This window comes from Protobothrops mucrosquamatus, unplaced genomic scaffold, assembly GCF_001527695.2.
Source record: "Protobothrops mucrosquamatus isolate PMUCROS unplaced genomic scaffold, P.Mucros_1.0 scaffold631, whole genome shotgun sequence".
In the NCBI taxonomy this organism is placed as follows: Eukaryota; Metazoa; Chordata; class Lepidosauria; order Squamata; family Viperidae; genus Protobothrops; species Protobothrops mucrosquamatus.
This window is the reverse complement of record NW_015386923.1, coordinates 65,693-137,781: the sequence shown is the minus strand read 5'-3', so window position 1 is coordinate 137,781 and position 72,089 is coordinate 65,693. Positions and strand designations below refer to the sequence as shown.

The window sequence follows — 72,089 nt, the reverse complement described above, 5'->3', positions numbered from 1 at the left end:
GAAAGAATGGTGAATGAAAAAAGCTCTGATGGCCAAGCCAAAGTAAGTAAGACTGGAATGGTTTTACAATTGCTACCTTATTTTCAAGAGGGGATTCCCAGTTTTTAGTGCTAGGTATTGATCAGGCCCCAAATGGCTTAGCTTTGGCTTTAGAACTGTATGTACTGCCCTCACAGTATTTTCCAAAACACGTTCCTTCAATTCGGTATCTTGCAGATGGGCTGACTGGGCATGCTGAGAGTTGTAATCCAAGACGTATAGAGAATACCAGGTTGGAAGAGACTGTCTTGGAGCATGCTATTCAATTGGAATCTCTGTTACTTTATTGTAACATGATGTGGGGCTTGAAACAAATATCTAATATTCTAAATGAAAAAAGTATGAAGGATCTTTTTCTCTTCAGCTGGTGTTATTGATTACAGTTCACTCTGCTGCATATGGTTGGATTGGTATCACGATCCTTCTTTCCAAGTTAACTCCATTTTCCTAAGACAGGGGTAGGCAACCCCGGCTCTTTTATGACTCATGGACTTCAACTCCCAGAATTCCCGAGTCAGCATAGCTGACTCGGGAATTCTGGGAGTTGAAGTCCAAGAGTCATAAAAGAGCCGAGGTTGCCTACCCCTGCCCTAAGAGGACTAATCCATCTTGAGGAATGAATGTGTGTGTGTATTTCTGTTGTTTGGTTGTAACTACTCTTGTTCCTTTGCAGCTTTCTGTGGTGGCAAAGAGGAGCAGCATCCAAGCAGTGTGCTTCAAAGGCAGTGGTGACAGCGACGAAGGTGGCAAATGAGTGCTGGGTTTATCTTGTCGTTCTCCTCCCTTTGCATTATTGCCCTTCCATAGGTTCTATTTTTTTCTCTCACCTCCTTGTTTTTATTTTATATTCAAATGTCTTTCAGAATTCCACCCATCCATTTTTTTCTACCTTTTTTTCTCTGCCTTTCATTTCGCTTCTTCCAATTCTGTTTTCGTTTTTATATATCTATTTAATTTATGATCCTAATTTTCCAGGAATGACTAGTTTACTTCCTTTTTTTTCCCCAGTTCCAACTTTTCCCAACTCCAAAAGATTAGCATGTTCTCCATTTGTAAGTTCACCAGGAACTTTCTTCAAGTGTGCTGCTCTAGAATTATGAGTGCTGCAGGTTGACCGTATATTGAAATTTCTATTGAAATAAGCAAACCCCATAGGCATGTTCTCAGACTGTGTAGAATGGCTATTTAGTCTAGAAAAAAGGATCCAGATTAATGTCCTATCTCAGGGGTAGTCAACCTTGGCTCTTTTATGACTCGTGGACTTCAACTCCCAGAATTCCTGAGCCAGCACAGCCAAGGTTGACTACCCCTGTCCTATCTGAATGATTTCTATTGTAGTCTGTGTAAAAAGAAATGCCCAGGAACTGTTAAAACAAATTGTTTTATCAGGAGTGTAACTTACATTTCAAGGGCTTTTGAATAGTCTGCAGTTACTGGCCTGCCATATCTTTGCAATAAATTTCTAGCCAAAATAATCTAAATGGATGACTTTGTTTTTTTAAAAAAAATCTGGTCCTAATTTACGCTGTTTCCACTTTATTTGTTAAACTTTTTTTAAAATCTAGAATCAGATTCCTCTGAAGACGAATTGAACACTTCTCAGGTGGAGGTTTCTGTGCTTCAGAGGCTGGGCCTGCATAGGTAAGAGCCATCCACATGTCTGACAGGACTCTTTCATAGGCCCTCTTCTTGTCTGTTTTTTGTGAGTGGGAAGGGCTCCTTAAAATAAGGCATCTGTTCCTGGACTTTGGCTTTAAAATAGCCTTAGAATTCAAACGAACACAATTGAACTCCTATAACTGCTTGTACCAACCTTAGCAACAGGATTTCTGAAATCATTATCAATTATAATAAAGAAACTTTCCATATCATTTACAAGACATTTCCCCGTGTAAATCTGAGTTACATATTGCACTTACATCGCTCTGTACTATACCAATCTGAATATATTTGCTTACAGGTTCTGTAAATCGGAGATCAAGGTTGCAATAGTGGGGGATATTTTTGCATTCTCTCCAGCTTCATGGGTGAAGTTATTCAGCTACAGAACCTCTCCTCTGCTAAATTGTTTGAGCTTTGCCAGATCACTAATATCTACTCTATGATTTTGTATTTTCCTTGCAGGGCATCTTTGACAGAGCAAGATGTGGAGGTAAGTGCTGTTGTCCACGTGGCTGAATTCTTTCTAATTCAAGCATTTTAGATTTTTCAGAAAATATTCTGAGGCTTATGGAGATAGATGTTCTAAAATAATTGGATTCTTGGTTAGCTTGGAGACCTCTTTTTCTGACCTATAGAATAGTATTTGTTCTGAGGCCCAACTATATCTATGTATTACAATATTGTCCTTAGCGAAGAACATCTCCCTTCATCAAAGATGTTTGTATAATTTTAGCATTAACTTTGGCTGGGTTGGCAAATTGTCTACATACCTGAAGGATGCAAATGATTTAAATTCCTTTTTCACCGCATTACAGTGTCACTAGAAAGCATACAATAGATAAATGCATGTTATTTGTTTTGACACCAGACATTTTTCAGCAGGGAAACAAAACATTTGTATTTCAATTTCCCAACAACGATACTATAATATGGTATTGCTTGGGATGCACCACTATTTTCTTAGTTAAAGTGTATGAGTCCTGGGAAATTGTCTGAAACAATTAGTAATTTAAGATGATGAGGTCATCTTGAAAAGTGACATTTCATATCAGTGTCTTTTGGTGAGTCATAGTTCCTGGCAAACTGCTCAGACAGGTCCATGCAGTTTTCTGGGCAACATTTTTTTTGGGGGGGGGGAAACATCTTTGGGTTTTCTGGCAACATTTTTAGAAGTGACTTGCCCATTGCCTTCTTCCTAAAATTGAAAAAGAATGACTGGCCCACAACTGGATTTTGTGCCCAAGAAAGAACTGTACCTCACAGTCTCCCATTTTGAAGCTGAGAGCCTTTAACCATTATAGCAACTGATTTTCTGTCTTTTTGTTACACATGGATGAATTTCATGCTAGTTTAGCACAGAAATACAAATGCATAGATACATATGCACAACATCTTGACTTTTCCTTGAAACTTGATTGCAGATAAGAAATTGATAAGGATCCAAAAATCTTATACCATCTTTTCTGTTTCCTAGAGCAAATTAGAACATTTGACTTAGGGTCAAATGTTTTGATTTTGATTGCGTTCTCTCAGTAGTACAATTTGGATGATCTTCCTTTTTTGGCAGGCAGCTTTTGCACACTTAGCTTTGGCTTTACGCTGCGATATGTTTACCCTGAAACAGCGAGTACAGATAGAAGAACGAGCACGGAACACAGCAGAAGAGAATATTCAGGAGGAGCTGGCAGAATGTCAGGCAGTATTGCAGGCAAGTGAAGTAATTTTCTTGAGTCTTCTGACCATTTCTTTTGCATTCCAAAGGATGGTAATCTACAGCCATCAATAGCATTGGGCTCCCAAAATCTCGAAAGGAAGAGGACCAGCAGAGAGGGATTGCATTTTTCCTATCATTTTCATTAAAAGCTAAACCATAATTAGATTGCCGCTTTGGTTTTATTGCGACCCATGTGCAGTTAAAATAGTTTAGCTAAACTATGAGTATAGTACCATTGAGAAGGTTGCACATAAAGATTTCTGAAGGGAATTGGGCCAATTTTTGTTGCCTTGCATTGATAATGAATTGATCCAATCCTGAGAATTGTCTTATTTGTGAAGTCTACTGAAGAAGTCCTAGTGGTCATTATTTCAGTTAATCTGAAATAGAATCTCTGTTTTATTCCTCCAGAAGTTGGATCAGGCCTGTTTGAACCCCAGGCATAAGGAACTGGTTGAACATTTACAGAATAGCCTAGCAATTCTGACAAGAACAATTGAAAGGGCAACGAGTGCAGCAGAGAAATTAGGAGCTGTCCATCAGGTGAGTTCTAGCTTTATTATTTCTGTCATTTAAACTCTGAATTATTGGAAAGGTGAGTAGATTGTTATTAATCTCAACAATTACCATCTTATGGGATCGTTGCAAGAACAGTTGCTAAACTTAGGCTAGTCTGACAGCTTAACAAATGGTCCTGAGCCTTTGTGTCTGACACCAGGTTAGGGATACTCATGACCACAATTTTCATTGCTAAACAAGGCAGTTATTAAATAAGTCATGCCCAGTTTTGACCTTTTTTGCCATGGTCTTAAGCAAATCACTAGTTTTATTGTTAAGTAAATTATGCGGTTGTTAAGTGACTCAAGCTCCCCCTTCCCCCCTCCCTTTATTTTGTTTGTTGGAAACTGGCTGAGAAAGCCACAGATGGCTCACACATGATCCTGGGACACAACAAACGTTGTAAATACATGCTGGTTGCCAAGTACCCGAATTTTGATCACATGACCAGGGGGATGCTGCGACGGTCGTATGTGCAAGGGCTGGTTGTAATTCACTTTTTCAGTGCCATTGTCACTTTGAATGGCCACTAAAAATGGCTGTAAGTCGAGGACTATCTGTAATTAACTATGGAGAAAATCTGTTTAGATGGTTATTAGGAGTTGTAAATATCCTGAGGACATATAATCAAATAAACAAAAAAAAAGGAAAGAAAAAGATCCCCTGATACAAAATTGGAACTATTAGGATGAGCTTGAGATAAAACAAGTAAGAAAATGGTGCTGGTTGGCAAACTCTACACATTTCAAGCTAGCACCAGGGTTTCCTGAGGGTAGTTTCCAAATGCTCTGATACTTTGTAAAAAATAAGATAAAGTCACGTACAAAATCCATTGGCGTTTACCTGCCAAAAGATAACTCAAGTGAAAACCTGCTTGCAAGCAGTGGTGGGATTCTCTGGGTGGATGCCACTTCTGGAAGTCCATTCTGGGCCCGGGCAACAAAAAAATTAGCTATTGGTCCTGCCGAAGTGGTGCGAACCGGTTGAATTCCACCACTGCTTGCAAGTTATATTGCTAGGGATTGCTTATAAACAATGCATGTTTTTCATGTTTTATCAGTACAAACCTTTTCTACTCCTGCCTCCCATTCTTCTCTGGTCTCCTGAAAATCACATTGAAACCAATGGCACAGTTTGTGGGCTTTTTTTGTGCCAGGGAAGAAAGAAACTGATTCATTGCTGACTCCATGGAATCCATGTTGCAAGCTTTTAAGATTATTTACCCCTATCTTCAAGTATCACAGGACAGAAAGATAACATTCCAGTTGCACGTTTGCAGTGCCATTATTGGTAGTATATTTCTGCTTCGGACATCACCACTAAGCTGCTTTGAAGAGCTGAGGAGACTGTAGCTCCTAGATAAGAGCTATGTGGCCCTGATATTAAATTCACTATTTTAATGTCCCACAATCTATTCAATTGTAGTTTTATTCCAGAGAAATACCTATTCATTCCTCCCTTTGTCAGAAACAGCATCACTGTATGGAAAAGGCCCAGTAGAAAATTTTTGTTAACAATCTGCAGTATCATGGAATCTGTTCTAGTATGTTGGTAATACAGAGAACAGTTCAGATTTTGAGAAAGGAAGTAAAATAGTTGGCTTTAATTGCATGTTTACACAGTTTTAATATATATGGTGATAAGGATCAACATTAGCAGAATGTTAGAATTTTAGAATCCTGCTAACATATTTTTTGTATAATGGAGTTACATTTAGGCAAATAATCACCCAACTTGCATATAATTTAGCCACTGGATAGTTTTATATGATTAGGTCACATTTGAAACTAAATTAGATGAAATAAAATTGAACAGAGAACCTAATCCTCTCGCAGGACTAGGAAGTCTCCAATTCAAAACTTGGTCCCTGTATTCATTCTCCTTAAGTGATTTTAGGCAAGTCGTTATCGCTCTGCTTCTTCTCCTGCAATATGGGCTAATATTTAGCAAAATGTAGCATCCTGAGCCTCTGGAAATACTATAGAAGGTAAAATATCCTTTGAGAAGCTTAATTGCTTCATTAATTGTGATTCATGTCATTTTCTTTATATGAATATAGAAATGCTTTGCTGTTGTCTTTTTCTTCTAACTAGGTCCGACCTCCCTTAAAGTCTAAAAATCAGCCATCCAGCAGGAGATGGAAATCTACCCCAATGCAAAATATTAGTCATAAGATTCATGAGCTCAATTAATCATTGACTATCTTATGGTGACGGTCATTACTCAATGCAGGATCTGCACAATTCAAAAAAATTAGGGCTGAAGCAGGTGAACCTGTTCACCGTTCTCCTTGAAGAAGGTTGGACGGGGTTGGTCATAGTTTCCTCTATTACTCCATTCCTTTGCTACATTAATACCTTCCTGTCCTTCCTGCAGGAGGCTCGGATGAGTCGAGCTGCAGAACTGATGGTGCAACATGTGGAAAACCTGAAACGGCATCACCTGAGGGAGCATGCAGAGTTGGAGGATATGAAGAGGCTGATCCAGCAGAATTCCCGAAACTGGCAGTTAACTGAAAATAAGGGTAAGATTGGCTCTCTGGGCAACCCAAGACTCCAGGCCTACATGAGGGCCCTCCAATCTTTTTCCGGTGGTCCTAGGGTTCCTCCTATTTTGAAGCATGAAATGGTTTAATACAAAGCCTACCATTTTTCATTATTAAGCATCCAGTGTGTCTATTCTCAGCCGCTGCAAAGTTGCCCATTTTGGGACTAGGAATTGTTCTTCTGGCTCCTTAGAAAAAAGCCTGGGATGGAAATAAAAGAAACTGAAGCAGCTGGTATCCATGGAAGAAGAAACTTTGGGTGTATGAATAGCACTTATTAACACTTGCCTGAGTTCCTAGGTGTAGTGTGGGAAGAATTTGTTTTTATCTGTTTAAGATTCATATCTTAAAAAAATATCAAAGGAGTTAGAAGGACACTTGTTTCTTGATCATATGTCAACAGTTACCACAACGGTGAAAAGCTTTCTACTGAATCAGCTGTATTCTAAATATGTGGGAGGTTTTTTTTTTAATATTCCAGCCCTTTTCTAGCTCTGGTCTCACAATTGAAAATCAGAGCTGTCAATGAGTGAAGTGTGTCCAATAGATCAAAACAGCATTGAAGACTGTGCAATACAAATCCTGCCTCTTTGTTAATTCATGGCTTCTTTGGTCATGGTTGCCATTTTGACTTTGTGGAAACACCACCACCCCCCTCTTCCCATCTCACATAGATCTCTGTAGAAATCTGTGCATTATCTGCAGGAATAAAGCTATTTCTTACCATAATTCCCTTGAAGCTCTCTTTAACATGATGGTCCATCTAATAGGGAAAATATTAAGAAGGTTTGTTTAGCTCTGACCTGTTTTCTCTCGGAAAGAAGCTTTCTTATCTCTTAAGGTTATGCAAGCTGATCAAAAGATTTTAAAACCAAGCCCTGACATATGCCCACAGTCACCTTGTAGAGGAAATTAGCCATATAGAAATTTAATAAATAAAAATAAATATGTTCCTTCCATCAATGAAAGATATCAAAACCTAAGCACCAAAAAACAGCTGTAGCAATTAAATCAGAGCAGCATGATGAGGGAGTTTTACTTTTTTATGTGCGCTAAGTGAATTTCTAGCTTCTTCTTAAAAATCTCCAGTGATGGAGTGCCCACGATCTCTGGAGGCAAGCTGTTCCACTAGTTAATTGTCCTCACTGTTAGGAAGTTTCTCCTTAATTCTAGGTTGCTTCTCTCTTTTGTTCAGTTTCCAACCATTGTTTCTTGTCCTGCCCTCTGGTGCTTTGGTGAATAATGTGACCCCCTCTTCTTTGTGGCAGCCCCTCAAGTACTGGAATGCTGTTATCATGTGTCCCCTATTTCTTCTTTTCTTTAAACTAGCCAGATCCAAGTCCTGCAGCAGTTCTTCGTATGTTTTAGTCTCTAGGCCTTTGATCATCTTAGTTGCTCTTCTCTGAATTTTTTCTAAACTCTCAACATCTTTTTTGAGATATGGTGACCAAAGTTGACTACATTATTCCAGGTGTGATCTTACTAGGGTTTTATAAAGCGGTAATAATACTTCGCGTAATCTTGATTCTATGCCTCTGTTTCTACAACCCAGGATTGTGTTAGCTTTTTTGGCTGCTGCTGCACACTGCTGGCTCATGGTCAAGTGATCGTCCACTAGGACTCCAAGGTCCCTCTTACAGTTACTGTTTTTAAGCCAGGTCTCGCCCAATCTGTACTTGTACCTTTGATTTTTCCTGCCTAAATGTAAAACTTTGCTTTTCTCCACACTGAAACTTATTTTGTTGGACAGCACCCATTGTTCAAGTTTGTCAAGATCTTTTTGGATCCTGAGATTGTCTTCTGGGGTGTTGGCTACTCCTGCCAGGTTTACTGGCAAGCTAGAGTGGCAAGCTACCCTAGGAGAGACTCCCAAACCAATCTTCTCAAGGTTCTTGTGTTGGGCCTGCCCCTTATTTTGGCTAATGAGGACTCTAGACACTGATATTCCTTCTATGTTTTCCACAAGATCCATTCTTGACATTACCAAATAACAGTCTGTTCAACATACAAAACCTCCCTTTGTCCCACACTATAAAATAAGCATTTTCTAATTATCCAGATTCAGTAATCATGATTATCCATTTCAGAAAAAGTCAGTTTTTAAAGTTGTAAGATACTAGCTTTCTGTGAGTCAATGGTGTGGCATATTATATGCTCCTTAATGACCCAACAGGAACATCATCTACTGAGGAAAATTGAATGTCAAATCATACTCAATCTACCTGATTTCCTAGGGTTTTATATACTGGACTTTCCCAACTCTTCCCAGAGGATACTACAGGTGGAATTCAGTACCTTTGAATTGAAAAACATGTACTTGAGCTCCTGAGTTATGGTCCTTCCCATAAAAAAATATTTTTGTCTCATAGATGACGGTGAACAGAGACTGAAATATCCTCTAGCACGATTTTTTCAGCAGGTAAGGAAGATTAGGATTGTGGGGAGTAGTTCTCAGCTGCTTCAATGGAGAATCATTGCTTTAGATGGTGGCAGGGTTACAGAATGCAGCTAGCCCAGTCATTGAGCTTCATTATCTCCAGAAAAGGAAAGCTGAAATTATTGTCTTATCCTGTAGTTGGGCAGGGCCAATCTTGTTGGTCTTTCAACTCTTGCTCATCTCAAAGATCTCATTTTCATTTCATCTCCACATTGATTGCTTAGTTTTGACTACAGGTATCGGGTGAAACCACGCACTGTGATTTGTAAACCAGAATTTAACATGATTCAGATACTTGCATGTTTGTACTAAACTGTGATTAAGCAGTACATAGATAGCATATGGGCCCTGGAAAATGGACTGTTGCAGATTGAAGAAAGGAGTCTGGAATATCTTTAAGGGAAACATGATTCCCCCATAGCACTCAGTCCCAAGATTTAGGCATGCTAATCAAACTTTTTTACACTCCAGGGCTCAGCTCGGCGTCGAGTCAGCATTGCAGTTTTACCCAGGCAACTAACGGTAAGGAATCCCTCTATTACTATGGACCTTTGCAAGAATATACTTGCTGACTTCACTATATTTCCATTACCATTTGACCACCATTCTCATTCTTTGTAGGCCAGTTCTGAATTCATTTACTACAGAATTTCATTTTAAGTCGTATTTTATTCTAATTCCATTTTAAATTGGATCTAATCAAATTTCATTTTAAATTGCTTTTATCAAATTTTAGTAATAATTTGTTGCTGGAACTTTGCACTTTGATATGGCCCAAGGACTAATCAATAAAGACTTCTAAAGACTTATATCTACTACAGTCTATCCCAAAGTTAGAAAACTTGCTAGTAACATAATCTCATTGTCTCTAGAATATTCGACTTCCCAGCTGAGAGTAATGTAAAACTAAGTAGGTCAGCTTTCTCCAATTTGGTGTCCCTTAACATTACGCATTTCAATTTTGAAAACTGTCATACCGGTGAAATGAAGTCCAGCACACATGGAGGCACCACGTTGGGAAACTTTGATAGTTGGTATTATCTGTTAACTGTATGCTTTCTTCAGGTATCATGCTTCCTACTGGATGCCCCCATCCCTAATCAAGAAGAGCTTGATTAAAGGTTCCCAAGTGGTCTTCTAGATGATAAGCATGCTCTTCAGTATTCCAAAGGATCAGTGATGCACGGTCCAAGAATGGTTTCCTGTACAGTATTGCAACTGCAGTTATCAAGTCTCTTCTCTCCCCAATCTTAAATTTCAATAGCATTAATCAGTGAAAAAAGAAACTACAAAAAGAAGCTCCTTTGCATTTCCTTTCAGTCTAGATGGTGGTTTTTTTCTACTCTCCATAGGATCTATATTTTTGTGATTAATTACTTTGATCTGTGCAACTTGTGGACTTCTGTTAAAGTTCATCATTATTGAAAAAAATATGTGCTGTACAAAGTTCCTATTTTTTCACCCGGCTACAAAGAATCACAATTGACATGCAACAGCTGCATGCACCTTTTGGCTTTATTCAGCACTCTGGGTATGGCAGGTTCATCCTTCTTCAGATCTCAGGCCCAGACATATTAAAATATCTATTAGCAACCAGAATTGCTTGAACATTGGGCAACTTGGATTGCCTGTGCAGCCATAACTGTCCTTATATACCCTTTTATAGGCCAGTGAATACCTACATGAAATTAGAATAATATGATGCTAAAAGCCTCAATTCCCTTTCTGTAGCCTTATCACTCTATTTCATCATTAATTTTGTCCCTGTCATGTCATGCTGGCCACATGGCTGTGGAATCATCTTCAGACATCACTGACTCAATGGCTTACAGAAACGGAGATGAACACGGCTACGACTAGCAGAATAAAACCCGCAGGGACACCTTTACCTTTTTTTGGTTTTGTCATCTCATTGACCATGGGAAGAAGTTTCCCCTCTGCAACAGAAGGATCATCAGCCAAGAATTATCCATGCTGTCACCCTTTTGAAGTAGACTAGGTCAGGAAATAAACTCCACAAGAACAACTGAAAGTCTACTTTATTATTACAGGGAATAATAAAGGAGTCTTGAAAGCCAGATGGAGATTCTTTCTTCCACCCCTTGAATCTTGACTTTCATTCTTACTTCTTCCTCCCCCTTTCAAGGCTAAGGTGATGTTTACATAACAGCTGTTGCATAGCTTCTTCAAGGCCACCTCCATACTCCTCTGCTTCACCTTGAGGATTTAGCAGGTTGTCTTGGGCAGTGGCTCTCAAAGTCTGGACTAGGGACGTCTGGGGGTCCCTGAGACCTTTTCAGGGGAGAGCAATATTCAGATTTTCTCAGTTTTAATTTCTAATACAGCAAATATCAACAGATATTTTCCACATAAACCAAAGCTCTTGGGGCTCTTCATCATTTTTAATAATGTAAAGGAGTCCCGAGACAAAAATATTTGAGGACCACTGGAATAGTGAATTGGGATGGCTTTTAGTGGCTCGTATTTTCCAGCTTGACTCCATGAGGACAAGAAACTTATATTAAAATGCTCGGTCTTGAAATTGCTTTAAATCATACAAGAGATGATACTATGATGGGAGTACTAAAGAATGGGAGCCAGTCACAGCTTCTTTGCCACACTTCTGCTTGTATTCACAAGCAATGGATGGAAATTAATCAAGGAGAGAAGCAACCTAGAACTAAGGAGAAATTTCCTAACAGTGAAAACAATTAATCAGTGAAATGACTTGCCTCCAGAAGTTGTGGATAACCCAACACTGGAGGATTTTAAGAAGAGATTGGGTAATCATTTGTCTGAAATGGTATAGGATTTTCCAGTGCTTTTTTTGTAAAAAAAAAAAATGGTGCCGGAATTCACACACATCAAATAACCCGCCTTGTCTACCCTACAAGGTTCCGTCCAAAAAAGGTGCCAGAACTCCGTTCTGGGCATTCTATGACAAAAAAAAGCCCTGGGATTTTCTTCATGAGCAGGGGGTTGGACTAGAAGACCTCCAAGGTCCCTTTTAACTCTGTTATTCTGTTATTCTGTTATCTAATTATCTCTGCATCAGTTTAATAGCTCTGAAAATGAGGAAGGCCTTGAGGGAGAAGTGGTTAAGCCATCAATTGACAAAGATGAAAGTCCACAAAGGTAAGGATCATCTAACACAAGGAGCTTTGCTCACTGAGCACTGTTTTGGCTTGGCTTAGCCCTTGGTGTGATGGTTTCTCTTTGTTTCCCCACCACAGACAGTCCCATTTCTCCCAAGAAGACCCTGCAGAGAATCACTTGATCCTGTATCCAAGCCCCTCCAGCTTCTCACAGCAAAGCCTGCAAGCAGCAAATAGCAGCCACTTTAGCAGAGAAAGAAGCCATTGTGCAGAAGGGTAAGGCATCACTCAGGCATCCTTTCTGCTAGTAAAGGGCTGCATTTGGCCTCTAAGTAGTGGGGTGGGTGGATCTGCTCCAGAAGGAAGCAGCTCAGGACCAAGAAATAAATGAAGCCGGGGCAGACAGCTAAATATGCATTAATTTTTTAATGTAAAAATATAATCCCAAATACTTAATGATATTTTTTCCTTTCTGAAACTTTAACTACCTTGATTTCTTTGCAACTTTTGTGGGTCTCCAGGGTTGCATTCAAGGCTTCAAAGATAGAAAATGTAGCTCAAAGACCTCACATTGAGCAACCTTAAACTATAGCCAGTTTTCTTTTGAGGGATAGCAGGTCCTCTTTAAATATATCTTTTTGTTTCCCAGATGTAGCTATAAAAATTATTTCCATCTTAATTTGTTAAATTAAATTTGCGGTCCTGTTATCTCAGGCACCATTGGTGGGATTCAGTCAGTTAGCACCACTTTGGTAGAACCAGTAAATAATTTTTTGTTGCCCGGGCCCAGGATGGACTTCCGGAAGCGGCATCCACACAGAGAACCGGTTGTTCACATATTTGAATCCCACCACTGTCAGGCACTCAAGAAAGCCCAGAAGTTCTCTCTCTTTTAGTTTGGCCCTCCGTTGGTATTGGTTGGACTGAGAGAGAGTGACTAGCCCAGTCAACTTGTGAACTTCCATATCTTGTCCAGTACTTTTCTCACTATAATGCACTAGCTCCCTGTTAGTAAAGTGGAGATATGGGTTTGTTGCATGCTTATTTTTGCCATGGGTAAAATGGTTTCAGTATGAATGCCTTTAATTAGGCCTTCAAAGATTAACCAACACCGAGACTGGAACGTTGAGAGTGTGAGTGAAGCATCTTTTTAAAGCACACATCTTTTTTTAAAATCATCTGCATAAGCCTGAAAAATGATGTAGATACTTTTTCCCCCTTTCATTCCATTGAGTCTGATCCTCGGAGATTGCCTGTACAAGTCCCTGCAGTTTCCTTGTCAAGACTTTTCAGAAATGGTTTACCATGACTCAGAAACATCAGGACAAATAACACTCACACCAATTTACATCATACAAAAAGGTATTTAAAGGCCAGTGCTCTGACAGACGAGCACAATTCAAAGCACACTGTCCCCCCCCCCCCAAATGGAGACGAAACGTTTGCATCCAAATCGCCAAGCTTAGAGGTCAAACCAACAGCCCATGGTTTACCATTGCTTTCTTCCTGGAATTGAGGGAGAATGACTGGCCCAAAGTCATCCAGTTGGCTTTGTGCTTAAGGTAGGATTAGACCTCATGGTCTCCCAGTTTCTAACCTGATGCTTTAACCACAACATCAAATTAGCGCTCTGTAGATCTTTAACGAGTCTCATAAAAGACATGATTTATTAAGGCATGCAGCATAAAAAAGGATGAAGCTACTTTAATGATTCCTTACATTCTGAAGCACTTCCAATTATTTTCTATTAGACACATTTTATTAAGCATTTTAAGGAGAAATAAAGAAGGAAACAGGAAACAGAGACAAAAAGGAAGAATAAAATATTAACAAGTCAATATTTTGTTATTTAGTTCAAGTAACTGAATATACTGTATCATTTTCAAACCTACCAACTATAAAAATTGAAACCAGATAAATGTTAATAGGAATGTTCAACACAGCATAAAGCCTAAACTATTAAGAATTTCAGTCCAAGCAAAAAAGACTTTATGTTAAAGAAACTAACATTTCAGATGCAGCAGAAGCCTATGTATAATTCTGGCCCAAAAATAGTTTCCATGTTGAGTTGATTTCTATGACAGATTATGTTTTGAAATATGTTAATTTAGCAATCAAGGTGTGCCAGATCATTTTCAAAGCATAGATATCCTGTCCTGTGTACATCTCAGAGGTCTGATTGGTCTCTAGCTCAAGTGTTTATATAAAGTTGTTTTTTTTATACCATCAGCCATTGGCACATTATTTTTCTGATGTGGGAAACAAAGAATTCCTGCCAGGATGCAATGCTAGATCAGCAAGTGATGGGGGCACTGGCAATCTAGCCCTGCATTAGCAAAGGCAAATTAGCAAATTACCTCTTTATTTTAAAAAACATTCTTCAGTCAGGTTTGGAGACAAGTGATGGAAGTTACAGATATTGATTTTATTACTCCTAAAATCATGATGCTGCTTCAATTATTTTAAAATGTGAGAAGGATATGCTCAGGGTATATCTTTTTCATTTCAGCATAGGCATTTTTTTTTTAAAGCATTTCTTTTATCTACTGAAAAGCAGGTGGGCAGAAGCCCATTCAGACATACTCAGCTTCATCTATAATGATTGCTGTGTAAAGCCAAGGCAGCTGTTTGAGGCCATAAAGAAAATCAAATTAATCACTGTCTGTCTCTTGATTTGACTCCAAAACGGGACTCAGTGTTCAGAAGTCAGGCTCAACAAAGCTGCTGGTTTGAGCATTTCCTTTTGGCCTCCTTGTCCTTTTAAGTGAAGTTGTCAGTCCCCAACAGTGCTATAAGTTTCTTTCTTTGGAGCTGACAATAAAGGATGCCTGCTATTGTCTTTTTCAGGAGAGAGTCAGAACTTAGGAGCAGAAGCCACACTAGCAAAAATTTAGAAAATCTCAGTGAAGGATTGGATACTGAAGTGGCGAACAAGGAATGTGAAGAATTGGAAGAAAATGCTCTGCTGTGAGTGAATATTGTCTTCTATTCTTATCACCTGTGATGGCCTTTTAGCAAGGATTTTGAAGTTTTGCCAGGGTGAGAACAGATACTAGCTCAGATTCGTTTAAAGTAGGAATTAAGGAAAGAACAGGCCCATGGGTGAAGTTACAAACAGTAGGCCTATCAATGTTTATTGTAGTAGTCATGATGGCAACACAAGGCCAACTGAGTGCCAGGAGCAAGTATTGTCCATATGCTACTTGGAACCTCCTCTGAAACATCTGAGTGGCTCCTGTAGGATGCTGAACTATAGAATTCATCTGATTCAGCAGACTCCACTTATGCTTCTGTGGTAACAATGAAGTTGGGATTGGGTACAGGGTTTTACTTGCTGAGAATATCCTTGTTTTATATTTATTAAAACCAAAGTTCTTGCCCTTATGGCTACAGAAAAGTAAATAGAAAAAGTACAAATATGGAATTAAGCAATGTATGGATTGTTGTGTAATTTTTTATTTCTTCTAAGAGATACAGAACTTGTGTTTCTTAGGCATAATATTTTACTTTACTTTCACGTCCAATAATAATGAAAATAGAGTCTATATAAATCTGGTAAATGCGTATGAATATCCAATAGAAAAGAATCTCCGAGCTTGGATGTTTGCTTGTAGACATTTCATTATCAACTAGATAACATCATCAGTGGTAGTGAGTGTGGGGTTTGCTTCCTGTATGTATACAGTAGCTTGTCCTACTAGTGTTGGAGAGTATGTGGTTTTCTTCTTGGTAGTTCTTTCATTAGAATATCATTTTATGCTTGTTTGTCTGGTGTTAATCCCTGCTTATCTGAATTTTGGCTACTGGAGGGGATATGTTCTGGTCTCTTTTTTTAAAAAAAACTTTCTTAGCTTTTTGTTGTGTCTTTTGATATGTAGATATAGTTTATTTCGATGTATCTGTTGACAGCTGATTTGTCTGAATGTCGAGCTTCCAAGAATTCCTAAAATTTTTGAATTTGGCTTGGTAATTTAATATAGAATATAAGACTCTAACAGCCACTATGTATGTCAGGCAGGCAGAAGACTAGCAGAGTGCATCCATAAACACCAACTGACATTTTAAGACATCCTGAAAACTCCTTAATGTCACAAAAATGGTCAGACTCAACCATAGCTTCAACTGGGAAAGTGTGAGCATCCTAACCAAGGTAAATCCAAAAAATGCTAAGGAATTCCTGAAAGCTTGGCATCCAGACAATCAGCCACCAATAGACATATAGAAATAATCGATATTTTCCTACCATTCAAAATGGAAGGAAGGAAGGAAGGAAGGAAGGAAACCCTTTCAGCAGCTATCATCCAGATAATCAGGGATGAATATCAAACAATCAAACACAAAACAATTCCCCAATCAAGGAACTACCAAGGAGAAAATCACACCCCCACCAACTTTGGCAGGGCAAGCTACTGTATATAAAAAGGAAGCAAACCCCAAACTCAGTAGGACTGATGATATTAGCTAGTTGGGTAATGAAATACCTGCAAACAAACAGCCAAGCTCAGAGAATACTAAGAATTCCACATATGAATGTATTTTGGGGGTTGAGCTACAGGTCTGAACTTTCATTTTGAAATAAGATAGCAGTTTTAATATTTAGTTGCAGTAAATGATTGTTTTGAAATGTATTCTTGGCAGGGTCAAAAGATCTAAATTGGAGATTTGCAGAGCCTGGTTTTCTGTACCCGTTTACTACTGGGTTTCATTATGGATGTTTTTCTTGGGGATTGCTTGCCTTGTTCTAATCTGGATCCTGGAGCTGCAGAAGCAATGTTCATTTACAGCCTCTGATTGTTAGACACAAAAGTCACATACATTTGCATCATCAGACTTTACTTATGGAAAAATAAAAAAGGAAAACAGCATGGATGTCAGTTTGTGATCAGTGTGCCTTAAGGGCCTAAGACATAGTTCTACTCAGTCCTACCAGGCCCTACGCTATGGTCCCACCGTGCTGAAATGTCCTGGAAAACTTCACAAATAGTTATGTATTTGAATGGATTCAGGTATGAATTTTTCTGAAGGTGATATAGTTTTAGCTCGGTAAGTATAGTACCTTTGCTAAGAGATACTTTAATAATGGACTAATGCTTACAACTCTTTATTAATATATGCATATATAATGTGAATAATTGTCATTGCCTAAAAGGGGGGTGTTGTTGGGTTTTTAACAGGGAGGTTTTTTTGTATTCAAGATTGTAAAACTATGTAATTGTATACATTACTGTCCTGGGATTAAAAGAATCCTTGAAATGGAACCTTAATATGAGAGTGATACTGATCAAAGTCACAGATAGGAAAATGTGCTGAGCAACATTCCTCCCCACTAATGTGTGGCAATGAGGCTCACCCAGCACAGAATTGCAATAACAATATTTGAGAAGGAGAAAAATAAACTTTCATTATTTGCAAACCAAAGGCTATAACCCTATCATATTTGGAAAACTGCATGAGACTGAAGCAAAGATACATGCGTAGGGTTGAGTTTCAAGAATGGAAGAGAGTTTGGTCTCACCTGACAGATCCCTGAATGTAACAGGGTGGGACTGAGAATGGATGCCCTTCCCATTTGACTAATGGCATAACATTTATGCTGTTAAAAATTTGGAACCATGTCTTATTTACCTGAGGAATGGATGCAAATAAAAGATGATGAAAAACCACTGAGAGTCAACAAAGCTTTTCAGAGGCACTGACTGACATATCACCTGTAAATCAAACACACTTTCCAGAACTGGAACTTAGCACTGGGGCTGGGGCAGTGGTGGGATTCAGCCGGTTCGCATCACTTTGGCAGAACCGGTAGCTAATTTTTTGTTGCCCAGGCCCAGAATGGACTTCCGGAAGCGGCATCCACACAGAGAAACGGTTGTTCACATATTTGAATCCCACCACTGGGCTGGGGAATGCTCCATTTCCTATAGGTTATGTTGAAATGTTAAGGTAATAGCATATTCCTAAGGTAAAGCTATTTCTAAGCCTGGTTGGAAATCACAATGACTGTTTTTATTTTTATTTACAAAACAAGAAGCCAAGACAGTTAGAATACAGTAGCTATGTTGTATTTTGTTCAGACTATGGCTGAACCTACCTCCAGATGTGTGGAGATGTAAATAACTTATGTGCTGTCTGCAAATTTGGGAATTGTCCCAGCATGATTGGAGAGTATCAGGCTTGGGAAACCTACCTTCTGCTGATTGCTGCTAAGAAAATGGTAGCTTTCATCCTTGTTACAGATATGATGCTTTCCAAAAAAAGAGAAAGAAACAGAAATACACAACTCTCAAATCGTTTCCTCTCCTATAATGTCAAATCAACTAAATCAGATGTGATAAATGCTGTTGTTTAAATGTGGTCTCCAAGAATTAGGAGAATACAAGAATGGAAGACTAGCCTGTTGGTGCATGCAAATATGAGATGGAAACGTATATAACTGAAGTCCTGTTCCAATCTGTAGACGCCATCAGGGCTGGATGGGAAGAAACATTTTGAAGCTAAACCCAAACAGAACGGCTATCTGTCCACTGAGGTTCTTGATTGGTTCCAGTAATGTTGTCTCTCAAAGTGGTAACTGGGGAAGCATATTTATAACTTGGAACATGGCTGCAGATATGCTAGTTGAAACTCTATCTATCTGGAGCAAAAGACCCTCTCAACAATTAGTCTTGCTCTTGGGACCATCTGATTGAACTACATCAATGCACTTCACAAGGGTCTGTCTTTGAAGACCACTCTGGAAATTCAGTTGGTACATCATGTTTGTTTGCTAACTAGAACTAGACACTGCAAATATATTACATCTCTATTTTTGTTCCTGTGCTTATTGGCATTAGGTTGTTGGGTGCAACTTAAAAGGCTAGCTATAATCTATAAAGCCTTATATGCCTAGGAACAAAGGGATCTTCGGGCTCTATTCTTAAATCAGAATAAATTTATCTGATATGAGTTACATGGGGAAAATTGTTGGTAAAGCCACATTGACATGAAATTGGGGAAGGGGGCTGAGATTAGGAAAAAGTGTTTTCTTTGTGGCTTATTTAATGGAGGAGTCTGCCAGAGGTGATTGGCCATGTCCCAAACCTGTTGAGTCAAAATGGAGCTCTTCTGGAGGACTTTTTAACTCATTAGGAAACCACATAGAAACTATTAACATTTCTCCAATGTTAAATTATGGTGTTATATTGTTTACCATGATACTACAGAATTTTGCCAAAAAGGACACTGAAAATTAGATTACGGTCATACCATCTCCTCCTGTTCCCCTGCAAAAATATGCCAAGGCATGCTGCATCCCAACACAGAGGTGATACTGGATCTTCAAAATTGATAACCTTTCGTTTATTCAGTCCTCTTCTAAAGCCATTGAACATACTGGTCATCACCTCTGCCTTGAAATAGTGAATTCCACAGATTAATTGTGCTGGACGAAGTATTTTTGCCTTCTCTGAATCTCCTTCCAATCAGCTTCATTGGATGATCCTTGGTTCTAGTGTTTTAACAGAGGAGGAAAATGCTGTATGATACACCATCACATGCTCTCTTTGTCAGTCACCATTTTTCTAGACTAAAGAATCCAATCCCAAATATTCTAACCTTTCTGTATAGGAAAGGTGTCTGAGCCTCTTGTTTATTTATAACTAAAGCAGCAAGAGTAATATTGAAGAGAGCAGGAGATACAATGGGGATTTATACACACACACACACACACATATAGGGAAAATGTACTCTAATACACTTTTCCAAGTCTACCATTTGAATATTTTTCCTTTCTTTTCAAAGCTAATCATTTTGCCTACCTGTATTTTGGCAGAATACATTCTGAAGTTCTGTAGATACATTACATAAAATTATAAATGGATATTATTCATACGTCTTTTGACTATCACTTTGCAGATTTAGAAACAAATTTTTGACTATTGAAAACATAAAAAGTCAGATATTGACCAAAATCAAGGTTCTGAATGCAAAAATGCTACTTGCATGGCTGTGTTTCATTTCTTAATTACCTTATATAATATATAAAAATCATATAGAACATGTGCTTATTTTGCACATGCCATATAAATTCTGCTTTCTTCTTTTTTCTCTTTGTTATATTGATTTTGAATTTCTTGTAACGCACTGCAGCGTTTCACAGTGACCACATCTATTCAAAGATTAAGCTGAACTATTTCTGGCTACGGCCTTGAGACTTTCTGGGAAAGAATGATGATGTCAGTGCCTTGCATCAAAATGGTACCTAAGTTCTAACAGTGACTAGCACCACTGATGATGTTACCTAGTTTGGCTAATGAAACGTCTGCAAGAAAAAAAAAATCAAGCTCAGAGAGCACCAAGTTCTAACGGTGCCTGCAGGAAGTTTCACATGTACAGGAAATCGTTTGTAATATCTATTGCTGTTTTCAGTATTGGGCAACAAAGAGGAAAGTGTGGTTGCATTTTGTCGGTCTGCACGAGCAGGAAGTGCAACTGTTTATTATTTGTTCCACACGTGATTAGTTCTTTAAAACCACTTCTTCTTCTTTTTCGTGTATACTTCATCTTTTTCCCTTACAGGTCTCCAGATGGAGCCCGGTGAAACTAAAATATAAACCAGTTAAAAAGGTTGATATTTATTCAAAAGAGGAAGATCTCATTTCTTTTCAAGTCAGAAATGCAATCCCGAGACTTTTCTAAGGAATTTGAGAAACTGGGGAGGAGGGAGGCGAATGTTCATTTGAATCCCTCCCTCCCCCCTTCAACATCTTTTTTTTTTGCCCGTCCATTTTTTTTCTCTTTTTCGTTTTCAGTATACTGTATCGAAGGAAGGGGGAAACTAGGGTTGCCAGGTCTGCTTCCAAAAAATAGTGGACAAGCGGGGGGGGGGGGGGTTAAGTAGTAAAAAAAGTAAACTGTACAGCTTTAGATTACGTACCATTTCATCATAAAGCTTTTGAATTAAAAAAATGTTCACTATTTTGTGAAAAAAAATAGTGAACATAATGTGAAAAAAGTGGACTGTTCACTCAAATAGCGGACACCTGGCAACCCTAGGGGAAACCTGAAATATTGTCTTAAGTCTTGGAGTTATTCTTTAATTGATTAGTTGAAATGAAGATTGTAGTAGCGACCCCTCGGTCTCTTTTCAGCACCGAGCCACGTTTTTCTGGAAGGCATCACACAAGCAAGTCCCTCTCCTCCCCCCCCACTTCCATCGGCTCTGTCGTAGTTAAAGGGGGGGAAGCCCCCGCCCAAAAAAAGGGTTCCTGGGGGAGCGGGCGCTTTTCAGCCCCGTCTGCTCCGCGAGAGCGGGCGATAAACCCACTCCGACCCACGACACCACAATGCGTTCTCCAGAGTCCAACCCACGTCGCTCAGGGACTTTTGAAACGCCCGGCCGGCCATGAAGCCCCGCCTTCGCGGCGATGTGGCTCCCGTCCTCTCCCAGTCGGTGCCCGGTGCTCTCCTTCCGTCTGCTTCTTGCGGAGCTCGGGAGGGAACCGCTCCTTTTTTTCTGCCTCAGAAGGGCAGGGGCACCTTGGCTGCGCGGGGGCTCCTCGAAGAGCTTCCCGCCCAGCAGGCTCCTCTTAGCCGAGAGCGGAGTCCCGGCGGCGGAAGAAGCGGCGCCCGGCGCTACTCCGGCCCCGAAGGAGAACCAGCGGGCAGAGGGGCTTTTCCGTCGCTTCCCCATCTGGCGAGGGAGGGCCGTGTCTTTGTGCGCGCCTGCCTCGCCGGAACGACCGCGGGTAGGTCTGGACGTGGAGTGGGGTAGCCTGGAATAGGAGTCGGTACTAAAACAGGGTATCGCTGAGCATATGCAGAGTGCTGGGCTCTTTTCTCCCCCTCCCTTCCCCTTCCCCACACCAAAAAAGGCAGGGGCAGACCCTTTTCCTTCCAGGGCAAGGGAGGTTGGCCAGGATGAGCGGAATCTAAAGAACTGGAAGGCTAAGAGTTGAACTAGAGATGAAGGTCTTCGTCTGTAGGCATAGAGCAGGGGTTCTCAACCTTGGCAACTTTAAGACTTGTGGACTTCAACTCCCAGAATTCCTCAGCCAGCTTTGCTGGCTGAGGAATTCTGGGAATTGAAGTCCACAAGTCTTAAAGATGCCAAGGTTGAGAACCCCTGGTATAGAGGATTCCCCCTTCTTACTAAATTCTTGGGTGGGGACGGTTCGCCGCTGGTTGATAAAGCACAGGCTTGGGACTTGTGATCGCACCCGGGCGTTTTCTGTTAGCAGTATTTTTGATCCAGCAGAAGCGGAAAAACGACTTGATGTTCTGTTTTATTAGCTTCTGTGACAGGTTACGAGCCCTCATGTCCAGTAAGGATGGGAAGAGTTGGTCTCCACTGGTTTTAAAGAGAAGTTAGATCTGCGGTCTCGCTCCCTTGTATTTCCTCCTTTGTCAGAGAATTTGAATAGTACAGTAATCGATTGTAGAATCACTGAATCTCTGGGCACCTATAAAACCTTATCTTCAAGCTGTTGTTATCTAGAGCTCGTGTCTGGCTTCCTGGTGGGGTTCAACCTTGGCAGATCTTTGCTTTGCCAATTTATGCTTGCCTTCAACCATTTGCCAATTCTTGCAAGCATTTGGATCTGGCACAGAAATTCTGGTAGAGAGTTTGACAGTGCTGAATCTCTGCACGTGGAAAATTTCTGCCCACAATGTACAGAGATAATCAAGGCACTTAATCCCATTGACAGCTTTCAACAGAGAGCTTTTTTAAAATTTTCATTTCTTTTTTTTACATTTTATTTTATGTTGAATATTTGTATGGCTGCCCATCTTCAAACATCACTCTGGGTGGCTCACAGTGCTCAATTTTCAGTAAATCTAGACCAGTGGTTCTCAACCTTTTTAATGCCGCGACCCCAACCGGTCGTAAGTCGAGGACTAAACTGGTCGTAAGTCGAGGACTACCCAACCGGTCGTACGTCAAGGACTTTCCCTGCCCGGGAGCGCCGCACATGCGCGGTTCCGCCCCCTGCGCCGGCCGAGGCGTAGCTGGCAAGCGGCAGAGATGGAGCAGGCCGACCACCAGCTGGCCCAGCCCAAGGGAGGTAAGGCACCCGCCGGAAAAGGGAAAAAAAATGGCGGACAAAAAAAATGGCGGACAGCCTTGCTTGGCGACCCCCATGAAATGGTCGATCGACCCCAAATGGGGTCCCGACCCACAGGTTGAGAACCACTGATCTAGACAATGAGAGAGGAAAGATGTAGCTATTGTGTACTTCCAGATTTATTCACTTGTTGGTCCTGCTGTCTCTTTTGCACTAATATCATTTGTATCTGAATTTACGTTAGCAGGGATTAGGCTATCCCGTGTAAATTATGGTCTGTTTAACCATGATTTACTGAATAAAGTAACTGCACTGGTTGACATGACATACTAAGGCATAAACCACTGTTTGCAAATCACTGACTGGTTTTATTTGATATGCCAAGCTGAGAAAATACACTTTGCCTTGCGGTGAACCCAACCAGTGAGCAGCAATAACTTCTGCACCTCTTAGCAGCAAAAGCTTAAGAAAGTTGGCATTTACTCTTCTTACACTTCCTTCCTCCTGGGCTCTGAAATGAAATGAAGCTTATCTTCCATCTGCTGCTCTTTAGTCTTGTAAATAACCCTAGAAGGAAAGAGACTTTGTCGTAATAACAGAATGCCTGATGTCACCTTCCTGAAGCTAGTAAGATTTAAAATTCTCATCACACCCCCCCCCCCCATTAATATGGGCATGTTTGCTTCCTCCTAAACTGGGGTGACTCTAGCTCCCACTTAACAATCTGGGCAAGTGCACATGTTTTAATATTGCAGCTATAGAGTGGTGTCAAAAGGCAAGGCTTTAAGGCTTATTGCTTCACAGACTGCACCTACTAATTGATGTTAGACTTTTCCTGGAAGTCTTAACTCTGTAATAGAAAAACAATTATTGGTAGGTTCAATTAAAGAGTACCTCTGCTGAGTCCTTGTTACAGCCAGTTGCAATGTGGGTGCAAAGGATAAAGCTCAGTTCCCTTGAACTCACTTGACATCACACTTGGCCAAATGGATAACATTAGGACCAAGTGAATGACAGTATGAATTCCTTTTTTTGGATATTGCCCTTCAGGGTCTTCTTTAGAAAAGGGATGGTTATGGGAAGCATTGCCTTCTATCTTACAATCATGGATAAGACAACAGATCTCTAAAACTACATTTGGTTGTATTGAGATTATAACTTTTGTGCTAACTTGAAATTTCGTATTCGTGGATATCAATGTATTTGAAAGGTATTAAGTTGTTGCCAATTGTTGTAAAAATTGCATTCTAGAATAACTTTTACTGATTATTTTTTTGTATCCTGGGGTTTCAATAGTCTGATTAATGTATCTGTGCTGCAGTTTAAGTTTATTTCTAACCTTCACTTTTCCCCAAGTAAACTAGAAGTGTTGTCTGTGCCTTGATCTCTCTCCTTTCTTGTTTGCACGCTGAAAGAGTGTGGGATGGGAAAACTCACAGTGATCTTGTATCTGTGCCACCATCAGTGGATAAATGAAAAGGAAATCAGTGAAGGCTCAATATCAGTGGCCTATTGATGACAAAGAATAATTACTTGAAGAAAATATGAGGAAAAAGACCAGAAATTTGAATTTCTGCCCTGAAGTTATCCTGGATAGAATTTGGGGCACACAGAAGCATTTTTTCCTTCAATGGTTATCCATAATTTATTTTATGAGCACAGGTAGTCCTCGACTTGTGACTGAGCCCAACATTTCTGTTGCTAAGCAAGATAGTTGTTCAGTGAATTTTGGTCCATTTTACAACCTTCATTGACACAGTTGTTAAGTGAATCTGACTTTCCTCATTGACTTTGCTTGTCAGAAGGTTGCAAAAGGTGATCATGTCACTTTTTTCAGTGCCATTGTAAATTTGAATGGTCACTAAATGAATAGTTGTAAGTCGAGGACTACCTGTAAAAGATTTACAGATAAAAGGTTTTAAGGTTGGTTTGTTTGAGATCAAGGAGGCAACCTTAACTCCTGCTAACTACATGGAATTGTGCTGGCGGTCAGTGAACAGACAGCAACATTGGTACAGTGTATTTCTATGCCTATCAGCAGAGGGGCTAGTCACTGCAGCTGCTGGACGATCTTCAAAGGCGGTCCCATCAACAGCATATTTCAGAAGTCTAAGTGAGAGATGACAAGGGCATGAGTGACTGAAGCCAGATTCTCTGCTCTAGATTGAGTCTTAACTGAACCATCAGCCAAAACTAAGCAAAGGTCTCACTTTGCTCTAGTACAGCGGTTCTCAACCTGTGGGTCGCGACCCCTTTGGGAGTCGAACGACCTTTCACAGGGATCGCCTAAGACCATCGGAAAACATATATTTCCGATTGTCTTAGGAACCGAGACACCGCTCCTCTATCTCCTTGCCCTCCTCTTCCTCCTCCCCTTCTTCCTCCTGCTGCCCCCCAGGCGGCTCGGGCGGGTGCCGGGACAAGAGGGGTGCCTGGGGGGGAGCTGGATGGGGGATTGGGGGTCACCACAACATGAGGAACTATATTAAAGGGTCGCGGCATTAGGAAGGTTGAGAACCACTGCTCTAGTAGGAGCCATGAGTCCAGAAGACCCTCCAGATCATGAACCTGCTTTTTACAGTGCTAGTGCTATCCATGAGTAAAGAGACATCACTGGACTGGACAGGAAGTCCCAGTGAAAAGACAATAATTCCCCCTTACTAAGATTCAGTTTAAGCCCATTCTCATACAACCTTCAGGCACTCAAGCAGGACTTCAATGACATCACCAGTGTGGTCTGGGGATGTGATATAAAGCTGGGTATCATCAGCATGGAGAAAATCTATATATGTGATCACTAGAGTTGAAATGACTTTGATTGCACATAATCAAACAATCAGTAGCATATTAATTATACCAAATCCCAAATCTTCAGAGACCTCATCCAGTGCCATTCTGTAAAGCTTGGATAGGAGAGAGAACCCACTCTTGGGCACCACACGAGGAGATAGCTATTGGGCCCATCTTCACCCCCACCCCCAAAATAGGAACCATCCACAAGGGATGGAGTGGAACCTCTGCAACACGGTGCCTCCAATTCCGTCCTGGACAGGCAGTTCAGACTGATGCTGTGATCAATAGTATCAAATGCAGCTAAGAGATCAGAAAAGAGTAGGGACCCCATTTGCCAATGAAAGCAATCTACTAGTGCAACCAATGTCATTTCTTCTATTTCCAGTCCTGAATCTTGATTCCAGGGAATTGTGGTTACCCTTTTCCTCTAAGGTATTCTGTAGCTGTTTCCCCATCATTGCCTCACCTTTCCCTGAAAGGGAAATTTGGAGACCAGATGATAATTGTCTAGTACCTCCAAATCCAAAGAGGGCTTAAGGAAGGGGGTTCACCAGAGCCTCTTTCAAGGTCACTAGTAGCATGACAATGAAGTGTCAATCTGTTTACCAGATCCAGAGAATTGCCTCCCCCCCTAGAAGCAAGAGGGGCAGGGATTCAGTCTACAGGTGGCAGAGGATACCTAAGAGAGTACCCTAGCCAAGGGGTCCCCAATCCCCGGTCCGTGGACTGGTATCAGGCCGCAGCATGCCAGCAACTGGTCCGTACAAACAAGCAAAGCCCCATCCATGGGATGCAGGCAGCACACAAAACCACGCACTCTCCGGTCTGCGGAAAAACCTTTCTCCATGGAACCGGTCTCTGGTGCCCAAAAGGTTGGGGACCTCTGCCCTAGCCAGTTAACTGATGATTACAGGGCAAAAGGAATCCCAGGTAACCAAGGAAGATGATGTCCTCATCTTGGGTCTGTCCATGTGGAGTCAAGACTTAAACAAATCTGGATCAATCTCAGCAAAATGTTGCAATTGATCATATCAACTGGGCTAGAGCCCTTGATGTTGGTTCTTTCCTAAGAGGAAACTGACCTCCTGAAGCAAGAGCACAAAATGCTGATGCAATAAGAGAGAAGAAATAGTGGTGTTTTGCCTCTCTTATTACCACATGGGCATGTACTTATGCTCAGTAAAATTCACTTCTCGACTTTCTGCACCAATGCTCTTGATGTTATTTTTATCACTCCTGCAGGCTGTTTGTAATCCACATAGCACCAGAGATTAACCAACAGCGAGAAGATGCTTGGGGGTGGGGGCAATTTCATCATGAGGACCAGCAATCTAGGACCTCAGTGGATTTACAGATAGTCCTCAACTTACAACAGTTCATTTAGTGATCGTTCGAAGTTACAACGGCACTGGAAAAAGTGACTTATGACCATTTTTCACACTTACAACTGTTGTAGCATCCCCAAGGTCACAAGAACAAAATTTGGATGCTTGGCAACTGACTCATATTTATTACCATTGCAGTGCCCCAGGGCCATGCAATCACCTTTTGCGACCTTCTGACAAGAGAAGTCACTAGGGAAGCCAAATTCACTTAATTTGTTAGTGTGACTAACTTAACAGCTGCAATGATTCACTTCTCAACTGTGGCAAGAAAGATCATGAAATGGGGCAAAATTCACTTAACAAATGTCTCACTTAGCAACATAAATTTTGGGCTCGATTGAGGTCGTAAGTTGGGGACTGCATGTACTTGCCAGATTTTCAAGAAACTTTCCAAGCCATTCTGAAAGCCATCCTGACACACAAGGCATTTGGAGCCAACCATTCAAATAGGTCTGTCTCTATAGAAATCCTGAGTGAGATCCAATCACATTTGACCAAAATGTAATCTGGCTATGGCAAAGAGTGGCTAATAATGCCTTCTCCACCCATCTAGATCAAATAGCAACTGCTCTGAGGCAAAGGCACTGAAATCACCTGAAACATGCCTGTTGTTGCCAGGGCAACTATAAACTCCTGGCCTGATTCAACCTGGTTCCATACCATGGAGGTTGAAATTGGATGGAGATTGGGTCTCCACCACCAGTCCAGTAATCCTAGCAAAGCATAGCTGAAATTTTTGTAGTCCATGATCTACTCAAATCATGGGTATTGAGAATTTTTGCTTGATAATCATCTTTAAGGAGCAGTCGGTCTTTATTTAGTGTAGGATTGATTACGTGATTCTTCTTGCAATTCATAGTGCATAATTCCAAATCCATAATTTGAAAGCCTCTTCTTTCTCAGTTTTATAAGTATCCAGCTACTGAAAAGGCCATTGCTTTAACTAATACAATTTTGTGGTCAGAGAAACAGCCTTCTCTTTCAGTGTCTTGCTTGCTTGATAATTTCACTTTGCATTTTTGTTTTTATACTGAATTTTTCTAGGTGTTCTTTACTTTCAGCTAACAAAGTGATGTCTTCATATCTCAATTTGTTATCCCCTTGTGTGTGTTTGTACGTGTATCATTTCTCTCTCCCATTTTAGTTCCTGCTGTTATTCAGTCTTACCATTCCTACAGCACTTTTGCTATATAGCTTAAAAAGATATGAGGATTATATGTATCCTTATTTTTTCTTTTCCTTATTTTGAAAGGATTTTTTTTTAATATCCTTTCCTCCAAAATTAATTCCTAGGAACTAAGGAAAGTTCCTTCCTTGTGTGATGAAGCAGGACAGTGCTTTGCTATCTTGAACTTTTTCTTCAGCCTAGTTATATGCATCAAAAAAAATTTCTCTCTATGCCATAGGAACTTGTCCCATCTTTGTTGAAATAATATTTCATTTCACTACTTTTATGTAGCTTCAGATTGTTCAGTGAGTTTTTCATCTGTGCCTTCTGTTTTTATATTTGACAGCCAATCTATTGCCTTTTAGAAACTCCTCTCTTCGTGTAATTGCTACCTGAACTTGTGCTCTCGTCTTCTACAATCACATTTGTAAAGGTATCAATTATTCTGTCTTTTTAAAGCTTCATTTAAAGCTGTTCCATGATTACTCTTAAATAATCCTAACTTGGCTATATATTTTTTTCTGTAATTTCTTTGATTTGCAAAAAATATCTCAGGATATTTTTCTTATTTTTCTGTGTTTTTTTAATATTGATTCAGATATTTTTCCATCTCCTTTTTTGCTTGACATGTTGTTTACTTATTGTATGTTCTTGTTGTGCAAGGCTTATATTTTCCTAACTTTTGTAGCTTGTTCTGAAATATATTTGGATTTCCCCTTTTTTAAATGTAATCTTTACATTTTTTTATCTCTTTAGTAGCTCGGATCTTAGATTCCCTTTCATGTAAGTTTAGTGTACTGAAACAGTTCTTTACAGCCAAAATAAAAGATCAGCATTTGTTACCCAAGTCAAATTTTGCTGGTCCACAGCCCCCTTTTAATGTTCTAAATTTAAATCATCTATTTGACTCCAGTAATTCATGATCTGTTCTACAAGATACACCTTGAAGTTCACGGTTGACATGATTGTACTTTTTCTTCCTCTGTTTTACTGATTATGTACAGTAATTGCTTTGATTCTGTTTTGCATCTGGTGATGTCCACATGCAAAGACCTCAGCTCTACCAGTCAAACAAGATGATGAAGATATTCTGCTTTTTTCTTGTCTTTAACTGAAACTAATAACATCAACAACAACAAAAACAAGAATATGGAGTAATAGTATGCTTTTTAAAAATTATGTGCACAAGACTTAATTTGTGTGAGGGGATGGTTCTCTGCTGGTTGATAAAACAACATGATTGTAAGCACAGACTTAAGTCTTGTGATCACATAGTTGCACCCAGGCATTTTCTGCAAGCAATATTTTTGATCCCGCAGAAGTGGAAAAAATGACTTGATGTCCTTTTTAAGTAGCTTCTATGATGGAAAAATTGATTAGTTGAGTGATCTCACTCAACTATTTTTTTTAAAATGATGATTTGCTATTTTGTCACTTTTCCAATATGGGAAGAGTATTCCTGTATTACACATATCCAGTAATTTTGTAATGCCAGCACATCCTCTTTTCTTATTTTCTGTCCTCCACTCCTTAGATTACTAGATTGTTTCCATAAAACACTCTTTCATAGATGGAACTTGTAACCTGCCTCTCTCCAATGGGACAGGTAGATGTACTGTAACTTGGGAGAGGCGGTCCCTCAAATAATAATTCTCTATTGGGTTTATGGTCTTTGGAGCTTATAATAATAAGAAAGTAAATTTTAGAGGCTCTTGATAACTACTAACTACTACTTTAACCATTGCTTTTTTTTTGTTGAAAATTTTAACATTTGGAATTGGGTAGAAGTGGAAAATATTCCTTTCATTTCATCATGTCATGTTTTCATATGAGTGTTGAATCTGATCTTTAAAATCCAAGAGTCATATCTGAAGCAATTTAAATACTTTGCAATACAGTTCAAAAACAAGTTTATAACCTGTGGATGAGGCTCTTAGAAACTTGGACAACCTGGTAAACAAGTTTGGATATTACCTTTCTACGTGAGAATAGGGAGGAGTATTGGATTTGTTTTGCAATGTGGAACTGATCTAGTGTCAAGATCTAGATAAGGATTTTAATGCAAAAATGATAGCTTGAACTGCTCCTCTACCACCAGTTTCCTATACGTTCTTAGCAAAAAACCTTTTGTTTCAGATTTTTCTCGCAAGTTTTCTGTCTCCAGATGTAAAACAAAGTTGTCTTGGTCCACACCTTTGTGAGAAGGGACAACAGCTAAAATTTGAAACTGGGAATAGAGCTTCACAAAGGACATTCCATATATTTAAAAGGGATCTAGGACAACTCAGAGCAGCTGACTCGCCGTGGCCATCTCGCCCTGGGACAACTCGCCCTGAGACAATTCTATGCGGGATAACTCAACATATTAAATGTTATCTGCCACTGTTTCTTCAACATCATTTTCATTTTTGTTCATGTCCACAAAAATGGATGTAATGTCGAAGAAATAGTGGCAGATAACATTTATCATATTGAGTTATCCTGCGTGGAATTGTCCCATGGCAAGTTGGCTGTGGCGAATTGGCCATGGGGAGATGGCTGTGGCGAGATGGCCATGGCAAGTTGTCCCATTCCGATTTAAAAGATTTCAACAATATGAATTTCAAGAAAAATTGCAATTCAGTGATCACATTCTTTACAAAATGTGGAAGGTACATTTAATGGAGAGAAAGTTAAGGCAATGAAGGAAGTGTTGAGTGAATACAACAATAACATGAATAATAAAGTTCTTGTTTATGAATAGTTCATCCAGTTAAATTAATGGTTTTCAACTTGTTCTGGAAGGATTGCTTGATAATCTTCATATTCTGGATTGCTATGTATAGTAGCTTCCATAGCCCAATTTGACTGATCTGCCATTTAGTATATTTTTTCTACTTTCCAAATGAAGTGTAAGGTTTATAAATAACATTTTCACTTGGGCCACATTGTTTTGTTTTGTTTTTCATTTTAAAAGGTTTAAGCTTCTTCCCAAAGTGATAAAATAACTTATTTTAATTAGATTTGCAATATTTACATGCTTTATATTTTTTTATTTCTTTTTTGATTTTTAGCATTTTATATACCAGTCAAGGACTTTGGTGGCAAGTCATCTCTAGATCAAGTGAATTACATAATTAATTCACAGTACTGTTTCTTTAGAACTCTATATTGGTTGGGAAAATCTGCATATGTATAGTATGTCTCTGGAGCTGGTGATCTTTACAAGCTCTCTGCGTTGTACTACTCATTGAGAAACTGCAAGCACTGTCTCTGCTGTATGGGGTTGGTAGGCCATGCAGAATCACTTGTGAAAAAAATACAGGCAAAAAATAAAAATGCGTACGGTGTGGATATGATGCCAAATTTCTCAATAATTGGAATGATCAAATCATAGAGATGTTGTTTTCACAAATGTTTAGTGCCTATGAGCCCGAAACAAAGACAGGTAAGGGAGCCAATGGAAATATAAGTTCTCTAGGGCTATAGAGAATTTAATTAATAATGATTAGAGAAAGTCGACGTCATGATAGCATGGCATTCTCTCTTCAATGCAGTCTTGAGAAGGAAGTTCTTCTGAGGTCAAGTTGCTTCCCACAGCTACTCCTAAAGTCCCTACTTCCAATGGACCTTTGATTAATGAATCAGCTGAATAGACAGAGTACAAAAAGGCAAATGATAGCTATATAAAGCCCTCTAGTGCTATGGAGTTTTAATATCTATTAAATAAATATATAGCTAGTCGGAAACATCCCTCCCTTGACTGAGGAAAGTGGCTGATTGTTTAGGATATTACATAAACAATTTCATGGTGGAATTGGTTAATCATAAATGTGTCATCTGATTTTTTTTAATCTTTCCATTTAGAAACATGTTTCTTTCCTAGGGAGAAAAATTCTCATCACTACCAAAGGATTTTGCTTCAAGCCCAGGTCACATGCTATGATGACCACATCATGCTATATCTCGGGCTTATGCTAACAACTTTCTCCTGCTGAAAAGCTTTGTAAATAGAATATATATAGTAAAAGTCAACTCAGCTGCAAACAGCAATAGAGGATACTTAAAAAAAAAAAACTTCAAGAAGTACAAAAAAAGGATCCTCAGATCTTTTTGACTCCTAGTTTGGAGTTAATCACTTTTGTGGACTTTGTTCCTTTTGTTCCATATTTGTATAATTTACACATCAGATGTACTCAATAGTTTTCCGCCTCACATGACTCCTGCATGAAAGACTGAATAGAGCTTAACTGTACATGTGATTACAGGATATTGTCTGGAGTAGGAAAAGAGAAAGAAAAATCACTCGTTCTAATTGATAACAGTGTAGACTGACTAATCCTAGAGTGAAATTTTAAATATCAATTTTAAATCAAATAAATCACTGTTATTTTATATCAAAGTTATAAAGAATCATATCACTGTAAGAATCTATAAAACTTTTGTAATGTGCCGTAGATTTGTGAACAGTTTCATAAAATCACCAATGCGTTAAACTGAACTGAAGCTGCATAAACACATATATGTAGGAATGCAATTGTAAACAAGTCAAGGAAATGAAATGCAAAAAATACTGTGTTAATTTTCTGGTCAGCCACAGCCATTCAGAAGCAGCGGATGGGTGACAGCAGAAACTTTCCATGAACCAATGAGCTAATTTATGCATGCAATGTGATTTTTTTAAAAGAAAAAACCTTTATCTCTGCTCAAATGACAGCAGTTAAACGCTGAACTTCTTGAAGAAAAGTAGCTAAGTATTTTCCTGTCAAAACATGCCTTTCAGTACAAGTGTTGAGAAAAACCATGCTAAGGTCTTTGATGTTCTAAGACAGGGGTCCTCAACCTTGGCAACTTTAAGACTTGTGGACTTCAACTCCCAGAATTCCTCAGCCAGCCAGTCCACAAGTCTTAAAGTTGCCAAGATTGAGGACCTCTGTTCTAAGAAGTTAAAGTGTTCCTTTAATAGTGTATTTTTCCTGCTATCAAGAAATGGTCTTTATCATGTTGGAAGACAAAGCAGATATATCAATTTCTGACATAGTGCATGGCAGTACTGAAACTGTGAAAATGCTCCTGGAATAGAAGTGGGAGAATGGCACTTCTGGATTTGTCAGAAGATCTAGCTCCTATACCTGTTTATTTTAAAGCAATCTTTAGTATTATGCAATACTAAAATTTGCACAAATAACCAAAAATTTAAGTTTTGCCAAAATAAAATATCTAAAGTAGACTTAGGTGTCAGAGCTTTCTAAGAGGGGTGGAGGAGGAGAAATGTTTTGTATTTTGTGGCTATTAACTTTAGAGTTGTGTAAGAAGAAAGAATGAAGAAGTGGGAGTCACAAATGTGGTCACTGGTAATTCCAATTCAGACCTGTATGAGTAGTTTTGACTGCAAGCAGCAAGTCTGACAAATTATGCAAATCATTGCAGTCATTAACCAAAACTGAAAAAAGGAAGAAGCATGAGTGAAATGTACACCCTTTCTACATGATTCCTAGGACCTAGATAATGTGTGGGAGGAAAGATCTCACACTATTCCTGTTTAGAGAAAGCCTCCTTCTAAGTTATTTGTCCTGTTGTAAAAAAAGATGATTGTTAATTTGATCAGAGAAATATTGTAAGCTCGGTATTTTTTTGGGGTGGTGGTGGTTAATTTCTATCTTATCTGTATTTTTCTCCCATGTGAAACAAACTTCAGCTGTGTTATAGACAACTCATCTTTGTGAAACAATAAAGGGAGAAAAGGTTAACTTTTTACCTCTGTACATTTTAACTAAAATCAACCTTCCCTTCTTCATGGTTCTAATTAGGAAAAATAAAGCACAAAAACATTAGTTATTGAGCATGTGGTATGCTTCTGTGTCTTTGCTTAGCTAATTCATCATCTTGCTCCATGTTTAGCCCCCTCCATATTATAATAACTCAGATGGCTTGTTTGAGCTTAACATTGAGCTCAATAATCTAGTAGCTAAGAGACTAAGGCTAAGCCAGGAGTTCTATGGTTAGAATTTGTTTCACTAGATGACATTAGGCAGATAATGTGAATCTGAACACTTTTAGACTGGAAAAACTTTGCTTTGAGCTCAAAAGCCTCCTTCTGAATTTGGGGTGGACCACTTTGGGAAGTATTTCAAGCTCAAAACATTTTCAAAATGGCTTGTTTTGCACTTAAACATCTCTTTCGCATACAGAAAGAGGACATTTGAAAATTGAAATAATTCAAAGATGAAATGCTTCACACATCTCTTAGATTGTTGTATTTTTTAGATTCAGTTGATGAAGTACAGGTAATAGTAATAAAAATGTTCTAAATTGCACTAAGATATTAATGCCTGAAGCCAAATAAAAATAAAAATAGAAAACCCAACTAGGAATGATTCTCAGTAGAAAAAGTGAAGGGCCTTCATCTGAATCAGTTTTGACACTCATAGTTAGTTTTTCTCCCATTATGAAAATAATTGGCAGAATAGTCTTAAACACGTATAATGGCAGAATAGTCCAGTATCCTCAACACCTTATGCTTAGGTTGAGTACATCTAGCGCTCAAAGAGAGGCATTGCCTGAAAAACACCTGCTTCTAAAAGCAAAGGAGTGGTGGGACTCCACATTCCTCTTCCTAAGTGTCAGCCACAAATGGAGGCACAGAGTTCTACTTTGGCTTTAGTTTTTCCATCACTTCTGGGCACCGGAAACATCTATACGCATCTGTAATCTTCTGCTTTCTTTTCCAGGCTCCTGAAGTCCCAGGAGAATGAATCAACCAAATGGAGAGCAACCAAATCAGTCTCATTCTCTCTTTGATGCCTTTCTGCATGCCAAGCAGTGCAAAGAAGTCTTGAGCAGATTTGAAGAGCTGTGCAGTTATTTGAATCTGGAACACACTGGCCAGATCCATTTCTATCACAAGCTCAAGTCTTCTCTCAATTATTGGAGTGCTAAAGCTTTGTGGACCAAATTGGACAAGAAGGCTGGACACAGAGACTATGACCAGGCGAGAGCATGTTCAAACACTAAGGTAAGAAGCCACATCATAGTTGCAAATGACAGTCTTTTTGATAGGTTTACATATGAGACGCTAAGACACCACATCTAGACATTATAATAACTGGCTTCATGACTGGTGTCAGATTACTGGTACTAACCTTCCTTTTGCTAAATTATGGAGACACTTTATGGTTTAGTACTATAGCATATTTAGTTCTTTTCCTACATGCAAAGGTATATGTCTATATGTGTCATAATTATAAGTCTAGACAGAATAATAGCTAGTTTCATACTTGATGTCTGGTTATTGTTACTAATTTTCCTGCAGTTTGGTATGAAGACATCAGTTTACGTTTGCATTTCAGAGTTATAAGTTTCTTTATTTACAAATGGTTTTCTTCATTCCTACACTGTTATCAAAACCCCAAAACTATAATGACTGCACTTTTTAAATCTATATTTTCTAAGAAGAAAAGTATTTTCTTTAAAACTGCATAAATGAAAAAAAAACTGAACTCCTTCAAAACTATTTCTACATTTAAAAATAATCAAAATATAATTATACGACTAATATAACAGTTGATTCTTTTTTACATAGTACATGAATAAGCATTATTTTTAGCAACAAAATTATAGTTTCTCAGGAGACAAAAAACCTAGACATAACAAAAAGAAAAAGAAACAGGCATCTCAAGAAAACTGCAAGTATTTTAAATTTTTAAAAGAAACAAATATCCCAGGAAAATTGTGAATATTTTAATCTTTAAAACTATGAACATTAATCAAAATTACAAAATTAGAACAAAGGAGTAATTATCCAGCTTTATCCAGCTTTGGAGCTTTCCAAGTATTTGATAGAGTAGAAATTTGGAATATATCTCAACAAAATAAGCTGGAAATACTGTTTGAATTCTGGCTATGTGAACATCATTACTGATAACAACTTGCAGGTTTATTCCCATCAGTTGCACCATGGATACTCTGAACATGGATCAGCAGGCTTGTGAGTCTGATGGTCAAGATAAGCCTTAAATATATATTCTGGCCTTGAAAGCAGTTTGTACCAGTCTCATCTGGATCTGCAATGACTTGTCAAGAGACGTAACAGGACTTGGATGTTTGGTTGCCTGGAGGCCAGAAATATCATTTAATATTTTTTTAAAGCAACCAAATTTTTCAAGCAACCAAGCATTTTTAATGCTTGCACATTAAAAATATTACATTTCAATTACTTCTAATGTTACTAAATTCCAACTTTCTCTAAGATTAAAATAGGACTTTTCTTTGAGTAGAAGATGAAAGAATGCCTGACTGAATAGCAGAAACCAATGGTTCCTTTAACTGTCAGCAGAATTCCTGCAATTATTGTAAACAGTAATTTATTATCAGGAAAGTTCCACTATAGCACATTAGCTAACATTCCCTTGTCCATAGCAAAGGAAAGGAAAAATGTGGAACTGAGGAAGGACTCTGTGATGTCTCTTTCTATCCCACAGGCTTTTTTGTGGCTCCTATTTTGATGTAATACCAGTCAGTCTTGTGTAAAGTTTCTGTCTAGTTTCAGTGCGGTTGAGTATGTATTGTCTTGCAAATTCTGGTGATTCATTGTGACAATGTTTTTCAGTGCCTGATCATTGGGGCAGGGCCCTGTGGTCTTCGCTCAGCTATTGAATTGGCTTTCCTTGGAGCACATGTTGTGGTGGTAGAGAAGAGAGAGATCTTTTCCCGAAACAATGTGCTGCACCTTTGGCCTTTCACTATCCAGGACCTGCGGGCACTTGGAGCCAAGAAATTCTATGGCCGTTTCTGTACTGGCTCCTTGGATCACATCAGTAAGTATGTTAGAAAAGAATTGTCAAGGACAGAGGAATGCCTGTAATATCACAGGATCACTGTTAAGCAAGAGCCAGGCAATATCAGCCCAGAGGATCTGCAGAGGTCTTGGGGACAAGATAGATTTCAGCAGAGGCAGGAAAAAGCACTTGAAAGTTTAGCAAAAGATCTCATGCATATAAAGAACAAGAACAACTGTAGTTCATCAAAGGAGCTGCAAAATCTTGGAGAAAAATTGTGTGTCTCAAAATAAGAAAATTTTAACATATGCTGAAATTATAGAGAAACCGTGCACCGTTGTGGCTTCCAATAGGAATAGTGGAATTTATAATAATATAAATAATTATATGCATGGACTAATTAGCATTTCAAGAGAATTATGATCAAAGGTGTGAGTTCCTCATCAAGAATTATTCCTGACTTTAAATAATAAAGATACCTTTCATATTTTGGATTTTGTTTGCTTATTGTTTCTACTTCGTTGCTTTTAAGCCTTCCTCTATTTTTTTAACCAGACAGCATCCAATATTATGTTCAGTTATTCTTTGGGCTTAATGTCCTCCTTGCTAATGCTAAGGGAATCCGTAGGTTTTTAAAACTATGATATCTATATGACCATAGAAATTTAGGGTTGTGGCTACTTCAAAAATCATTTTGAAAAAAATGGTTCAGATCTATTATCAGTATGCTGTTCATTGTAGAAATTTGAAAAAAGTTGCAGCTGTTTTAAGAAACCATTTGTTAAAATAATGCAGTTCTTAAAGCAATTGTAACTATTTTTCAGTCTCACTCCAATTTTAAAAGACATCCAACACCAAAACAGATCCAAAAAACCAAGGAAAAGTCTTCCAAAAGATCTTCGAATGCAAAAGGAAGTTCCAACCTTGAATTGGTATGGTAAAGAAAGCAAATAGATAAATATTAACTGAAGGAAAATCAAACAAAGAGGAAAGGTGTATTCTGTGCAGCGGAGATATTAACACTCAAGATACAAAAGAAGATATTCCTTCTTTAAAAGTAACTCTGTTATTAGAAGATGAAGTTAAATCTTCACTCTGCTCAGAGTGCTATAGGAATTCACGGGATATCTATATAAATATGGCAAGGAAGAGAAAAATCACCACATTTAACCAAAATATGCCACAAAACAGTGACCAGCTGATTGGAGAAGTTATTTTACATACCAGTTCCAAAGCAAGGAGAATTAACTTGCATATACTTCACTTCACATGCCAGCAATAATACTTAGAATCATTTAACACAGACTATAACCTTACATGGAAAGAGAAAGGCCAGGTGCTCAAGTTGCTTTTAAAAAAGGCTAGGAAACAAGGGACATTATTGCTAATGCATGATGGATAATTGAGAAAAAAAACCTGAAGATTATCAAATGGAACATGGTGAAACAGAACTGGTCTCAGGTTGGCAAATTGGCCTCTTGGTAAGACAAGCAGGGAGTTTTACATGTTAATGATTTAAAAAGTCAAGACGGTAACTGATTCTGATTGAAGTGTGACCCTTTTTTAATGTTCATCAACATGCAACCTACATAAAATAACAAATAGAACTTTGGTCAGATCATCACAATTGCCATTTTTACTTTTTTTTAAAAAAAAAATCACACCCTGCAGATATCCTTGAAGACAAGGCTGTATGATTTATCCTTATTCATTCAACCTATAAGCTGAATATAGGGGAGTGAGACTGAATTGAAAGAAGATGTGGTTCTAAAATTGGAGGAAGGGGCATCAGTAGCCTATGTTATGCTGATAACACAACTCTGATAGCTGAAAATGAAAATGAGCTGAAAGTTTTAGTAAAAAAACTGTGAAAAAATGAAATTAAGAATAAATACAAAAAGACTTAACTAGTGATAACAAGTACACCTACCCACCTTAGAATACCCAATAAAGATACTGAAGTGATGGGTAGTTGCTGCATGTTAACATCAACTATCAACAGTAAAGGAACCTGCAAGCAATTGTTTTTCCTGTGACACACAATGAAAGCAAAAATTGAATTTTGAAGAAGCAGGACAGAAGGACTATTGATGCTTTCAAAGTCTGGGATTTGCAAAGGCTCCTAAGAATACTGTGGTCAAGAAAAGAAACAAATGGATAATCAAACAAACTATAATCAAATCCAGAGTGCTCATTTGTGGCCAAATGACCAGGCTCAAATTATAGTTTGAACACATTTTGTGAAAATCTAGCTTTCTGGAGAAGTCTGTAATGTGGGGAGAGATGGAAGGAAAGAGAAGAGGATGAGCAACAGTAAAGTAGATGGGCTCAGTTACATCAGCAATGGGTGCACTATTGGAAAATGTGAAGAGCCAGGTTAGGATAAGTCATCCTAGAAAAGTCTGTCTATGTGGTTGCTAAGAGTTGACTTAAATTAATGGCATGTAATCAATCATCAGATAGATGCTGGTCTTGCATAGAGTCGAAAGCACCTTTTCTGAATTACTTTTGAATAATTTTGAAGTACTTTTTCTCTTTTTATTTTCCTGAAATAAAAAAGGAGGTGGCTAAAGCCTGCTACTCCATTTGTAGCAATGAGAACTTATATGTCACTGTGTATACAGTATATGCTTATGTAGGTTATCTTCTTCTGTTTTAACCAATTCTCTTTGTATGCTCCTATTGTATCTATAGGTATCCGTCAGCTGCAGTTGATCCTGCTGAAAGTAGCCTTGTTGTTAGGTGTTCATGTTCACATCGGTGTACAATTTAAGGGGCTCATTCTACCAGTAGTGAACTCTCATGGACAGGGTAAGAATATCAATAATACTCAGTTCTTCTGAGTATTTAAAGGCAGTGTATCTTATCCAACCTTGTTCTCCATCACTTATATGGCAAATGGAACAGCCTATCCCCAGACATTTCAACCACTCGCTCCTTGTTATGTTTCTGAAGAACCGTGAAAGCATAACTTTTCAGGAGAACATTTGGGAAAGTATTATCCTATCTATGAATAAAGGTGAAGCAAATGGGGACTCCAATTAATTGTTATTACTGATTTTTTCTTGTTTTATTCCTATGCTATGGTGACTTGCTGTAAGGAATCAAGCTACATAGAAACTAAAGTAAACAAACAAACAAAGGGATATTTTCTTCAAACACCCAGGGGAGATTTATGAAACTCTATTATTTGTGCTGAGAATTGGCCTTTCTTCATAAGTAATAGGTTTTCCTGCTATCTTTTTAAAACTGAGTTGCTTTTCTGCTGTATTAAGGTAAAATGCAGAGAAGCAATGCAATTGGAACACTTGGGGCTAAAAAGTGTTCAATTGCATTTGGGCTCTCTAAGCAAATGTGTGAATTAATTCTAAATCGGAACATTAATTCTTAGCAAGAGCCAAGATAGGTTGGACTGTTACTTACTTTTTGGCCAGCCACAGGTCTTTGAGCCAGTAAAATGTGCCTCTTATTCCTTTATAAACACACATGTCTTGTGAAAAGGAGTTAATTTGCTGCCATCGTGGCCAGAGTCTTGATTTCATCTTTATATTGCAGTCCGTGGTTGGAGAGCTGATCTGCAGCCTGGCTCCTCTCCCTTGAGCCAGTATGAGTTTGATGTCCTCATCTCTGCTGGTGGTGGAAGGTTTGTGCCAGAAGGTAAGGTAAGCAATCACCTATGGCCTATCACTCTTTGCATCATCTTTTCATAAGTGTTGTGTGAACATTCACAAGTAAGTAGATGGGCAGAATTGGGGGAACATTACTGAAACAGGTCCAGATTTAGAGACTTCTTACAGACATTATAATTTCATTATCTGGAAAAGCTAGTGCTTGAGCTGAATGAGAACCTGCAACTCTAGCTTGTAAAAATAAGTTCTAATCTGAATGCTTATTGGTACCAAAACTGAAGGTGAATGATGTAATTTAACTGAGAAGAGACAGGAGAATTCGATGTAAAAAAACCACAGATACTCGTGATTGTGGACATTTCCTCAAACCTCATTTTTTGTCATTGTAAATATTGTTCAGAGAATCATTTTTCCAGCTTTTCAGATGAGAAAAGAAACTCCAGTGTTTGTGTTAAACTTAGCATTGGAATATAAATGTTTATGAAGTGGAGACAGTAAATTGAAATTGCCCATTTAAGAGCCTGCCTTTTTTTTTATTAAATATAAGTCATTTGCAGTGTTATAAACAAACAGTGCCTAAGCAGTAAAACATTATTTTTAAATTGTGAAACAAAGGTAGCACGTGATTTTAGAGAAAATTTTCAGTTTCTTTTTTTAGCATCTCTTCTCAATTTTGGTCAATTACTCCAGCAGATTCTGTGAAATTTTAAGTATGAAGATAAAAATGGTTGTCCAGCTTAGTTTGTTTGGTTTTTGTTTTTTTTTTGTTTTTGTTTTAATATCTGTGCTGCACTGGGTCTCAATAGCAGGTATTATTTAAAAAGATTCCAAAAGGCATTTTGCCTTCAGCTGGAGAGTAAATTAAAAATAAAATAGAAAGTTCTTTGTAGATGCTTCAGCACATATGAGCTAGTTCTGCTTCCATCCATAGAAACTGACAGCAGAAAAAGACCTAGGGGTCCATCAAATCTACTTTTTGAATTTATTTTTTGTTTTCTTTTTAATTTATTTATATTGCACATTTCCAGTAATGGCCTGAATTTATAATCACTCCTTGTCTGGAATTGTTCATTTTACACATTTTTTTTTCAGCAGTAAATTGTTCTCTTCTTCCAGACTCGTTTTGTTGAGTGCTGGCCATAAGAAGCAAAAATGAGTCCTTCATACCAGGGTGCTGCATCTTCTCCAAAGGCTTCCTCATAATTATATAATCCTCCTATGATGAATCCAGTTTTTAACATCAGTGTATTGTATGGTTGTTGGCTGTCTTTTTACTCTACTTTGAAGATCACAAAGACAGTTAATGCATACAGTAAGAAAAGGCAGCAATAACAATAGGGCTTATAAATTGGGGCTGCAGACACCGGAATAACCACTATCTAACATCCACCAAGAAGCAAAGAAACTCTTGCTCATTGAAATTTTTGTAGCCCAGATCTGCTAATCCTAAGCAAAATTCTCAGTTGCTGAGTATTGCATTAAATATTTACATTAGTATTACAGGTAGTCCTCAACTTAGCGATCATTTGTTTAACAACTATTCAAAATTAGGATGGTGCTAAAAAAAAGGTGGCCTGCAACCAGTCCTCACACTTATGACTGTCGCAGCATCCCATGGTCCCATGTTAGTCATTCAAGCAGTTGGCAACCAGCATGTATTTATAAACAGTGTCCTGCGTCATGTGGATCATCCTTTGTGATCTTCCCAGGGGTCACCCAGTAAACAGTCAATGGGAAAGCTGGATTTGCTTAATGACTGCAGCAAAAAATATCAAAAAAAAAGCAGGCAGGACTCACTTAACAACCACATTGCTTAGCATGGGGTTCTGATCCCAGTTGTGGTTGTAAGTCAAGGACTCCCTGTTATAATAGATACAGTAAAATGTTTGCTAAAATGGAGCTGCATGAAGTTAATGAAAGGGTGACCAGAGTAATATTTTTTAGGGACTGTTTTAAAACCAAAAGGAATTATAGAGATTATCCTGGAGGTGCAGAGTCACCCCAAAATTGTACTGTCTGCTTGATGTCCTTTCACTACTGAAAATACAGTGACAAAGAAACCTGGATTTGTCATAGTTCAGATGGTAGAATTTAATTACATATAGAGCATGATTTGCTCTGCATGGTTCATGTTGCTCTTTTCCATTCTTATCCTGACCATTTCCTGTATTGCTGGCTCCTCTTTCTTTCAAGGCTGATGGAAGGCTCTCTCCTTGTGTATTCTCATAGGCTTTAAGAGGAAGGAGACACGAGGGAAATTGGCTATTGGCATTACCACCAATTTTATAAATAACCATAGCAGAACTGAGGTGGAGGTGGCTGAGATAAGTGGAGTGGCTCGCATATACAACCAGAAGTTCTTCCAAAACCTCTACAACAAAACAGGTGAGAGTTTACATTTAACTTTTTAGCCTAGATGGTTTTTCATCATGCATTGAAATCTGTGGCATTCCATTGTTTTTAATGAGCAGAAATGGAGAAGATGAGTCAGCAAATAGATCAAACTGTTCCTTGTGTCTTTTGGAGCAGTATGTAGGATGCCTCCATTTTTCTATGAATTTCAATGATGTAAAATAAAATATAGAACAATATATGTGCATACTACCTGTATTTTTAATGCTAGTTACAAAAAACCAGACAAATACATATGATCCCACAGGGATTTTCCTATCTAGTTAAGCATCCTGTTGCCTGCAATAGATAGCCCAAAACACAAGGAATTGTGTGATCAGGTTATAAGGACAATAGCCACTCACTATTGTTTACCAGCAACTATATTGAGCTGTAGACTAATTCTGATCCTACAGTTAATTCAGAGCCTTTGTGGCTGTTGCCTAGTGGCACCCTTCTCTTTATGAATATGACTATCTTCCTTTAAACTTGTCTATACGTAACTTTCTCCTTGTGTTTAAACAATATTAGGTATTGATTTGGAAAACATTGTCTACTATAAAGACGACACTCATTACTTCGTCATGACAGCCAAGAAGCATAGCTTGCTAAAGAAAGGAGTCATCTTAAATGTATGTATGACAGGACTTGGAAAGCTTTTCAGGTTCCATTGCATCATTTTGAGTGATGGTGCAGGTGCCAGGAATAAATTAATATTTTAATAAGTAATCATTTTAAAATTGCCAAAGTCTTGTGGTATCTTTGTCATTTTAAAACTTAACTTATTTTTAATCACTGGGAGTGGTGGATCCAACAGTAAAGCATGTCTGAAGTTGAACTTGATGGCTTTTGAATCACACATAAACTGAGCTTGTACCTAAGAGGTATGTAATATAGGTTTCACTTAATGCAGAAGAATAAATCTGAAATCGAAACAAAGATTTTATGTGAGATATCCCTAAATAAGAGATGAATTCAGCGTAATTAAAATTTACCGTCTTTGAGATATAAAAGTGACATGAGATGTATAACAAAGTTTCTCCATTCGCGTTCCATGCTAATTCTCAATCTGCAGATGGAATATTCAGTAAGTCTTTAGCTATGTCCAGGTATACCCACGCTCACAGTGCAATGTAATTAAAACTTTACTGTTTGTATAAGTTGATTCCTTAAATTGCCTTTACTAAATTGTTTTAATAAATGCTTTTGACAATCGGTTGATATTAAATTAAAATTCCTAACTTTTGATGGGGGACACAGAAATAAATATTTAATGTATTAATTGTATTAAATTCATGCTGAAACTTGATACCTTGGGAGTTCTAAAATTTATGCCTCCTGCTTTTCCCAATTTGGATTCAACCAATTTTTCTTTCATTTTGCCCTTTTTAAAATAGCCTCTGTTTTTCTATGACTGCAGCAGAGGGAGGTGCTGGAGTAATCAGACTGTACAGTATGAGACTAAGAGTCACATCTCACTCCAGGGACTGTAGATTGCCTATCTGAGCCCCTACACAGTAGACCCATTGCTTTGTAGCTGCTTTATGACTTCAAGCAATAGAACTCATGACTCTTTAATTATTATTCTATATTATTGTTATAGAATAAAGATTTTTATCTATATATTTCTAGGATAAGCTTGACATAGAGAGTTTACTCTCTCCGGAAAATGTGAACCAGGAAGCCCTTCTCGCTTATGCCAGAGAGGCTGCCAACTTCTCCACCAACTACCAGCTGCCCAGTTTGCAATTTGCACTAAACCATCGCCATCATCCTGATGTTGACATGTTTGACTTCACCTGCATGAACCGTGCAGAAAATGCAGCTTTGGTGCGTGACTGCAATGGTGCTAAGCTGCTCATCGGGTTGGTGGGTGACTGCTTGGTGGAGGTAAGTGTGGCCTTAATATGATCAGAACTAACATCTGGAAGGGCCTCTTTACAATGGAACAAAATATATTTCAAACCTATTTGATTGGAATTCCCATTCAGTTGGAGACAGCTTTTCCCAACCTCATATTAGTTTACAATTTCAGCCCTAGTTTGGGAGTTGAAATCCAACACATCTGGAAAGCAGCTGCTTAGGGACAATCAATGTGTGTTACTTCAGAATATATAGGCAGAGGAAGTTTGCATTACTGAATGTTCATCTGCTAAGAATTTTCTAGGTTAATTGAGAAGCCTAGGCTACAGCCAGTTTTCCGTTATAACTTTGCTGTCCCCATTGTTTTATGTAGGGGAGATTTTGCATACTTTTTAATGCAGCGATATTCCAGAAAGGCTTTTTACTTTTTATCAACAGTTGTTCTCCCATTTCCATTATTACTGAAAGAAACTCAAAGGTCATTATATGGAAACATGTAAATAAAGCTGAGCTGCTTGGAAAAAAATCTGCTAAATGTTAGCTGTGTTATAATGGGAACTATTATAAAAACCTTCTAGCAAGCAGAATGGTTGTTTTTGACAGGATTATGAAACTCCAGTCCAAGCAGAATGCAGGGATTTTTTCCCCCTGCTGTGCACTTTTCTCAGACATTTCTTCACTAGTGCTTGATACAAGCATATCATTTGGTGGTTTGTATATGAATATAGTTTTGTTCGTTTGCTTTTTTCTCCAGCCATTCTGGCCCTTGGGCACTGGTGTGGGCAGAGGTTTCTTGGCAGCTTTTGATGCTGCTTGGATGGTAAAAAGATGGGCCTCAGGAGTATCCCCACTGGATTTGTTGGCTGAGAGGTGAGCATATTGAGAAGGGGTACAGTATTTCCAGATTTAGGATTCTCAAGAGAGAGAGAGAGTAGTTTTAGTAAACGTTCAGATTTTTATTCGTTTTTCTCATCCTTGACAACGTTAAGATGTATGGACTTCAACTCCCAGAATTCCTCAGCCAGCCATAAAAGGATGTTTAACTGTGGAGTCATTTTGTAGTCTCATTACAGGCCACAGTTATTCTGTGCAATTGGGTATCAAGCTATGCCCCCTGGGACATTAAGTGCCTTCTGTGGCTGTATTAAACCATTTTCCAAAATATATTTTTTTGAATGCTGTCAATTTTAACAGGCAGCAAGAATCATGGAAGAAAGGAAGGAGGATTTAAAAAAAAAGAAAAAAAATCCTGCTTATCAACTTTTACTTGTTTGATATAATTCACAGTCAACTGTTTTTGGCCTGGCTTGAGAAAAAAGTTCTTTTTTTTTAACCTGTGAAAGGAAAATAGCTGCTTGGAGACAGTGAACATTCTCAGTAGAAAAGTGGATGAAAAAAATCAAAATGGTTAAACAGTAGCTTCTTGTTTCTCTCTCCAGACACAACCATTTGAAAGCTGAAGGAAATCATGGGTGTGTTGCTTAGGGGTCCGGGGGTTAGACTGAAGGGCAGGCAAGGTTAATGGAGGACGTTTAAGTTTAAAAGTACATGAAGAAAGTTTAAGATTACACGAGGAAAACAAGCGAATGTTCTCCAAAACATAGGATAACATATTGATATTCATAATGGCTGCAAGAGCACGCAAAATGAGTTAGGAACGACTCTTGTGAAGAGAAGCAAAGAGCAAGGCTTGCATAGTTATGCCTGAGTTGCCTCCAGGCTGATTCTTATTCCCATGTATAAAATATGCCTCTTCATTCGTGAACTCAAATGGATTTTTTTTCCTGCTCAATCCCCACCCAGAGAAAGTATATATCAGCGGCTGTCACAGACTTCACCTGACAACATGAACAAGAACGTTAATCAGTACAGCGTTGATCCCACCACACGATACTCAAACATCAACCTTCAGGCAATCAAGACCTCTCAGGTACTTTTGCCACAAGCAGAGAGGGAGGGGAAGGGTGTAGTTCAGGGGTAGTCAACCTTGGCTCTTTTATGACTCGTGGACTTCAATTCCCAGAATTCCTGAGCCAGCTTAGCTGGCTCAGGAATTCTGGGAGTTGAAGTCCACGAGTCATAAAAGAGCCAAGGTTGACTACCCCTGGTGTAGTTGCTTTGTCTTCCCAATCATTGGCTTGATTTTTAATTCTTTTCTTAGTTCCTCTGTAAAGCCCACCTTCCCCTTTGCAACTTCACACAACATAGCAGTTTTTACCACTGACACTGGTTGCAGCCAGAAACATAACCAAAAGTATAAAGTGAGGTTATGATGGCAGGACTGCAGCAGTAGTCTTCTCTGCAAGATGTTCTGACATTTAAGGTTTGGTTGGTTGGATACTGAGGTTTTGTGCATTTTCTGAACAGGGAAGATGAGGATTTCAGGAGTTGAATGGATTTGGGAAGTATAGAGATTAGCTGGAGTTCTGTTCAGGGTCCAAACCATGTTGATGATAGCAAATAATAGGTGCATTTGTTTTCAGGTTCGTAAACTATACATTACGGGAGACATTGAAATGGAGCAGAACAAGCGAAGAAGTCATGCCAGCCCAGAGTCAGTCGGCAAAGGCAAGTTTGGGTAGCTTTCTTCATGGCTTCCAGCTGCGAGGATCCCATTGTTCATGCTCACTTTTTTCTTGTTTTAACAAAATAGCATTTGCAGCCATGCAGATCCTTACATATGAATGATTGAACTGTAGAATTGGAAATAACCTTGAAGGTCATTGGTTCTTCCAATTTCCACTTAGTGCAGATTCCGCAATGTAGGATACGGTAACTAATCTGCTAGATGGCTGTCCAGACTTCCAAATAAATGTGTTTCATCACCAAATATCTAATCTACTGTAATTTGCTTTCTTGCAAACTGCTACCTCTTGGCTCTTTTGAATCTGCCTTATCAACCTGTTTGCAATTTCTTCCTTAGGACTTGCAACTAGATAGAATAGTTTTGGGTGTGTGTTGCTTTAGGGGAATATCATGTGAATCTAGAGAACTTTCGTATATACTTTTGTTGGCTTTTCTATAGACAATAAAGTTGCACAAATCTTTATCTGGCTGGTTGAACCACTGTTCTATACATTACAATAACAATACAGTTGTACAGTAACCTACTCAGGGGTACCAGTTACATAAACATAGTATGATTTCTCTTAGTAATTATAGTGGTTTGCTTTTCAACAGCTATTGACAAAAGAAGAAAAATGTTGATATACTAAGAAGCTTTTCCTTTATAAATTGGATGAATGAAGGAATGAATAAAATTTGTATCTGGAGACATACTGGGAATTGGACACTCTTATAAGTAAATATCAATTCTCTTTTCTCTCTGCAATACCATACTTCTACTCCAGATACCAGTAGAGCCTATGAGGAGCTTCTTAATTGGTGTCAATCAAACACAGCCAGTTACCATGGCATCAAGGTGGAAGACTTCACACACTCCTGGAAAAGTGGATTGGCTCTTTGTGCCCTCATACATCACTTTCGCCCAGATCTTCTGTGAGTTTCCTTTGTGGGAAAGCTGAAGGAATACAATACCTACTAATATTGGGAAAGGCTAAAATGTGTTAGAGTAAAGCGGGTTTTTTTATATATATGTTCAGATGTTGGAATTAGATCATTTTATACGCTTACGTTTTCACATCATGTTCATTTTTGCTATCATCTCTCTTTGATTATCTGCCAGAAGCATTTTGAGGCACTTTTTTCACAAACGGGAGTCGGACTAAATGATCTATAAGGATCCTTCATAGATTCTAGCATTCCAAAACTTTGGTTCTCCAAACATTAATCTAGTTGTTTAAGCATTTGGCCTTTGCCATAGAGCAGATACTGTATGTATGAGGTGAAGTGCAGTTATGATTGTGATGTGGGGTTTCGTCTATGGTAGCTTATTTATCTATACAACTCATACTACAGTCACCAAGTGATGAATGTGTATGTAAGAATCAGGCTAAAAAGTTCTATGTATGGTTCAATGAATTAATTGCTTTAAATAAAATCTCCATGTCCCAGTGATTGTTTTCAGTTCTGGGAAGTTCAGTACATATTTGTACCAACGTTTTCTTTTTCTTTTACATTAGATTTCCAGCTTCACAATTTCCCATTGCTACCATTCCAATCCAGATTTAGTTGTTTTTAGAATGTAGAATCATAGGGGCTGGAAGGGCCTCGGTGGTCTTCTAGTCCAACCCCCTGCTTAAGGCAGGAGGCCCTGTACCAGGGGTAGGGAACCTTGGCTCTTTTATGACTTGTGGACTTCAATATCCAGAATTCCTGAACCAGCCATGCTGACTCAGGAATTCTGGGAGTTGAAGTCCACAAGCCATAAAAGAGCCAAGGTTCCCTACTCCTGCCCTATACATCCTAATCAAATGGCTGTCCTGTCTATTCTTGAAAACCTGCAGCAATGGAGCATCCACAACTCCAGGAGGCAAGCTATTCCACTGATTCATTGTTCTCACTGTAAGGAATTTTTTCCTTAGTTCTAGTTGGATGTCTCTTTGAAAAGCTTTCACCCCTTATTTCTTGTTCTGCCTTTTATTTGTAAAAGGTCTACTCCCAAAAGACTTTACAGAACCAATGCCTTGGGTAGATTTCTTTTAGGTGGAGATTTAGAACTTACAAAATTTATCACACATGAGGGATAACTAGGCCATATATGGACAAATTTAGATTGTGAGCAACTTTTGCTTTGAAAACTAAAAGCTACTATGTCTGAGCTTCTTCCCTAGAATATAATTTATTTAATAAAATACTACTCATTAAGGTCAAAGTGGATAGAAAAATAATCTTAAGTACAAAATGTGGACATAAACTTTAATATAGGCAATTATTTATTTGTATTGCAAAGATGCTTTTTTCTCTGAATGTTTCTCTGTTGCAGGAAGATGATGGGATTAATAACTGCAGAGCCTGGGACTTCACAGAGAACAGTTACTTCTCAACCTGTCTGCCAGATCTTGATAGGATGACTACAGCATTTTTTTCACCATATTTGGTACTCAAATGACTGTAGCCATCAACTTTTCCTTCTCATCTGGTCATAATTCTGTTATAGGAAGGAGGGCTGGTTGGTGTTCAGTTACTGAAATCTATCCTACATTTCTAAGAAGAAGAAGAAAAAAAAGCAGTTTGCAAGATTCCTTGCTGGTGTGTGGCCAGCTCATCACACAAGTTGTTAGGAGCTGGCAATAACTGTAGAAGTACTTCTAAAGAAAGCTTTACAGGTTTACAAAATTTGCAGACTTCACTGTCTAGTTAAAATCAGTGGTTGACTTTATAGCAGTATCTTGTGTGGTTAAAACAAAGGGTCACGGAAAGGCATATCTGTTTAAAACAAAGCACTTTTTCCATCCAGGTTTATGATAGAGGAAGCAATTGAAAATGAATTATGCTTCCTTTTTCTCTTTTCAACGGAGTCTGCAAAAATGGAATATTGATGGAGAAAACATCCTGATTTTTAAATAATCTTTTACAGCTGGGCTGAGATTAGTCATTATAATTTGCTTCTTCCAACTGTAGGGACTTCAATTCATTGGACCCAAATGACCCTATTGGGAACAACCAACTGGCTTTAGATGTGGCTGAACAGGAGCTAGGCATTTCTCCAGTCCTCTCCAGCACTGAAATGGCTTCACTGTCTAATGATGAACAGCTTGGCTTGATCACTTACTTGAGCCAATTTTATGATGCCTTCAAGACTGCTCCAGGTAGAATGTTCCCAAGTATCCGGTTCTGAATGCAGCCAGTGAATATTTAGCTTGCAATATGCACTAGATGGAAATGAACAGGGCTAGATCAAAATAGATCAATCTATATAATCCAACATCCTTCCCTTTCCTTAATGATCAATCAGATTTTTATGGGGGCATTACATGTTAGACATGTCATTTCCCCCCCCCCCCGGTTGCTATTATAACAGCTATTATTGAAAACTGCATATCCTGATCTAGGAAATAACACCCAACTATCCTAACTGGTAGCAATTGGTAGCCTCATCCTCCATGAATTTGTCTAGTACCTTTTAAAGTCCTAGTTGGTGGCCATTACCATACTATGTGGTTATGAATTCCAAACTGGTTGAGGAATTGGTATTATTGGAAGGTCAGATAAAATAACAATGGAAGTTTACAATGATTCATTCACTGGATCTCTGTTGCTAGGCCTGTTATCTTCCTGTTGCCACTGCAGTTAAAATAGAGACATTATCATTCAGAGTATTCACTCCCCTTTAATAGATTTAATAATGAACTATATACCTGAAGGTTGATTCAGTACCAAAAAGTACCATATTCTCTCTTGTAGAATGGAAGGAGAAAACAGAGAAGCCTCTTATCCCATGTGGCACCAAAAGCGCTATCCTCTTTCTTAGCAAGCTACAGAAGACGTTATCTCTCTCACGTAAACGGAACTTGGTGAGTCATTCTCAGAAGAGATTGCGAGACTGTAACCAAACATTTCCAGTTTCTTCTATTCCTGCCATTTCATTAGAAATAAGGAGCAGTGGGGGGAGGGGTGTTCTAGAAGAGTCCTGAACCTTCTCTCTTTATTGACATTTCAAAGATACAACATTTGATTGCAGGAAAGTTCTACCTGGGATGCGGAATCCAAGAAGTTAAAGCAAGAGGCTGGGGTAAGTTCTCCCATCATTGTGTTTGTTTCATTTTTTAGTATCATCCTTCCTCTTGAAAAGAGATGTTAGTAGAACAGTAAATATTCAGTGTCATTACATAAGCTATTTATGTATATATTTATATCCTGCAATTCAGGGGTTTATTGCATAGGAGACCCTCTTCCCCACAAAAATGTTTTTTCCCACAACAGGAAACTTGTGAGATAATAATAATTATATTATGTTTGGTCACACAGTCAGCCAGATGTTGGCATTTAGCATTTTTAGCCACCTTCCCAAGGACCTGTAATTATTATTTCAACCTTTGTTTTGTACAACTCAAGCAGGTATACATAATGCTCCCGCCTCCTATTATCCCCACCACAACACTCCTGTGAGGTGAATTGAGCTGAGAAAGAAGGATTGGTCCCAACTAAGAGAGTCCCCATGGTTGAGGGAGCACCTGAACTTTGGTTTGTCTGGTCCTAGTTTGGTGCCTTAACCACTACACCATACTGATTCTACACTAAAACCAGTCAGCTAGAATAGGGATGGAGAATCTATGGCCCTGTCATGTCAATCATAGTATTTCTAGTTGGAATGATCTGGGTTAATGGAATTGACATCCAACATATTAAACTAATTTTGTTATTTCATTTGTGATTATTTCTGTGTGAAAGGGGTTATGCTGTCAGTTGTGTAATCACCCTTCAACAATCCTTGATAATCAGGTCTAGAATTTATCATAGGGAAAGATATTATGATTGCATGTAAATGAAGTTACAATCTGTCCTGAAAATCCTTCTGGTGTTTGGTTTTAAATAATATATCGGATCTAGAATAGGGAAGTAAGTAAGTAAGTAAGTAAGGAAGGAAGGAAGGAAGGAAGGAAGGAAGGCTTCTGTTATAAGCCAATGATGGAATAAGTATTCCTAGTAGATAATTTATGAAAAAAATAAGTCCTTGTGGTTTAAATCATTGAAGTAAACGGTATGAATTTTCTGACTTTGTAACACAAACATGGAAACCCCAGTACACATAATTTATGAACTACAGCTTTTGTGTGACTAATACGTTGAACTCTGCATCCAAATTCTAATCCCAGTGGTTAAGTTCCACCTGTAAAAATTGGAATTCAAATGTCATTTGACAAATTCCATCCTCCAGCTTGCTGGCCATTCAACCCCAAATAAATTTTGGCAGGGGCAATAAGAGATTCATTTTCAAAACTCAACTGAGACTTGTTCAGTTCATTTCCCTCCACAAAACTATTACAGTAAAATTTTGGCTTGTGGGAAATTCTTGTGGCTGAGATGTATTTGTCTGATTGACAAAACAGCTGCCAAAAGTTTGGATGGCGCCCAAACTATCTATTTTTTCACCAGAGGTCAGAACACTTGTTTCTCTGTTTAACAAAAGGCTCTCTGAAACAGCTGTTGGGCCAGGTGATGAGGAAGAAGCTGGATTAACCAAACAATGAATGAAGTTGCTATTACATCTCATTAGTCAGTTACATGCTATCAGGAAGCTCAACAGCACTATTCAGGTTCAGACACTCCCAAGAAAGGATTACTTTGCTGGATGTTTCAGGGGCTCTGTCTCCCTAAGGATTTTGCTGCCTTATTTTGCGCTACGTTACTGGAGTTTAACATATAATGCTGTCTGAAATATGTCTCTAGAAATCTAGGAAGTTACCCCATAAGTCCAACCATGAGTTCATCTAATCTGAAATTGCTGTAGTAACTGATAGCAGCTCTTCAGGATTTTCAGACATTGTTATTTTTTCAGTCCTTTCCATAAAGGGTAGGAATTAAATCTGGGACTTCCTTCACATTTCACTCTTCCTGATAGCATTCAAAATGAGCACGATCATGGTTAACTGTCAGATTAAAAAAATCCAAAGGGCATTTCTCTCTCATACACACGTCTATCAGGTATCTTTTATAATTGGTATCCATTACTAAGTGTTTGTTTACTTGGAGAACAGTTGTACTATGACCTCTGTTCTCTGGCTAACAGCACTGGGATTTCTGGGTGGTAGACAAAGCAACTACTGTACTCTTGATATTGTTAGCACCTGAGTTGTTCACTTTGCAACTCATTGCAATTACCCATTCTGCACATTGCTCTGGCTGCTACCATCACAATTGATTGCCACACCCTCGTTCTTTTTTGGTTTTCTGACCTGGCTGATGCATGAAACCTGATAGCACAGATCAGCAGATGAGACTTGATCTGAGGAGAGAGTCTGCTTGAGGTTTAAGATTGCTCAGAATTTATGGCCCTAAGGGAAACCATTGATCTTCTGATAGACTTCACCTGTCTCTCGGATGAGGAGCAGTGATGCCTGCTATTTCTGTGGAGATCGTGTCTATATCCTGGAGCGGGTCAGTGCTGAAGGGTGCTTCTTCCATCGAGGCTGCTTCAAATGCCATTACTGTAAAATAACACTGCGACTGGGAGATTTTGTCTTCAATGAAGATGATGGTGAGTAGAGAGAACAACTTAGAGCCAATCTGGAAGCCTGACAGACACAGCTATACAGGGAGAGTAGAAATGGTTTGAGTTGTCTGAACTCTGACTGGTTGTATTGTTTCATGTTTTGTTGTCTCCAGACAGAGTTTTAGTAGAGCTGTATAACCAAACGTTTCAGGGCATTATGCCAAACAGCCTTAGGAGTGACAGTCTATAATGGTATACGGGAATGACCTTAGGAGACAGAAGAGATCCTGTTTAGCGAACAAAAAGGTAAGAGAGGTTAAGTACACAATTCAAAAGGGAATTTTTCTTCCTCCTCAGTCTGTGAAAAAGAATGCGGCAAATTTATACTATAAGATTTACAAGATTATGTTAATGTAGCCTTACAATAATATAGAATTAGCTTAACTGGTAGTATTTCCTGTCTGGTCCACCTGGGATGGCTGACATCAATCTTGCAAGCCAATTGCACTTTATTCTAAAGCTACATTAACATAATCTTGCAAGTCTGATAGTACAAATCTCCCACCATCTTTTTTACAGCCTGAGAAATAAGGGAGGTTCCTTTTTGAATTTCTCTGCCCATTATGCAGCTATGGGCTGTACCTTCTCTTATCTGATTGTTCCCTAGGCAGTATCTCTTTTATCTCCTAAGGTCATTCTCACATACCATTACATCCCCAAAGACTTCCAATAGTTGACAGGGAGGAAACTATTAAATAACTGATTGCAAAGGGATAATGATAATTATTTTTCCATGAATAATATATATAATCAAATCAAAACCAGTCATTTTCTGGTGCCACACATTCTTTGGTGTGTTATCTTTGCTACCCTACTCAAAGGCAAGTGAGGCCTTCAGCCTGGAAAATATGCACCCTTGTTTCAGATTCTTTCATTGCCGCAGCCTCCTTTTATTTAATCCTGAAGATTAAATCTGCATTTATAATAGCATTTCTGGTTGGGCAAATGAATTGCAGTCACATACTGACCTGATTGTTTCTTCCTAGGCAACTTCTATTGCAGTTTGCATTCCTGGGTCTCATCAGACATGACTGCCCCCAGCAAAGCTTCCTTCAAAGAAGCATATGAGGTAGGTAGGATGGCTGCTTTTCAGAATCCAGCTGAGGGTTAGAGAAGAGCAGGAACAAGTGGATAATCTTGAAAGGATTGATATATATGGAAAGGGTTTTTAATGTGATTTTGAGTTAGGGATAACCAATGATTTATCCAGATTGCTGACAGGGCTGAGGTGTTGACAAAAAGTGCTTTAGAACAATATCTTTAGAAATATGATGTAATATAAGCAGGTGTATGTCATTTGCATCTTGGACAACACAAACCTAATTTCCCACATATTCTAAATAGAATCTCAGCTGGGAATCATTGACCAGAAAACTGATTATGCATGTGGCTAGCAAAGTAAAACTGATGATTTGGGGTGTGGCTACTGTGAAAAAAAGGAATTCTGTAAGGAAGAAATCAAAAGCGAACTAGCTGGTATCATAATGCCTTTATAGAAATCTACTGTACTTCGGATCATTGTGTCTCTCTTCCCACCCGCCAAAAGAAATGATTGTGTTTGAACACCACTGAATGTTGATTTATTGCGACAAGCAGTTTGCTGTTGATACTGCTTATTTGCCCATGCTTGATTCCACCTTCTTGTGGGAGTGATTAAACAAACTTGGACAGGAAGCATAACATATAAGAACTGTGAGCAGTGGCTTTGCTTCCTAAGCCAGAATCATTCCAAGAACAAAATGTAGTATATGACTCTTATTTATAAAAACATATCATACTACTTTATTTACATGCAATAATGAATCCTGTTTTCTAAGATGCCGCTCCTACTTTCATTCAAAATTGAGAGGGAACAATTATAACACTGTTTTCTCTTCCTCTGTAAAAGGTGGAAGAAAAGGACAATCAAAATGATAGGAAACTGGCTTCAAATTCAGAGTTTTCATATTTTAAAATAATTTTTATTGAAGAATTTTTTTAACAAAGTAAATAGCCTAAAAGAAAATAAAGAAAGAAAAATAGTAAATAGTGAAAAGAAAGAAAATAGAAATGGAAATGAAAAAAGAAAAAGACTATAAAGAAGCAGCCTCTGATCTTCTTGGTAGATATTATAAATACATTTATATTTTGCCCTCCCTCTCTAAAGTTATATCGTAATACTTTTCTTTCTATAAGCCACCCTTTCTGATCTGTAAATCCATAAATCACAAATTTGTTTTTCTCTTTTTTCAGCAAAAAAGCCCATGAGACATTCCCAGTACTGATAAATCTAGTTGTTGATGTTTCTCTAATCAAACAAATTAATTTTGCTATCTCTGTTAGTTCTGTTTCTCCATTGTGGGTATTTTAGAGTCTTTCCATTTTTTGCATATAATAGTCTCGCAGCAGTAATTGTGTATCAAAGTAATCTTCCATGGCTGTTTTCTAATTGGCTATCCATTAATCCCAGCAAGAAAGGTTCTAGTTTCAGTTAAATGTTGATCTTTAAATTTCTTTGTGTCATTATATGTATTTGAGCCCAGAAATTTGGGACTTGAGGTTTAAGAGGTTGAGGCTTGAGGTTTTATCATTCCCACCAGGGATGATAAAATGATGCTTCATGTTGTCCATATTTCCAACATAAATTTGAAGTACCTTTATACATCCAGACAATTTTTCTGGAGTCAAACACCAATGATATATCATTTTATAAAAAGCCATTTTTAGATTATAACATAATGTAAAATGTCAATCCTTTTAACCATATATCTTTCCACTGTTCCATCAGTATGTCATGTCTAAAGTTCTTAGTCTATTTTATCATGCAATTTTCATTTGTTCTTTTTCTGTTACAAATGTCAGTAAAAGTTTATACTATGCATTTTGGGAGTTGTATGTTCATCAGTTGCACATAGTTCAATTTCAAATTCTTTCATCTGCTGTTCAATTCCAAATGTTCTATTATTTACCATAAATCTTTCTCTTAATTGTGCATATGGAAACCATTGAAAACTCAATTCCTCTGCAATCAATTGCTCTCTTGATTTCATTTTATATTCTCCATGTTCCTGTTCTAACAACTCTAAAACCCATTTTTCTTTATGTATTTTTCCCCCCTATAAAATGATTCTTGTGCTGAGACTCATAAAGGAATTTTCAGGCACAATCTGAGTTTATATTAGAAGTACCATATTGAGAATATGAAATATATAATTAATATCCTTAGTTTTATTGTACCATAAAAAACCGTAACATCTGAACCTCAGATTGTGCGCTTCTAATTCTAAAATTTGTTTATTTCTCAACAAAACCTACTCTTTTATCCAAACAAAACAGCAGGCTGTGAAATACAATTTCAGATCTGGCAGTTCCAATTCTCTTTGTTCCTTTTCATCTTGAAGTATTTTATATTTAACTTTGTGGGTTTTTTTCCTTACCATACAAACTTAGATATATATCTTTTTGCCATTGTTGCTAGCACCTGTAGATTTTCAATAAATCTGATCACAGATCATGTAAGATGGGAAATGCTTCTTGTAGGATATGATCAAGTCTTTGAGTGCTGTACCACAGTAGGGCAGTGGTTAAAATAAAAAGATTAGACAGATGCCTGGAGATTAATGTTCTCAGTGGTTTTATTCATCATGATATATATTATTTATCATGTAATTTATTTTTATTTATTTATTAGCTATAGTTTTGGAAACAGTGTGACTCTCCATATTATTTGAGTTATACCTCCCCTTTAATTCAGGAGCCTCAAACAACATCAATAACACTCCCTCCCTCTATTTTTCCATATGACATTAACTGTGGATCAAGAAGAATGACCAGGCCTGAGTCCAATGCTGAAGATAGCTTAGAATCTGGCTCTCTTAGTCCAACATTTAAACTACAATACCACAGTTACTGTAGTTGCAGGAAACAGGCAGATTCTGTTGCATTAATAGGCCTCAGTATCTTATAGGCTTTCTATTCAGAACCTTTCTTGGCTACTTTGAGAACAGAGTATCTGTTTGATAAACTTTTCCAATGTTTTTATATACTTGCAACTCGTTTGCAAACCTGTTGTGTTTTGTTTCTGCAGGATTCACCTTATCTGAGCAATCCACCAGACAAAGACATTTTAGACTTGACTACTGAAGAAGAGAGGATGGTAAAAAATTCCAATTGGCAAAGCCTGGATGAGAATATGTCTCCCATTGTAGATCAGCTGCCAGAACGTCAGCCTGAATCACTTCAGAAACAAGTTAGTGAAGGCCCCAGCCTATTCCCATCAAAAAAGGAAGGTGCTGATACAATAAGCTCCTCACGGCGTCCACATCAACAGTCCTCTCTTATGGGAGTTGGGGAGCTGAGTGACTCTGTTCCTAAGGCTGATTCAGCTTTTCAGATTGATGGAAGCAGAAGATCACCTGAAAACATGGCACAGGACCGAAAAAAGTGGAGTGATCACTCTAAGGGAGAGCCTTGTCTCAATCTTCTTTCACAAGGGCCAAGAATTGGTCTTACTATTTCTGGAGAAGGTTCAAACCCCAGACTAGAGCAAATCCAATGTGAAATCACCCAGAAGAAAAAGATTCGCTTGTCGGACTTGGAAAAGCTTGAATTATCCAGACTGAGTCTAATTTCAAACCCGTTTGATGTTTCTCATACGGGGCTGGGAGAATCCAGCTTCAGCAGAGAATCAGGTTATTTTCCTTGCTTATTTTTTTATTATATCTCAAATGTTCCAAACAGATGATAAAAGGGAGGAGCAGAGACTCAACAAAAGAGAATGAATGAAAATCAGATGTCTGTGATTTACATACTTTTTATCCATTTTATGTATTTTTCCATAATGCAAGCGCAAATCCTGTCATGGTATTCATCATATTCAACATTTTTTCCTTTGTTGCCATTTAAAAAGATTGTGAACTCTGTGTTCTTCCTTGCAAACAAAAAGGTCCCTCATCATTAACCACAGAAAGTTGTTCTCTAGTTTTTTTTTTTCCATGACTCTGAAAGTCACAACAGGTGGTGATATTTGAGGCGGTCTCCAGCTTGCCTATATTAGATCAAGCAGCATGCCAAGCCCTTTCCTGCACCCTTTGGGGTTTTTTTGTGTTTACTATGCAATTTTCTCATTCCCTACATCCTGCAGCATTTCTTTACCCACTTCATTTCTTGGCGCTCTTCAGAAAACCAATTCTTCAAATTTTTACGGAGAAAATAGTACTGCTGTAGGTTCAAGTTACATCTTTAACCTAAAGAGCCCCTGTGACTCTGTTACATGCAAGGTGAATACAGTACTTTTACTCATAATAGCTGCTTTTCTTTGGCAGATTTTCTGGAGGTTGCCAGTGACAGTGACAGTGACAGTGAAGAGGAGGAAGATGAAGAAAAAGGGAGCTTAGATCTTGGGACAGACATGGTGAGTCAAGAGCCCTAAACCTGAATTCTAACAAAACAATGTTCGCATGCATAATTCAAATGTTTCTCAGAGCTACTTTCATGTATTAATAATCCAGGAGAATCATATTGTCACTACATTATTAGCTGAAAAACATTTTCCATATTTTCTTAATTATTTTTCACCTTAAAAAAGTCTCTTATACATGCTCTTCTGTATGCCATCAAAGGTTTTAAGTTTCTTCTTTTTCTAAATATTTTCCTTTTCTGGTTTTCCTGTCTACAAGCTTCATGGTTGCCTTTCTTTTCTCTTTATCATGTATCATCAACCTGGGCACTTTCCATGTGAATGGACTCTGGCTTGCAGAATTCTCAGCTCCAACAGTACTGACTAGGGAATTCTGGGGAACATCTGCATCTGGAGGATGCATAAAGTTGCCAAACATACTTTCACTACTTTTTCTACTATAATCCCAGAATGTACTTTTTTTTCTATAATCCCAGAATGCTCTTTTCCCTGTACACATCACCTATTCTTTTTCTCCTTCCTTACACCACAAGGTTCTTAGAAGATCCATTTCTATTCCCTGTATCTTCTTACGTGTGATCGCTATTTTACTATGGTCACCCTGGCGTTCTTTCGCTGCCGTCTCTTTACAATTATTATCAAGGCTTTGAAATCCTAGCAACTCCTTTCAATGAAAGGCTCACAAAATGGATAAATTCAGACTGGCACAAATCTCAACACACTTCTTTGAATCCATAGGATAGGAGTAATGTGAGAAGCAGTTACTTGGGATTTGACATCTTTTTAGTCAAAGTGATATTAATCTTTAATTTTCCATAACAGGGAAGTAAGAGTTAGAAAATGGCCATGGGTAATTTAGAATCAGTTTGTAGGTCTGTGAAACAACAGCAAATGTTTGTGTACTACAATATCGATTCACGAGACTCTTACAAAGCAACTAGGCTATCTACTGTGAAAACTGGGAATGCCTCCATGCACTTTACAAATTAAGATTCTGTAGTTAGCACACACTTTAAAAGGTGTAGACTGGATTGTTGGTTATTCTTGAATCTTTGACAGTCCTTTCATCTTTTGCCCAAAGATCCAGACCAGGTCTGAAATCATGGTTTACAATTTGGGTTGTGAGCAACTTATTTGCAAACCTGATCCTTGTGCAGGCAAAGCAGGTGGCATTGTCAGAACCTGCTCCTGTTACCTGGTAATTTCTGGCTTGCTATGTATTATATCTGTAGTTTTTGGAATATTAGTGAAGTTCAGTATTTTTATTCATTATTTTCAATTTTTGGCCTTTCAAAATAGGAAAATTTTTGTCAAGGGGGTAAGAAGAAAATAAACTTAAATCACAGAAGCATGATGAGTTGCATCATCGTGTCAATACATTTGTTTCTTTTTCTAATCTTACTTGTGGTACTAACAGGCACTATATCTATTCCTTCATTACTGGGGGCGTGTAGTGCAGAATTTGGGAACTTTACTTCAGTTAGTTCACCAGGCATCTTGATTTTGGGGGAAATTTTAAGCATAGCCCATAAAGAGTAATTTATGCTTGGGATGCAGGAGTCCAGTTGATTTTAGCAATCATGTAAGCAGCAATGGCTAGCCTGAGCCAATCACTGCAGATAGACAGTAGCTTTTAAGTCGTCCCGCATGACCTTGTCTTGTTTTTACTTGTGCACGTTGTCATTTGCAGCATTTTCTCAGCTTCACTGAAGACACTCAGTATCCAACTTGGAAGAAGACACTGGTGCGACGTGCTAAAGAGGCCGAAATGAAGAGGTTTTGTAAAGCTCAGGTGATTTTTTTTTCTTTGTCAACATATTTATGCAGAATTTATTCAAATAAGGAAATGGGATATAAAAATGTAGAGAAATCAAGGCAGGTTCACTTCCTGGTCTCTGCAGCTATGAAGACTATTGTTATTTCCCAAAGAGCATTTATGGGCAATATTGCAAATGTGTACAGCAGCATTTCCACAAGTGTGATACCCATTATCTATGGACAGTATCCTTGTTCGGCTGTTCTCTTTCCACATCATTAGAGCTCCGCATGGGGAGGTGGGACAGGAAAAAGGGGCATGGCTGGCATGCAAAATCTTCCCTCCTATGACTATAATAAGGAAGATATAACGTCTGATCCTCAACTTAAAAGTTCATTTAGTGACCATTCAAAAGTTACAACGGCACTGAAGAAAGTGACTTATGACCATTTTTCACACTTATGAAGGTTGCAACATCCCCATGGTCACATGATCAAAGTTCAGATTCTTAGCAACTGACTCATATTTATGACAGTTTCAGTGTCCGGGATCATGTTATTACCTTTTGTGACCTTCTGACAAGCAAAGTCAATGGGAAAGACAGATTCACTTAACAACTGCAGTGATTCTCTTAACAACTGTGGCGAGGAAGGTTGTAAAATGGAGCAAAGCTCACTTCACAAATGTCTTGCTTAGCAACAAAAATTTGGGGCTCAATTGTAGTCGTAAGTCAAGGACTACTTGTAGCTGTGTGTGAAAATGTATAGGGATACTTCTGTATTATCCATGCTTTTTGTGTTGCTTTTGCAAAACTTCTTCTGTGACATCATTACTGCCTTAGCAGTGAAGCTGCCCAGATCCTAATAAAGTCTTAAATGTGATGTCGTTTTACTGACCTGTTTTAAAAGGGTTCCTTTTCCTAAAATTCCCTCCCCTGCTTTAGAATCTGGTCGCAGGTTCCTCTTCTTACATTTCCAAACCTTTGTTTTAATCAGTTTTTATTTTGACCAACATTTTTGCAGGCCATCCAGAGGCGGTTAGAAGAGATTGAAGTGACTTTTCGGGAGCTTGAGAAACAGGGCGTCAAGGTGGAACAATCTCTGCGAGAAGAGGCAGGTAAGAATCTGAAGCTTCCTTGAATAGGAATGGTGTTTGAGATGGCCGCGTGTGAAGAACGGGTGCCACAAAGTGGTATAATGGTTCTTCTTTAAGCTAACATGTCAGATTTAACCTCCTACCTTCATCATATTCTTTAGGAACAGAGTCTGAACTGAAGAAACAGTGGGTGAACCAATTGCTCACATTGATTCAAAAGAAGAACAGCTTGATGTCTGAAGAGTCTGACCTCATGATTGAGTAAGGAACTCTGCAAGTTATGTCAGTTAAGATCTGTAACTCATTTTGACTATAGAAAATGGATCCAGCACTGCTCTTTTATGTGCCATAGGAATTACAAGAGAGACAGTCCATTTGCAGTTTTTCCTCTCACTAACATAACCTTCAATCCAGCAAGTGGACTAGCTTCATACCTTGCATAAAAAAATGACCAGAATGACTCCTAGAGAGCATGAACAGTATAAACACCCCCCATGTTGTGTCCCAGAAAAGTGTTAGAAATCTAATTTCACAATCCAAATAAGGTAATCTGTTTGACATCATGTATTAATAAAAGCATTCTGTCCAAAAGAGGAAAATATAATTGACATCAACTCATAGTCCTTTATTATTTCAGTTATCTTTTACCTAGTTCCAAAAGCCTTCCCAATGTTTTAGATTAATAGCTCCTATAATATTTTATAATACTGTTACTTCTAGCATTGTGAAGCCACCCGGTATCGTTTTGGAGTTGGGTGACCTACAAATGTGATAATAAATACCAGAACCAACACAATCTATGGTTAGAAGTTATGACAATCCGAATCAAAAACAAGCTTTTTGATAACACTTTTCATACTATTAACTCAAATCAAAATCAAGAAAAAGCTGTACTATAATAGCATTCAAAGGCTACTACCTGTAAGTCAAAGGCTGAATTCAACTAAGTAAAGTCCTGTCATATGTAATGGTGACCAGATTTTCATAAATTAAACTTCCAAACCACAGTGGCTGAATATTAAGCTAAGCTTTAATAACTATATGTTGGATTAAGCCAATATGTAATAACTATATAATGGCCAATTGCAATATGACTCCATCATAGACTGTGACTTAAAATTCTGAGCGTGAATCCCTGGAAACGTGTGGACAGGCAATTTATATTAGAGGATACCTTAGGATGAAAGATCTGCAAGAAGAATATAAAATAAACATTCCACTGGTGAATGATCAATAGTTAATAAAATAACTTGGAAATACTGACAATCTTGCTAGGATACTTCTGTTAGCAAGGCAAATATGCCTAAGGTATAGTAACGTCATCTATTCTCTTCCTCATTTAGTATGGAGCTTTTGAGATGAGTGTGTGTATATATGTATGTATACATGTATGTCTGACTGACTGACTGACTTTCTATCTGTCTGTCTGTCTATCTATCTGGAGGACAGCACGTTGCAATGAGAGAATCAGTATAGAGGCTCCATGGAAGGGAATTCCTATTGTTATCAGGAACTTTTTCTCAATTGTGGATTGTAATAACGACAATTTTTTTAGTGTGCAAGAGCTGACGCTAGAGGAGCAGCAGTGCCAGCTGGATCAAGAACTACGCCGCTACTATAATATGGATGGTAAGAAAGAACATAATAGGTTGTTGTGGGAAAAGAGGAGGGGAAGGTGTGTTAGATACGTTCGCCATTTTGAGTTATTTGTACAATAATAAAGGTGGGATACAAATGAATAAATAAATAGCTGCCCAAGTTCATTATGAGATGAACAATAATCGTTTTTTGCACTGAAAAGAGCTGCTGTTTAATTAACTCAATTAATGTATACTCAGAATTGTTTTTGGTTTTAGATAACCAAGAAATTTGCTAATGTAGCTGCCCTGTTATGATTGTGAAAAGCCAGGAATCTGATGATCATAAGTCCTGAAAAACCCAACATTGTGAAAGTTCTAAATAATAGACATGTCCATTGGGTTACTAACAGAATCTAAAAGTCAAAAGAAAAAGGTTGGTTGCAAAGAAGAGTTTCACATTTGCCTTCTGTTAACACTATGTGTGTTTTGTCAAAGTTTGGCTTTGACAGCATATTTATTATCATTTGCAGTCTGGTATTCTCAGGATAGGAAATGTAAACAAAAGAATGCTAGTATATGTTTACCTTTTGATCATTTTTTTTAAATAATAAAAGAATTTAATTGAGAATATTCACGCTCATTCAGCAAGACATTACATAGAGCCGAAAACAACATGCATTCGTTTCTTGAATTAAAAACAAAACAGCACTTAGGTATGTTCACTCTGTGTGCATGGAGTGATATGTTGGGGCAGAAAAACTAGTAACATTAAATAATAATAGTAATAAAGTTGGAAGGGACCTTGGAGGTCATCTAGTCCAATCCCCTGCTCAGGCAGGAAACCCTATACCACTTCAGACAAATGGCTGTCCAGTCTCTTCTTAAAAACTTCCAGTGTTGGAGCATTTATATTCATTCATTCATTCATTTATGTTTATAAAAGTATCATTCTTGGAAGTCTATTCCTGATGAAATTTACCTCCCAGGTTTCCACGATATCTTTTCACTTTGACAAAATAGTTAGTAGATAAAGGATAGGGAATTTGCAGCTCCCCAGATGTTGCCCCTTTCCAAAAATTGTCAGCCTCAGCACAATCAAAGAAGTTTGGAGGTGTAATCCAGATATTTGCAGTTCTACCACTTCTCCTTTTTTATGTAATTGAATAGCAAGAATGGTTCTTTATTCTGAGCATGTACTGTTTGTTTTAAAGATTCTTTGAAAACGTCTGAGGACTGTGAGGCAGAGAAGACGATCCTGTCCCAACTGCTTGCAGTTGTGAATCAACGCAGTGCTCTGATCGAGATGCAAGAGAGGAAGAGGCTCAATGAGCTTTCTGAGCATGTTCCAATGATGGAAAACGCCTAGAATATTTGAGATCAGGTTTACCCGGTGGATACATTTGCTGAATGCCCTTCATATTTGGCAAGACATTCTGTTTTGGCAAAAAAACACCACTTGGAAAAGGAACTTAGCTGCTGTTTTATACTCTGTGACAGCTTAGCAGTAGCTTTCCTGCTGTAAGTGTGGAAATATGCTCATTATGAGATGAACAATATGCTCAGACCGACCCTGAAGCCCTGAAGTGGTTCATGCGCTTAGATATCTGTCCATGTTTCAATTATTTTGAATACCACCAGAGGAAGTCCCAAAATTGAGAGTTTATGCAAAGTTTCCCCTTGACGGTTAGTGCCTGATGATGGTTCTAGGTGGAGCTAAACAAGCCTGATCTTGTTGCAACTTGATGCATATGATGCAACTACGTTTTAAGTGTTTTAGGAAATAATAAGGAAACTATGTAGAACTGCTTTTAATTGTTTGCAGATACAACTGCTGAAGGCTTTAAGAAAGCAGCCTATTTGCAGCATTTGGAGGGAAAATAATATTCAGAAGATGTACTGTACGTATTATTTAGCGACAATTGTATATATTTGCAGTTAGCAAGCTCCCCTTTGACACAGGGCCTCATCCAACAGAAAACATTTCTTTCACTCTGCTGCTGCAGGTGACCATGTTTGTGATCATTCTAGATGTGGTAAATTAGGAGGGGCTGTATGGTTTAAGCGGAGAAAACATTTTACAATGTTCTAAAAGCAAAAAAGCATGATGCTTTCATGAAGATCAGAGGAGCCTACAAACTGTCCAGAGTTGTATTCTAGAGGAGGAAGATTAGTTAAAATCTCTTGAAGGATACACAGAATCAACAGAGTATTTTAGAGGAAAGAAATAGATGCCCTACAATAAAAATTAAAAATGCCATCATCTAAGGGCGTCTTGTCATAATAAATGTCCAAGGAGAAATATACCTCTCTTGCATTATTTCTCCATGTATGTACAAGCATAACAGATGCTGTAGGACAAGCTCTTGAAGCTGGACAAACACGGTTGGAAAATGTATGCTCTTCCTGCAAAATAAACGATGAATGTGGATGCAGATCGCAAATACGTTGCTCCTGAAGAAAATTTTCAAGTGAACAGACGTTATTTGGTAACTAAAGTCAGTTTACAATCTGAAAGTGTCTACTTCTGGATCGATATAAGCCAACTGGCTTTTCACAGGCACAGCTCCAATAAACATAATGGAGTGAAAAGGAAACACTGTTCTGCCTTTTTTTATCCACGTTAATTTCACAATAGAGTAAATATTCATCCAGCTTTTTCCAAAGTTTTCTTGGTCTTGACCCAATTTCTTCCAAGAAGTGGCCAGGATTATGTTATTTGGCTTTCAGCAAGCTGCAAATGGCTGCCAAAGCAGACAATATAGTTCTTAGTTAGAGGTAATTAAGTCAAGCCTGACCTTGAATTTGAACTGAAACTAGTTAAAATTAATTTCCACATCAGGTATTTTTGAGAAAAAAAAGAAAATTAGTAGATGAAAGAAATGCATGTACCAAAGATACCAGAGAGCTAGTTGCCTACTTCTTTATAGACACTGGATGATTTATAACTAATTTCTATTATATTTTCAGCATGGGTATCAAAGCTTTTGTGTGTTTCAAAAATCACTTTTTGACTCAAGTTTCTCTCGTCTTGGTTGGTTCTGATTAACCCAACCTGAACATAGGTGTAATAGGGTTTGCAAACATTTCAGTCATTGAGTGTTCTAGGCACAAGATCCAGGTCTGACTGGTCTGTGTGCCCTGTCCAAAATACACCTATATCATCTGGGCAAAAGTGGGGAGGGCGGCAATGACTAAAGGAAGGGAGGGGGGGAAACAGAAAGATCAAGGGAGGGCTGTGTGCATGTGCCATAAGGAGACAGGAGGGAGGGGTGGGGTATATCAGCTTTACCATACACATCGAATAAGACTCCATCAAATTTGTCTTGGCCAAAACCCAGATGTTTCAGATTTTGGTTACACTGGACTCTGACACTCTTGAGAGAACAGGAATTATGACTTAAGGTAACATGTATTGCTCTTCTCTGTGAACTTAAGGAAGGATGGACTATATATGATATTCCGCTAAATTCTGAAGATATCCCTTCCTAAAATTAAGCACCAGGAACTGGACAGCTCCTAAAACTAATGCACTGTACATGACCATCTAAAGCAGAGGCCCCCAACCTTTTGGGCACCAGGGACCAGTTCCGTGGAGAGAGGTTTTTCTTTCCATGGACCGGAGGGGATGTGGTTTTGTATGCTGCCTGCATCCTGCGGATGGGGCTTTCCTTGTTTGTGTGGACTGGTTGCTGACATGCCGCGGCCTGGTACTGGTCCAGGGACCGGGGATTGGGGACCCCTGATCTAAAGTGTAAAGAAATGCTAAAGTGTTACCCAACAAGGTACATATTAAAAATAGATTTCCATCAATAATTGTTACCATTTACTTAGTACAGCTGAAAACATTATTGTTGTAGGAAAAGTAGCTGTATAATTAGTAGCATTTTATTTTACGCATCTGTTCTTACCTTTCTCAATACAAATGTAACCGTCCAGTATGTGTTTAATTCTATTAAAATAGTATTTTACAATAAAAATTGTTTTTTTTTAAATAGCCAGGTTAGTTTCACAATCCACCCATGTCTTCAGCACAAAAAAAATCTAAAAAATGTTACTGCTCAAAAATCCAGCCTATTAAACCCCCCCTCCCTTTACAGTACCAAAGGTTAATTACCATTCCTTATTTAGAACCAGTGAACTGTTATTGCTGAGAATCACAGAGGGATTTGTTACTCCCACCTCTGCCCAGTCTCTTGGTTCATGCCATCAGTGCAGCCATCAAATGTTTCACCTGCTGTTGAATTTCTCCTGGAGTGTCTGCAGCCCCACCCGCATTTGTTCCTCTGTTCCCCGCAGCACCTTCACTTCGATGATGTGGAAGAGATACAGCACAGCTGAGATAAGCAGGACTGACACAGAGAGTAGACTGAGCAAAGAGAAGGAGAACTTGGGGAAGGGCTGCTGGAGAGCTCCACCAAACATGGAACTCATTGCCATGGCTCCTTGTATGACCAGCAGAAGCAGAGCCAGGACGGCCATGCGGCCACACAAATACTGCTGCCGTTTTGCTGAATGTAACCCCACTTGCACCTCCAGACGGGCTTCGTTCAAGACATCCACCAGAACCGGCTCTAAAAGTAAAGAGAATAGTGATTTCAACCACATGAAGCTGTTGATTCTGCACAGTGAGATCCAGCTGTCACAGACCGATTGCTATTTTATCAAGAGAAGGAGAGAGGGAGTTATTTGGCTACTCCCGTGGACAGTTTTCTTTCTGAAATTAACAAAATGGGAAATTACTTTTATATAAGTGCCTGGGTAGAAAATTATAGATGAATAATGATATAGGCTGTGACAAAATAGAGAAGGCAAACAGCATCTGCTATCCTGCTACAGAATCTCCTAGATCAGGGGTCCCCAATCTCTGGTCCGTGGCTCAATGTTGGGCCGCAGCCTGTTCGGAACCAGGCCGGGGAAGTGGTGGGCAAGCCCATGTGCATGCAAAGTTGCATTTGTGAAAGCAGCACACATGCACCCATTAAAACCATTCCTTCTCCCCATCCTGCTACCACCGCCTCCACCAGTCTGCCGAGCCGGAAAGGTTGAAAACCGCTGTCCTTTAATTACAAACTGTAATTACGGGAGTGATCACTTCAGACTAAACATGGGGTATGATAAGAAGCTTTTCATACACAAACTTGCATAGAGTTAAATGAGCTGAAAAAGCTAGCAGGGAGTAATATTGTTCTGGCTCAGATTCCAAGAAAGAAAAGAAGACAATCGGCAAGCAAGGAAAGATTTAGCAGTCCCATGCAGGCTCTGGGGTAATTGATGATCACTGAAAAAGAGAATTATGTAACAAAGCACTGGTATATTCAGCAGAGACATCCAGAGGGAGAAGAAACCAGAGAGAAAAATCAAGTTTGTGTTGATTGCAAGAGAACGCCAGCTAAAGTTTTAATTAAAGTCCTTGATTAACTCTCTTAGGAATTTAGTAACAATTACATTTTAATGGAGGTATAGTCAATTTTAGCAGAAGCCCGGCTATTGCAGGCAGGGAGCTAGTTAATCCCAGAATGGTAGAGCAATTAGGCCATAAAGCAATTCACTATATTCCCTTGAAGACAGAAACCAAAAGAGGAAGAGTAGCTGAAGCTGTTGAAGATAATAGTAATAGTAACTACTACTAGTCAATAGTAGTAACTGTAAGAGGGATCTCGGAGTCTTAGTGGACAATCACTTAAATATGAGCCAGCAGTGCTGCAGCTGCCAAAAAAGCCAACACAGTGCTAGGCTGCATTAACAGAGGGATAAAATCAAGATCACGTGAAGTGTTAATACCACTTTACAATGCCTTGGTAAAGCCACACTTGGAATACTGCATCCAATGTTGGTCACCACGATGTAAAAAAGATGTTGAAACTCTAGAAAGAGTACAGAGAAGAGCAACAAAGATGATTAGGGGACTGGAGGCTAAAACATATAAGGAACGGTTGCTGGAATTGGGTACGTCTAGTTTAATGAAAAGAAGGACGAGAGGGCACATGATAGCAGTGTTCCAATATCTCAGGGGTTGCCACAAAGAAGAAGGAGTCAAGCTATTCTCCAAAGCAGCTGAAGGCAGGACAAGAAGCAATGGATGGAAACTGACCAAAGAGAGAAGTAACCTAGAACTAAGGAGAAATGTCCTGACTGTTAGAACAATTAATCAGTGGAACAACCTGCCTCCAGAAGCTGTGAATGCTCCAACACTGGAAGTTTTTAAAAAGAGACTGGACAGCCATTTGTCTGAAATGGTATAGGGTTTCCTGCCTGAGCAGGGGGTTGGACTAGATGACCTCCAAGGTTGCTTCCAACTACTATTATTATTGTTGTTATTGTTATTATAAATGTATATATTTCTTTGTTATGCTGCAAATAAAAGTGAATTAGTTCACAAGAAAATCATTGCCCGCTGCCTTTTGTTTGACCGATCCTAAGAACCCTCTCACAGAGGCATAGGGAATCTGCAGATTCCAGACACTGCTTAATATTATAGATGCTCGAAGAATCTTTCAATAATAGATAGCCGCACTGTCTAGGAATGATGGTCATTGTGGTACAGCAATAGCTGGAAGGCCACAGATTCTCTGTTCCTCCTGCTTTTGCTTCGCTTGTGGGAAACCAATGAAATTTGAACACTCACCAACTGGAAGATTGTTTTCACTTTTATTTGATTGGACTACAGAGAGTGTCACTTTGACAGCTTCATGGTCAGAGTAAGGAAAATCCTTGCCAGGAGCGGTTCCTGTAGTAGTTTCATGAATATTGCATCTAATATCATATTGAGATGAGCCCTATAAGAAAGGACAGACAAGGTGGCAAACTGTTCGTTATCTGCAGATAGCATAACTAAAGAAACATCTCCCAAAATGTTATAGCTAGATTAATGAGCTACAAATAATGCAGAAAAAAAATGGAATGTTGTTTTCTTAGAAAAACAGTAGCAGTTTGAAATGTCCAAAAGGAACTAGATTTACTCTAAGAGAAATTTTACTATACATGAAGCTGCTATCATATAATCTATCCACAAAGGTAAGTATCTCCAAGGAATGTGATTCTACAACAACTCCTGGCAGTTTGTTCCTTTGAATATTTTTTTATCTAATTAATCTTAAATGTCAACAATTGACATTTAAAATCATATCTTCAGATTTAAGTAGTACATAGGTTCTTGCCCACTGAAAAACAGCTCTGATTTAAGATATTCCTATCTTGCTCCCAAAAGATTAGATAGTAAGCAGTTGAGATTTTTCTCAATACATCTAAAATGGCCCTCCATTTTAATGATAAACATCAGAGAACAGCAAATTAAAGGAGAGCTTAAAAAGAATTTTCAGTCTTTCTGTTCTGAGGAGCTTCACTTTAGTCTCCTGAATGTATCTCAAGAGGCTACTCAGAAGTGTTCAGATTCAGACTAAGAAAGCAGCTGTAATTGTTATTTCCCTTCCCCCTGGAAAAAGAGATTAATAGGTTAAAGGTGACCTTTCCATCATAAACCATTGTTTTGAAATGGGAAGGAACAATAGCTGTGAAAGTATTGTTCCTCTGGGTTCAATCAAATGATTTCAATGTTCCAGGATAGTAATGCACAGACCTACATTTTAAGGCTGCACAATGCTTCAGAACAGACATGGGTGCTCAGGTAGTGTTTCTCTGCAACTTCCTACGTCACTTTTTTCCCTGGGGTCAGGGAGTTGCTCCCCCTATACCAGGGGTAGGCAACCTTGGCTCTTTTATGACTCATGGACTTCAACTCCCAGAATTCCTGAGCCAGCATGCTGGCTCAGGAATCCTGGGAGGTGAAGTCCACGAGTCATAAAAGAGCCAAGGTTGCCTACCACTGCCCTATACTCAATGTTCACATGCCCTGGTAAAAAAAAAAAAAAAGGTGCATTCAATTTACGACATTCACACAGGTGCCTTGGATTCTGTCCTTGATGCTGAAGTGCCACACAACCCTTCTGCTCTTAGCTTTGCACACACCATACTAGCACTGTCTGGACCTTCCTCGCCTGAGAGCAACTGTCAAATGAACACAACAGTAAATAACAAGTAGCTGAACCCATTACCAAAGGATAAAGTTGAA

The 72,089-nt window shown here is 38.5% G+C and overlaps 2 protein-coding genes across 2 annotated transcripts in view; one reads left to right on the top strand and one right to left on the bottom strand.

Annotated features, from left to right (window-relative positions):
- Positions 1 to 35,056: 35,056 nt before the first annotated feature.
- MICAL1 (microtubule associated monooxygenase, calponin and LIM domain containing 1) lies at positions 35,057 to 66,453 on the top strand. The gene is made up of 23 exons (XM_015817730.1): positions 35,057 to 35,432; positions 37,026 to 37,233; positions 39,889 to 40,005; positions 40,750 to 40,851; positions 43,053 to 43,208; positions 43,746 to 43,846; positions 44,847 to 45,104; positions 45,832 to 45,947; positions 46,881 to 47,007; positions 47,561 to 47,645; positions 48,428 to 48,575; positions 50,601 to 50,788; positions 51,384 to 51,493; positions 51,661 to 51,711; positions 54,003 to 54,177; positions 55,179 to 55,261; positions 58,259 to 58,862; positions 59,496 to 59,584; positions 61,281 to 61,382; positions 62,369 to 62,462; positions 62,603 to 62,702; positions 63,997 to 64,070; positions 65,233 to 66,453. Exons 1-23 carry the CDS (start codon positions 35,169 to 35,171, stop codon positions 65,385 to 65,387), a joined length of 3,507 nt encoding a protein of 1,168 aa, XP_015673216.1. The 5' UTR covers positions 35,057 to 35,168; the 3' UTR covers positions 65,388 to 66,453.
- Positions 66,454 to 67,759: 1,306 nt separating this feature from the next.
- Positions 67,760 to 72,089, bottom strand: part of SMPD2 (sphingomyelin phosphodiesterase 2) — a 16,527-nt gene continuing 12,197 nt past the window's right edge. Inside the window, exons 10-11 of the mRNA XM_015817729.1 lie at positions 70,647 to 70,797; positions 67,760 to 68,592 (exon numbers count right to left, since the gene is read on the bottom strand). Coding sequence (XP_015673215.1) covers positions 68,249 to 68,592; positions 70,647 to 70,797 — 495 coding nt within the window. The 3' untranslated portion in view covers positions 67,760 to 68,248. The remainder of the gene's footprint in view (positions 68,593 to 70,646; positions 70,798 to 72,089) is intronic.

Excerpts from the sequence above, each read along its gene's own strand:
- MICAL1 (XM_015817730.1), top strand. The coding sequence starts at position 35,169 with ATGAATCAACCAAATGGAGAGCAACCAAATCAGTCTCATTCTCTCTTT. Across the intron at positions 54,178-55,178 it reads TGTCTTCAATGAAGATGATG|GCAACTTCTATTGCAGTTTG; the intron begins GTGAGTAGAGAG and ends GTTTCTTCCTAG. Across the intron at positions 55,262-58,258 it reads CCTTCAAAGAAGCATATGAG|GATTCACCTTATCTGAGCAA; the intron begins GTAGGTAGGATG and ends TTGTTTCTGCAG.